Source organism: Zootoca vivipara, chromosome 1 (assembly GCF_965207765.1).
Source record: "Zootoca vivipara chromosome 1, rZooViv2.hap1.1, whole genome shotgun sequence".
NCBI lineage: Eukaryota > Metazoa > Chordata > Lepidosauria > Squamata > Lacertidae > Zootoca > Zootoca vivipara.
Window position 1 is genome coordinate 24,812,763 of NC_142582.1, and position 54,648 is coordinate 24,867,410.

At 42.3% G+C, this 54,648-nt stretch overlaps 2 protein-coding genes across 3 annotated transcripts; one reads left to right on the forward strand and one right to left on the reverse strand.

Moving 5' to 3' along the window:
* Window positions 1-1,860: 1,860 nt before the first annotated feature.
* FAM171B (family with sequence similarity 171 member B) lies at window positions 1,861-33,790 on the forward strand. Its single transcript, XM_035133458.3, has 8 exons — window positions 1,861-2,395; window positions 20,727-20,960; window positions 21,852-21,944; window positions 22,482-22,640; window positions 26,104-26,274; window positions 26,970-27,086; window positions 28,395-28,518; window positions 29,004-33,790. Exons 1-8 carry the CDS (start codon window positions 2,209-2,211, stop codon window positions 30,328-30,330), a joined length of 2,412 nt encoding a protein of 803 aa, XP_034989349.3. The 5' UTR covers window positions 1,861-2,208; the 3' UTR covers window positions 30,331-33,790.
* Window positions 33,791-34,084: 294 nt separating this feature from the next.
* On the reverse strand, window positions 34,085-47,398 carry ZSWIM2 (zinc finger SWIM-type containing 2). Of its 2 annotated transcripts, none has more exons than XM_060280395.2 (9): window positions 47,296-47,398; window positions 45,573-45,649; window positions 44,245-44,285; window positions 43,667-43,880; window positions 42,300-42,551; window positions 39,009-39,093; window positions 38,029-38,138; window positions 37,470-37,617; window positions 34,085-35,671 (listed from the first exon to the last, which is right to left on the reverse strand). In XM_060280395.2, exons 1-9 carry the CDS (start codon window positions 47,371-47,373, stop codon window positions 35,180-35,182), a joined length of 1,497 nt encoding a protein of 498 aa, XP_060136378.2. In that variant the 5' UTR covers window positions 47,374-47,398; the 3' UTR covers window positions 34,085-35,179. The 2 variants fall into 2 exon arrangements, with proteins under 2 accessions (XP_060136378.2, XP_034989360.2); XM_035133469.3 differs by having other exon boundaries at window positions 47,230-47,398.
* Between the last annotated feature and the right edge of the window lie 7,250 nt (window positions 47,399-54,648).

Consider the following 54,648-nt stretch of genomic DNA (forward strand, 5'->3'; position numbering starts at 1 on the left):
TATATTTTTCTATTGCAAAACAATAGTTGTCAAGTGGAACTAGGTGCCCTGGGAATTTTCATCAAGTGAATCTCCAGCCATTTGATTAGCCTTGACCACAAAATGCAACTGCAGCTAAATCATCACTTACTGAACTACCTACAACAATACCCGTGTTCTGGTTGATTGCAACAAACAAGCAAGCAGGCCAGAGCATTCACTCACAAGTAAGCACTTGTTTGATGGTCAAGGAAATGTAACCTTTCCCTATCACTCCATGCTAATGATTCCATCTCTAGAATAGGAACGGCTTCACCTGTCAAATTTCTGTCAAATAACACGACGTTATTGTGAACAAGAATTGACTTTGTCAGATGCAATAATAATAATAATAATAATAATTTATTATTTATACCCCGCCCATCTGGCCGGGTCTCCTCAGCCACTCTGGGCGGCTTCCAACAGAAGAATAAAACACAATAATCTATTAAACATTAAAAGCCTCCCTGAACAGGGCTACCTTCAGATGTCTTCTAAAAGTCTGGTAGTTGTTTTCCTTTTTGACATCTGTTGGGAGGGCGTTCCACAGGGCAGGCGCCACCACCGAGAAGGCCCTCTGCCTAGTTCCCTGCAACTTGGCTTCTCGCAACGAGGGAACCGCCAGAAGGCCCTCGGTGCTGGACTTCAGTGTCCGGGCAGAATGATGGAGGTGGAGACGCTCCTTCAGGTATACTGGACCCAGGCCATTTAGGGCTTTAAAGATCAGCACCAACACTTTGAATTGTGCTCGGAAACGTACTGGGAGCCAATGTAGATCTTTCAAGACCGGTGTTATGTGGTCTCGGCGGCCGCTCCCAGTCACCAGTCTAGCTGCCGCATTCTGGATTAGTTGTAGTTTCCGAGTCACCTTCAAAGGTAGCCCCACGTAGAGCGCATTGCATTAAGGATAACGCTTAATGTACATCTCAGGTCTGGGGTTGAAAGGCAGCCCTCCTCTCCAAGTCCAGCTTTTTGACCTTACATGGCACCCCCTCCCCAGCTCCAGCCCTCATTGACCCTATTCCACAGCTTCCTTGAGAATTTTTTGCCTGGGTATGTTTTTCATCTCTGCTGCTTTGGGCTTACTTGGATGAAGGACAGAGAGAGGCATGTAAAGAAGCCCTTATGCTTGATGCTCCGCCCAGTTTTGTTCATTGACCATTGCCTGCATTGGGTCCTCGAATGTTGTCCAGCAGGATGTGCACCTTGGCTTGGAAAGGATTCCCTACCCCTGTAGCCCATGGAGGTCCTCAGCAAACACATACACCTTGAAGGTGACATGAGACGTGTGTGTTATGTGCGTGAGAAAGGGTGGGGGGTGTTAAAGAGATACACCAGGCAGCGTTTCCCAAACTTGGGTCTCCTGCTGTTTGGGGACTACAACTCCCATCATCCCGAGCTGGCAAAGTCAGCGGTCATGGACGATGGGCATTGTAGTCCCCCCCCCAAAAAAAACCCCACAAACCAACCACCCTGGAGACCCAGGTTTGGGGAGCACCTTTGAGGAGCAAGCCCTGCTGCTAGGGGGAAGAAGACGCCAACACCTGCTACCCCTGTCCAGTCACCGAGATGCCACACCTCTGGGAGGGAGGGCTGCGTCTAAGGCAGGCACCCCCAAACTCCAGATGTTTTGGGGCTGCAACTTCCATCATCCCTAGCTAACCGGACCAGTGGTCAGGGATGATGGGAATTGTAGTCCCAAAACATGGAGGGCAGAGTTTAGGGATGCCTGCTCTAGGGAGAGCCGCAAGGCCCCTTGCAGCTTGGGAGGGAGGCAGAAACACGGCAGCAGAGCCCCCGGTTATGAAGGAGGCTCGGTGGTGCCCCTGTGGGGTGGGGCAGGGATATAAGGGGACCCGTGCTTGGGCGGACTGGGCGCCTGCTCTCCAAAGTGAAGCCCAGGAGAGCGAGCGAGCAGGCGGCGGGCAGAGGCGCCTAGTAGACGGCCGCCTCGCCTTCCTCCTCCTCCTCCTCCTCCTCCTCGCCGTCACGTGGGCGTGAGGGGGCCGCCTCCTGTCCCAGCGCGGGCGGGAGTGTGCGCGCGCCTGGGGGGGACCGGCAGAGAGCGGGAGACCCTGTGGCCACGAGCGGCTCAGCTGCTGCCGGCCCGGGCGTCCTCGCTCCTTCCCTTTCTGGCCGCCCTCCCTCGGTCCGCAATATGCCTCCGCTGCCCGCTGGCTGGTGGTCGCCATGCCGGGCATTCGCGGGAGCTCGCCGCTCCGGGGACTGGTGTTTCTGCTTATGCTGCTGCTGAAGGGCCGCCCGGGCTCCGCAGCCTCCGCCGGCGCCGCCGACCTCGCCAGGCGCCCTCCGAAGCAGCAGCAGCCGCAGCGAGCCGCCCTGGCGGAGGCATCTTCCTCCGCGGCTGCTCCTCCAGGTACGTCTCCCCGCACTCTGACCGCGCAACATGCGAGCATTTGCACCCAGAGGCTCCCGCTTGGGGGAAAAAAAACCTCCCCCTCTGAAACTCCCACATTTTTTCCCGTATTGCGTCGCACCCCATTTCTTTCCCTCGCGTTTCAACCTTTTCCTGCGGCCCCCCCCCCCCCGGTTGCAATGCATGCACACACTTTCCCTGGGCTTGCGGTAGTAGACCTGCCCTCGCTAGCTTGCTACAGCATCACCCCTGTTTTAAGATCTGGGGAGGGAATGTCGCATCGGATTGTTTTGTTTTGTTTTGTGTGGGGTTTGCCTGAACAGCGCGGCTTCTCTGGAGAGGCTGGCGAGTTGCTTGGAGAGGTTGCCCAGTTTTATAGACGGCCTCCTTGCTTTCTCGCAGAGTTTACATGGCAAGCCCAGACCATCCATCTCTCTCTCCCCCCCCCTCCCCGACGTTTTTCACTTTTGCCACTATACCCGTCTCTTTTCTTCCATGCAGATGGATGAGTGCGGTATTCAGGATGGTAAAATGTATTTACTTAAACTGGAAGTGCGATATTTATTTGTTTTTAAAAAAGGCTACATAGAAAGAACAGGAAGGTGTGTTCTCCCCCAGGAACAGGAGGGTGCAGTTTCAGTGGGATCAGGGGTGAAACTAGGCTTTATTTCACTCGGGTCAAAGACCCAGTTTGGCACGCACCCCTCCCCCAGGTTGGGAGCTTCAATGGCTCCCCTTTGGAGGCTTCACCTGGGGCACCCCCCCCGGCTCCCCCCACCCACCCCCCAGTTACAGCACTGGGTGGGGTGCATCTAATGTACAAGCCCTCTCCCCTCCCAATATTGCCTCATGCTTCCCCCCCCCCATAATGCAATCTATTTCTTTATTCACACCATTAATTTCATCATATTGCCTTGTTTGTACTGTATGTGCCCCATCCATGGGTTGCATCATCTCCTCCCCTTTCTAAAGCTGCACCTCTACACTGACACCAAGGCTCCCCTCTGCCTTCCTCACTTGGGAGGACTCCCTAATTTCTCTCTGGTCCTTTTGCCTCTGCTTCCCCTTTAAATCCCGCAGTCTCCCTTCCTCTTCCCAGAAGACTGGCCCTGGCCTAGACCATGCATGTGCTGCTTGTTATTTGTGGATAGTGTTGCTGAGGAGGGGGTCTTGGCACTGTGTATTTAATGAAGCAGTTTCCTTGCCTCTTGGGGATGTGAATTAGCCCTCCGTTGCTGTTCCTTTCCCTCTGCGGGGATTTAATAGCTGACCTGGAGCAGCTGCTGCTATGCTGTACTTTAAAGCTGATATTGAAAGCAGCTCTATTGGTGTATTGTGACGTGATATTCCTTCAACCATTCCCTTCTATCCGCAGAAAGGGAAAAATTTCGTATTACTCACGGAAGACTCCTTTAAATAATAATTTTAAAAGAGATGGAGATATGTTGTTTAACTAGAAGGGAGATGAAAGTGTCTTGGAATTTCTTGCAGCTCAAAATGAGCTTTCTTACCTGAACATTGTATATTGAGGGAAATGTTGGAGTTTGAATTCACTGTTTTATAATTTTTTTGTTTTTTTGTTTTAATGGATCTTGTGCTCTTACTCGGCGTGAGTTCAAATATAGGTGCAGTGTATGACACATCCAAACAAGGAAGTTGCACATCTGGTGATTTGTGATACATCATTGGTGATCTAATTTGCAAAAATGAAACACTGGCTGCTGATGTTTCTGTCTGCATTTTCTAATGCCAAATAATGGTATTTTTTATTTTCCAATCAGAATTCTTCTTCTCTCCCTTCCCTCTTGTTGGCTTTCTCTCCCTTGTTTTTTACTCTTTGGATACAGCAGTGTTGTTGTTGTTGTTGTTGTTGTTGTTGTTGTTGTTGTTGTTGTTGTTGTTGTTAAGGGAAATAGGTCAAGATCCAAAAGGATGTGCTAGCTTAGTCTTTAGCTTGCAAGGTAATACTGTTTGATAAGCCTAGCTCAGTCAATTTGTGCTGGCGCGAAATGGCTAGTGTATGTTAAAACGTCTTCAATGACTGGCAAAATCTATGAGCTCACTTGTTTTTCAGAATACTCTGCTGAGCAAGAAAATGTGTCATTTCCCTCCCCTCCTGGCAGTAGCGTATGCAGAATAGTGGTGTTCCTCGCTTGTTTCTCGAATCAGCCTTGCATTGCAAATGCTCCTACCATAGCAATTGGTGATTAAAGCTTTGTTGAGAAAACCTTGTTTGTAACTAAGATGCCTGTAGATTTGGACTTCCTTCAGATGCTTGTTATTTAAGTCTTAAATAGAGCCATAACTCCTCAGAGCAGGGATGGCTAACTGAGGGCCCTCCATATTCTGTTGGACTCCAGCTCCCATCAGCCTTAGCCAGCATTTCCAGTGGGAAGGGATGATAGGAGTTGTAGTCCAAGGACAACTGGAGGTCCATAGCTGCAGGTTCAACAAGATGCTTGTTACATAATGAAGCCATGGCACTTTCTTTAAGTGCTTAAGGAAGCTGGTGTTCCTGTGAAACATACAATCATATGACTAAATGATTGTATGCTTCGGCTCCAAAATGTTTTCCTTTTTATTCCATGGAGAATAAACAGAGCAGTTTAAGTTACATTGAGCTTGAGCAAAATAATTGTTGCTTTTAACGCTGGGGTGTTGTAAACCTCTTGAAAATGTGGCTAAAATAAGAGGAGGGGAGCAAACATGTTTACTCATGATAATCACATTTGGATGCCAAATACCTGACCATGGACAACAAACAGTGGTTTTTAAAAGGTATTTGTAGCGGTTGTGCTTTGTTTACACACCTCCTAAATTGTATTATGACTTGTGTTTTTTTCGACTTAAACATGTTGGTTCCAGGCTCAGCATGGACAAAATGATGCTCTTGAGATTATTTAAAATCACAGCAACAGAATCATATCATAGAATCACAGAATTGTAAAGTTGGAAGAGATCCTGGGGGTCCCAGGAGCCATTTGGCTCCTAGCTTTTCTATCCCAGTTTCTAACACTGCCCCCGAAATACACAATTCTTCTTCTTCTTCTTCTTCTTCTTCTTCTTCTTCTTCTTCTTCTTCTTCTTCTTCTTCTTCTTCTTCTTCTTCTTCTTCTTCTTCTTCTTCGAAACAAACCCAAACTAATTGCAGAAGCATGCAGACCTCAAGATGGGAGGATGTGGCAAGGAGGTGCCCTCTAGATGTTTTGGACTCCAACTCCCAGCATGGCTCAGGGATTATGAGCATCTTCATCCAGAACATCTGGAGAGGGACTGGACTGGGGAAGGTTGATACGGCACATTTCAAGGGCTGAGCATGAGCCCTCCCTTTCCTTCTATGTATTGCAATGGGACATTATTAAACCTTCCCACCATCACCCCAGTTCGCCTCATAAGTTGGGGTACATACAGAGTCGGCACACAACCCAACTGAACACATTTCTCTGGGGATTTTGGTTACTATTAATACTTTTATTGAACCTAAGGTTCTACGTCTGTCTACCTGTTGAACCATTGTATGACACATTATTTTGGATTCTGAGCATTGTTGAAACCTTGACACTATACTAAGGACTGGGGAAACCCAGCCAGATGGGTGGGGTATAATATTGTTGTTGTTATTGTTATTATTTATTATCCTCACTCCCCAGAGACACCCGTTCAAGTACCTTGGGCATCAACAAGACTTCTGCTACATTGTTGTCCAAGCAGGAGTCACCTTTTGTGTAAACAATAGGCTTTTTGTGGGTGCTGCACAGTGTTTGTGACCCCCTGGGATTAGCATGATCGTGGCAGACTGGGCGGGGGAGAATGGGACTGTGGTGAAGCAAACGATGACAGCAGCATGCACAATCATGATATTAAAAAAGCCAGTATATACAAACAATGGCTCTGCATAAGCTTGGCCTGGTTGGACATTTTATGTCTGCTGGAAAGTGTTCATGGGAACTGTCTTCAAAGATATTTCAGATACTATAGCTGGGAAGCAGCAAGGCAGGAATGTGGGTTTTCTGGGAAATTTTGCCTTTGAAAAATTTTCGATTCAAATTAGGGTAATTTTCCTAGGGTAATGTGCACTGTGAAATATTTAGCTTGCTTTTTTTTTTAAAAAAAGATCCCCTAGCCTAGAGAGTGATCTGCTTTAACATGTAAATACTCATATTAAGTGAACAGTGCTAAAACTTTGAAATTGCCAAACTTGACTAATACACTTATACTGCCAGCATATAAGAGAGTAAATAAGTTAAAGCTGCAATCTTGTGCACACTTTTGGCACGTAAGTTTCACTGCAGACAGTGGAATTTCCTTCTGATTAGACAAAATAGAATTGCATTGCCTATATCTCTTTAAAACATGCATTTCATGTTCCACTAAATTTTCTTTCCAGATATCTCGCATATTCTAATACCAATCCTTGCACGCTACAGTTCTGTTACCACTAGAATTAATGAAATACTATAAATCGCTTGCACCAGAAATGTGAAGTCATTTAAGGTAACAGAAAATGCTCTTCTGGGCTAAAGAAATTATTCCTACGGCAGAGCTTTATGTTTCTGAATTGATGTCCCAGTCTTGTCCTTTCATTTTCGTCCTTTGTTCTCAGGATTAATCTTCATTCATCTGCCCATGGAATGATTGCACTTTAGAATTGTATCAAAAGTAGTTATGCCAGTTAGGATACTTGGGGAATAATTTCCCCTTGCCTAGAATTCCCACCTAGAATTTAACAAGATCGCACACCCTTGTGTCTCCACCCTAATTTTATTATTTTGGGTTATGCATTATGCATTGCATAATTTTTATAAACAAAACATCAGGCCTATTTCTGCCAGCAAGGAGCTCACATTCTAAAATAAGACAGGTGGGTGGGAAGGGAGAGACAAAGGTAGGAAGAGCTGAACACGAGCAAATGGTGTTATACATACAGTACCTAACTTTAGTTGCAGCTGATTTGAAACCAAAGGTTGCAAAACACGGTGGGTTTTGAGAAGTGAAGAGTTAAAGGTGGTATTCAAGCAGAAACTTTTAGCATAGAAGGCAATGAGGGAGGATGGTTGAAGTCCTATTAGCAAGCAAGATACCTTTAGGCAGCTGAGGATGGAAATGGGGGGTGGAAGTAAAATTGTTTTTTTTTTAAAAAAAAAGATTGAACAGGTATGTAACAGGAATAAAACCCAAAACTAGAGTGGGTAAGTCCATGGTAACCTTTAAAGGTAAGGGCATGGAGTCCATGCTGGAAGCTGAGCAACAGAATTTGAGGAAGGGGTGCCTTGTGGAGTCAGTGTAGGAAAATGTTGTCAGGGGAGTTTTGGAATTTTGGATAGATGTGAGAAGCCTGTGATGGGAAGACCAAGGTAGAAGGTTGCAGTAGTCAAGGTACTGGACCAGGACTTCAGCCAAGGGCAGAGGAATGGGAAAATTCTGCACTGATGTACAGGGAGAATCAACATGAATTTGCAACAGACTGCTGTTTGCATTTCAAATGTGTCTCGCAGCCTGGACTTGGGGCAGGGAGTCTGTCTCCTGCAAAGTGAGAGCTCCTCTCCCCACCCCACCCCACCCAATGTGAGTTCTGTGTTATGTGACTAATTCAGGAGTTTCTTGTCTTATGCTTGTCCACAAAGCTGTTACCAGGAAGAGAATCCTGGTTGCCAATAGCAATGGCATTTGTGGATTCCTGCCAAGAAGGTCCTCAGGGTTCTTTTAACCCATGTGGCAATGCAGCGCGTAGGATTAGGAAAAAAAGTGCTGCAGGGGCAGTACTATATCTGTGAATAATATTAATCTTGCATTTGTGTGCAGCTGTTCTTGCAAGGAGTTTAGAACATATGCCCGTTTTATTCTCTTAATCCTGAGAGAAAGGGCCCATTGCCGCACAACCCAGATCTCTGATCAAAAGTCTGACATTTATCTACTACACTAGGGGTGGTTAACCTGTGGCTCTCCAGATGTTGTTGGGACTTGAATGTCCTATCACCCTTGATCATTGGCCATGCTGGCTGCAGCTGGTTGGACTAGGAGTTCAATCACAGCTGGAGGACCCCAGGTTCCTCACCCCTGTACCCCTCCCCACACCCCTGTTCCTCCAGCCTTCCACAACTGAGGTGCTATGCTACGTTGATGGACCAAGACTGATTCTGCCAGAACAAATGAGCAGCCATTATGTCTTCATTGTGTGGAAAAGAAATGATTGTTGGGGGAAAGCCCTTGGCTTCTTGATTATTTATCTGAAGTCTTGATCTTCTGTTAGGATTTTTATTTTCTTAATCGCTTTGTTTTTGTCACGATTGTATGCGGACCTTCTTGGCATTTAAGGCAGCCTTGAAATGTCGAGTTTATAATTCCTCTTGAATTATAGAGTCTGTTTCACGACGATTGTATGTGAGGAGTCGAGCCAACACATTATTAGAGTTCTTTTGAGAAGCTCATTGGTTGCCTACCCTCTTCTTTATTCACGCCTCTCTATATTTGTCTCCATTGATTATTCTCCCATGAAAAATTTAGTGAACAATGTTGAGAGAAAAACACTGTTTCCACAAATCAGCCTGCTTTCATGTAAATATCAACTTTGGCCTTTAAATATTTTATTGGACATATATTATTTATTATAGTGGATGTAGCTTTTAAGTTTCACGGGCAGAGTCTGAATTAATTTGACAGTGGGTGTCTCATACATAACATTTGTGAAAGAGAAAAGGGGATGTTGGGAAATGGTCTTTTTAGAGATGTCCAGCTTTGTGCATGCGCCCGATTTGAATAGCACAATGTAAGGTGATGTTTGCTGCATAATATTCACAATCAATAAATGTCCAAATGCGTTGGCAAAATCACACAAGCAGTTCTGATAGTAAGCTGGATCTGGAAGCTAGTCTTATTTGTCTGCTGCAGCTTGTTCCCATGCTTTGTCACTGATAGGAAAGGTGGGGGGGGGGAGACTGGAAAAGCTTGTACTCCATTATATATTCCATACCTAATTGTTGCTGATCAGAGCTTCAGCTAATCTCCAGGGATACTTGTGGACGTTGTGCCCCATATGGTGGTTCTTGCCTTATGCCAGCTGTTAGTAGGTCCTGGCCATACATTTGTTTTAGTATTACTGTACAGCACTCCTTCAACATTGACAGATAGATAGCCAGTTTGCCATGAAAAATGTGATAAGGGGTGCTGCCCTTTACTTTCTGGTATGCTTAGATTAGTATTGAAATGGTTTTTCAGCCAAAACCTAGAGTTTAAGGCATCAGCCTTGATGGGTTTTCTTTTTCTGGTGGTGCTGGGAGGAAGCACCTCCCACCTGCTGTTTCCCACATCGCTGTTTCCTGCTTGGCAGGGGGTTGGACTGGATGGCCCTTGTGGTCTCTTTCAACTCCATGATTCTATGATTCTAAGCAGTCTCCTATATTTACTTGCTTGTAAATAGCCCATAGCCTTCACTGAAAAGTTTTATTGACAAAAATTATGTTTCTCTCCCCACTCCATCCCTCCAGCATTCATATATGAAGCTGTCTTAAACCGAGTCTGACCATTGGTCCCCCTGTAGCCCAGTACATAACCCTTCTGTAGCGCCACAAATCCAACTCAGTGGTGTAATGTTGGAAAATGTTGATCACTTCTCCTACCTAGGCAGTTACCTTTCCACAAGGGCCAACATTGATGCCGAAATCCACCATCGCCTGAGCTCTGCAAGTGCAGCTTTCTCCCGATTGAAGTGCAGAGTGTTTGAGGACCGGGAAATTTGCAGGGAAACCAAAATGCTTGTTTACAAAGCTATTGTACTACCAACCTTACTATATGCTTGTGAAACATGGACCACTTATAAATGCCATCTCCAACTCCTCAAAAGATTCCATCAACGGTGTCTCCGAAAATTTTTCCACATCACTTGGGAAGACAGGCGAACTAATATCAGTGTACTGGAAGAAGCAAAGATCACCAGTGTTGAAGCAATGATTCTTCAACATCAACTTCGTTGGAGTGGACATGTTGTGCAGATGCCTGATGATCATCTTCCAAAGCAACTACTCTATTCCGAACCTAAAAATGGAAAGCGTAATGCTCGTGGTCAACAAAAGAGGTTTAAAGACTGTCTCAAGGCAAATCTTTAAAAATGTAGTATAAACACTGACAACTGGGAAACTCGATCTCAGGACGCAAGGGAGAAACATGCTAAGAGGAAGGCATGCTTGGCAAATCCACACCGTGATCAACTCCTGCCTGGAAACCAATGTCCCCACTGTGGAAGGACATGTGGATCCAGAATTGGCCTCCACAGTCCCTTACGGACCCATTGTTAAAACCGTGTTTATGGAAGACAATCTTACTCGGCTACGAGTGATCGCCAAAGAAGGAGACTTCCAACTTTGACGGGCAGCAGAGATCTTTCCCCAGGCCTCCATCGCTGAAATCTTTAAACTGGAAGTGCCAGGATTAAAGCTGAGACTCTTGTGCGGTGTAAAACATGTGCTCTGCCACTGAGCTATGCCTTTCTAAGAGCATATTCCTTCCACCATACTGCACACACGTGTGTGCGCAAGAAAGCCCCGTCAGCTGCTTCTGCTACAAAAGCATTAAGCATACAAACGCACACGCACACGGTTCCCAAAGAAAACTGAGACACTGAGCTTTCCTTACACTGAGATGCATGTAATGCTTAGTTCTGCCAGCCTTGCATTTAAGCACTCGCCTGGTGGGCACAGATGATAAGTATTTGCATGCAGCCAAGTGCATGGTTGAGGGGGGATGGCGCGCTCCGCCTGCCTTCTATTTCCTGCTTCAGGCAGCAGGGGTTGCATAGGTGTATGACACTTGTTCCCCAGATTGTATACAAACACTAAGGTATGTTTTATTTTGGTATTTTTCTGTGTTTTTTCAGTGTTAAGATATTATGGACTGTATAGACTCATAGAATCATAGAGTTGGAAGAGACCACAAGGGCCATCCAGTCCAACCCCCTGCCAAGCAGGAAACACCATCAAAGCATTCTTGACATATGCCTGTCAAGCCTCTGCTTAAAGACCTCCAAAGAAGGAGACTCCACCACACTCCTTGGTAGCAAATTCCACTGCCGAACAGCTCTTACTGTCAGGAAGTTCTTCCTAATGTTTAGGTGGAATCTTCTTTCTTGTAGTTTGAATCCATTGCCCCGTGTCCGTTTCTCTGGAGCAGCAGAAAACAACCTTTCTCCCTCCTCTATATGACATCCTTCTATATATTTGAACATGGCTATCATATCACCCCTTAACCTTCTCTTCTCCAGGCTAAACATACCCAGCTCCCTAAGCCGTTCCTCATAAGGCATCGTTTCCAGGCCTTTGACCATTTTGGTTGCCCTCTTCTGGACACGTCCCAGCTTGTCAGTATCCTTCGTGTTCATGCTGGCCATTGGCCTTAATAGAATGTATGACATAATTAATGATATATATTTATTTGATTAATTTTTGTAGTTAAAAAACTGAAGAAGACCAAACCGAAACAGTATGATTACCTTGGATCACTGTCTCGCATGTCGTTATAGTTTATAAAGATAAAAACAGATATATTTCGCCCGTTGGAATTGGTCGACGTGTTGCCTCTTTTTTTTGGTATTTTGCCTTCTGTGCACAACAAAGAAACCTAGTGGGCTGCCAGAGGAAATACCAGCCCCATCAGAGGAGTGGAATAGGCGGCTAGAAAAATGATGGAAACCCCAGCAGGTCGTTAATTTTCAGGGTTTGTGTGTGTATTTTGTGGTTTTATTTGCAAGGCTGATTTCTGCCCCAAAATGTAATAGGAATGGAAAGGTAGTTTTTGTGATGGGTTCCTTTTATTTTGTGGATAATAAAGTCATTAAGCACTGCTGCATTTTTCAACTATGACAGTGATATTCAGCTTGCATGCCTGGTGCAGGTTCCTCACCCCTGCAAAAGGTCAGCTGTGGTCCTTTGGGGGACTGCTGTCTCGTTTCTAATGTACCATCTCCAACTTGCTAGTTGCTGAGAATTTTGCAAAGGGTTCTGGAGTAGGTTGGACTGTGAGCTGATCCAGCAAAGTAATTCTTTTGCTCTCACCCAAAAATGCCAGGGCAGGATTACTTAGCACAGGTTATTTATGCCTTTCCTATTACCACAGGGGTTCTTGAGTATGCACATTTTCTTTGTAACTTGCTACACAGTAGGGAACCACACATTTCTAGAAAGCGCTCTCTCTCTCTCTCTCTCTCTCTCTCTCTCTCTCTCTCTGTGTGTGTGTGTGTGTGTGTGTGTGTGTGTGTGTGTGTGTCAGTCAGTCAGTCAGTCAGTCGATAACCCATCCCAGGCCTTGTGTAGCACATTTTCCTTATTAAGAGTTGTTGCTTCTGGGTTGTGAAGGAATTGTTTGTTTTATTTCTGCTGTAGGCTTTTTCTTCTGTGCTAGCCATTAAAGCTTGTGATAATGCTGTTTTAGAAAATAGAGGAACACGTTGGGTTTTTAGGTCATTAAAATGAAGTCAGGAGATAGAAAGCTCCTTTATGTGGCCGTGATTGAGTGTTGAATGTGCCCTGGGTATATTATCAAGATGTTCAATACCATTTTTGTGTTAGTGCAGCATTCACAGTACGCACACCTATATATTCAGGGTAATTCTTGAACTTTGGAAGGCTTCCAAGCTGTTTTATTTCTCCTGAATAAATTACTGCAGTGTATATTATGAAAACTCATTAGCTGTTGTCATGGTTGAGACAAAAACCCTTCAGAGTTGCCAGTGGGTCAGTTTAACCCTTGTCTTATCACAGTCCTGGCAAAACAATACTTAACAACTAGAGTTGGGTTTGTTCCTTGGTTGCGTTCTCCCTCTACCCTTGCTGTATAGTTGGGCAAAGCAGGAGTGGGGAACCTCTGGCCTTCCAGATGTTGATGGACTTGAGTTCCCCTCAACCCCAGCCAACATGGCCAATGGTCAAGTATGACTGGAGCTGTCGTCAAACAGTATGTGGAGGGCAACAGGTTTCCCGTGCAAATTTGGAAGTGGTTGTGCTACTTTACCATTCATATCAAACTGCTGTTCGTTATCTTTAAAAACCCCAAATGGTTTGGGACCAAGGTACTCAAAAGGATTAGCTCCTTCTGTGTGATCCTCCCCAACCAATAAGATCACCCAGAAGATGATCTTTTTGTCCTGAGATGCAGTTGACCATGATGAGTCAAAAGGGAGGGGTCTCCATGGCAGTTCCCAGGTTGTAGAACAGGTGCACCTTGGGCGATTTCAGTAGAGCATGGGACTCTCAATCTCAGGTTGTGGATTCAAGCCCTCCTTTGGGTGAAAGATTCTTGCATTGCAGAGGGTTAGACTATGTGGCCCTCCAGATGTTTTGGCCTACAACTCCCATGATCCCTAGCTAACAGGACCAGTGGTTAGGGAAGATGGGAATTGTAGTCCAAAACATCTGGAGGGCCAAAGTTTGGGGGTGCCTGGACTAGATGATCCTCGTGGTCCCTTCCAACTCTACAGTTCTATGATTTGTTTGGTGACTTCACTTAATGTCCTTTGAAAAACATTTTTATGCTAGCAGGCATTATTCTTAACTTTTGATCGCTTCCAGCTGCCTGCTATCAGAAATGTTTTTTTTTACCTTTTCCCCCTTTCTGTTAATTTGTTAATATTTTAATTAACATTCATTCTTAATTCGTTATTGATTGGCCTCTATAATTAATGAATGTTTGCTGCCTTGTGTGCTTTTGCTAAAATGGAAAGGCTGGATAAAAGATCTTTATATAAATAAATAAAGCATTTGCCTTGGAGTTAAAGGACAATTGAAAATTATTCTCTCCTGTATACAGTATTAAAACAGTTTATGAGACACAGTGGGTTTATTATTATTATTATTCAACAGACTTTAAATAACAATCAGCTAAACCTCTTATATGGTTTATGTAAAGCATTCATTTCAAAATATATATTCTTCTACCTTCTAACCCTCTTTGACCAAAAAGAAATTACCTTTTAAAAGGACACCATTTACTGTTTGTTATTTACATCATACTGCTAGTATTGTATACTTTGCATAAGCCTTCTGCTGGGGAGTGGAGGGGAAATCATTTTCTGTTTGCTTTGCAGAAGAAGTTTACTCCAGCTGCTTCAGACAAAGGATTGATTGAGTCTGTGTTGCATGGAGATTCAGTGTGGCCCTGCAAATGAGGATGGATTCCCCTCAGCCCCAGCCAGCTTTGGCCCGTGGTCGGGGATTATGAGAGTTGTAAGTCCAGCAACATCTGGAGGGCCTCAGGTTAGCCACCTCTGCCCTGAAAGCCACACGGGGACTGTGCTGATTCCTAGCATCCCATATGGCAGACTTCTGGTCCTTATTAGCACAATTAGCATGAGAAGCAAAATAGCCCCAAACAGAGATAACTACGCTGGACAATATTGTACTGGTCTGCAGGTGTAACATTTGACGTTGCATTTCTAACGACATAACGGAAGCATTTTTCGAGTGGGACCAAACTGCCACCAAACTGGTAATAGCTTTATACCGGTAAACCCTCTTGGTAGCGACTTTGTGACACATTTGTATAACACCTAGCTTACATTCTGCTCAATAAGCACTGAACAGTAGCAGTAATTAAGTGAATATGTACCATCTGTCTCCCATCGTTTGTGTTTTCACTAATTGTGATGAGGCTTGACTCCCTCCCCCCTCCCTTCAGGGGGCTCAAGTAGAATAAGAATATGAGAATGCCTGCTCTAAATGCTGAATTAAAGAATTTGATGCAAGTGTATGCTAAATATAGCCTTTGGGGTGTATTTGACTGAAGAAAGATCTCAAGATTTTACGGATGTGTGGTGGCTTGTGACCTGCTTTTTTCGTGGGGAGGAACAAGCTTTGACAAACCTGTCTTCTCCTCTTGATTTAAAATAGGCTGTGTGTAGTGTAACGTTCAAACCAGCTCCATATTATCCAAGATTTGCAAATCACATTCAAATGAATGTATGATCAGTTCAGAACTTTCTTCTCCTGAAATGTGTGTTGTAACGATGCCATACAAAAAGGCTGTGTATCACAGTAAAGCACACTTATAGGCAGTTGGCAATTTAACAAACAAAAGCACCCTTAACACATTGCCCTTCTACTAATTTATAGATAATTTTTACCTTAGTTCTGTGTCTTGTCAAGTAAGCTCATTTGTTCTATTGAGAGACATAGTGTTGGATCATAGAGTTGGAAGGGGACCCAGGGGGTCAGCTATTTCAACCCGCTCCAAAGCAGGAAGCTCAGTTAAACGATCCGTGACAGATTTAAGCATCCAACAACTGCTTAAAAACCTCCAAGGAAGGAGAATCCACATCATAAAGTAACCACATCAGTTTGCACACTACAAAATCTCACAATTAATAAACATCAATATATTTGTTAAATATAGTAACTATATCTGACTGGCCTTTAACCACTCCTCTATCCCACAGGGTTATTGATAAGTTAAAGGTAGAAAGGGTATAAAGGTAAAGGTAAAGGGACCCCTGACCATTAGGTCCAGTCGTGACCGACTCTGGGGCTGTGCGCTCATCTTGCATTATTGGCCGAGGGAGCCGGCATACAGCTTCCAGGTCATGTGGCCAGCATGACAAAGCCGCTCCTGGCAAACCAGAGCAGCACATGGAAACGCCGTTTACCTTCCCGCTGTAAAGGTAAAGGTGCCCCTGACCATCAGGTCCAGTCGTGTCCGACTCTGGGGTTGCGGTGCTCATCTCGCTCTATAGGCCGAGGGAGCCGGCGTTTGTCCACAGACAGCTTCCGGGTCATGTGGCCAGCATGACAAAGCTGCTTCTGGCAAACCAGAGCGGCGCACGGAAACGCCGTTTACCTTCCCGCCGGAGCGGTCCCTATTTATCTACTTGCACTTTGATGTGCTTTCGAACTGCTAGGTGGGCAGGAGCTGGGACCAAGCAACAGGAGCTCACCCCGTTGCAGGGATTCGAACCGCCAACCTTCTGATCAGCAAGCCCTAGACTCTGTGGTTTAACCCACAGCGCCACCTGGGTCCCGCTGTAGTGGTTCCTATTTATCTACTTGCATTTTTGACGTGCTTTCGAACTGCTAGGTTGGCAGGAGGTATAAGGGTATAAGTGATATTAAATGGTGGCAATGTGGTACCATTGGTTCAGGAAAACCACTGGAGTGGAAACCCCACCCCACCCCAAAAACACCCCACACATATTGTGTGTTGACTCCTTATTGAGTATAAACTCCCTTCTTGTTGGCCCTACAATAACGCTATGCATGCTGGGTTTACAGGGCCTGATTATCTTCGGAATAACTGGTTTATTCTTTATAGGTCAGTGCACCTTTCGTATCCTATATAATAATGTCCATGTTGTCCCTGCGTCCAGTTGTCCCGTGTGTCCCTGGGGTACTGCGCATGTCCCCCAGAGACACAGGGATTGGACGGAGGGACAACCAGGGACACAGGGATTGGACCCGCGCTCTCGGGACACAGGGAACAGCCAACTGCCGCTCCGCCAACCGCCGCTCCGAAGCCCAGTCTCATGCTGGAGGTGCGCGGTGAGGCGGCGGGGGAGAGAAGCGCTCCCCCCCCCGGCAGCCTTGCCGCACACCTCTGGCATGGGACGGCGCTTCCTCGGGGAACCCGAGGAAGCCGAAGCGGCAGCGGGCGCGGAGGGAAGCCCGCTTTGGCTTGGCGGCGGCGGGAAGAAGGGGAGGAATTCCTCCCCTTTTTCCCGCCGCCGCCAAGCCAGTCCCGGAGCCGAATTGCGGCGCGGCGGGGTTTTTCGCCGTTTGCCTCCCCCTCGGGGGAAGGCAAACGGCGAAAAGCCCCCGCTGCGGACTGGCTTGGCGGTGGCGGGAAGACCCGCCACCGCCAAGCCAGTCCCGGAGCCGAATTGCGGCGCGGCGGGGTTTTTCGCCGTTTGCCTCCCCCAGGGGAAGGCAAACGGCGAAAAGCCCCCGCTGCGGACTGGCTTGGCGGTGGCGGGAACATCCCGCCACCGCCAAGCCAGTCCCGGAGCCAAATTGCGGCGCGGCGGGGTTTTTCGCTGTTTGCCTCCCCCAGGGGAAGGCAAACGGCGAAAAACCCCCGCTGCGGACTGGCTTGGCGGTGGCGGGAAGACCCGCCACCGCCAAGCCAGTCCCGGAGCCGAATTGCGGCGCGGCGGGGTTTTTCGCCGTTTGCCTCCCCCTCAGGGGAAGGCAAACGGCGAAAAGCCCCCGCTGCGGACTGGCTTGGCGGTGGCGGGAAGACCCGCCACCGCCAAGCCAGTCCCGGCAGGCCGCTTCCTCTAGCGCCCGTTTTTAAACGGGCTAAAATCCACTAGTCTCTAATAAGGCCGATCAGGAAATAGCATGTTCTACAAAAGCAAGAGTGAGACATGGAAAAGGATGGTTGTTCATTCAGCTAAGACCAAACAAATCACCCAGTGTGGGGGCTCACAGCTGCTTCGCTTGTGAGATGGAAATGCAGCCTTCGGGAAATAAATTGTAAGCGTATGCCTGGCATTTTCAAAATAGGGGAGATTTTAAAAGGAAGAAAAGATCACCACACTGATTTTTATGTTAAATATTTCATGCAGAGAAGGGGGAGGTAAGATAATATGCCAAATCAAACGTTATATGCGAAAAGGCTGCCTGTCCTAGGAATTAGCAGTTTCAGGTACAGAGGTTTGGAATGGAGAAGGGGTGAGAGGAGATGGAAAGTGGCAAATGGGGAGAGGCTCTTCACCTCTCTGCCCCCTATTTATTCCCCCCAAATTGCCCTTCCTGAAGCCATTTTTCTGTAGAAGAAGTAGCTGTTGGGTTAATAAATGCACTTGTGTGTAATGTACAGTGGTGCCTTGACTTACGAATTTAATCCGTTCCGAAGGCACCTTCGTAAGTCAAAGAATTCGTAAGTCGAAAAACGCCATTGGAAACGCGATTTCCCATAGGAATGCATTGGAAATGGAAAAATTCGTAAGTCGAAGCAACCCTATCTAAAAATTCATAAGTCAAAAAATCCCTGTCTAAAACAGCTGCGTTTTTTTTGAATGTCGAGACATTCGTAAGCGCGCGGCCATTACCCCCATTCGTAAGTCGAAAAATTCGGTTGTTGAGTCGTTTGTAAGTCGAGGTAACACTGTACAACGTGGCACAAAATATATCCAGTAAAAATTAACAGGAAAACCATCCATTGTTGGTGTTGCTGCTTCAGTGTTCATCACTTTGTTAGCAGTGATTACAGTGGTACCTCGGTTTACAACGATGATCCATTCCGGGGAGCCGGTCGCTCCCCGAGTTTGCCGCTCGCCAAAAGCACACTTCTGCGTGTGCGCGAAGCGCCGATAGGGCACTTCTGCGCGCGCTGCGCAGATCGCTTCTGCGTGCGCGGAACCCGCATGTAAATACTTTTGGGTCCACGGTGGTCGCTCTCCAAGTTCGTCATAAACGGAGGCGGTCGCAAACCGAGGTTCCATTGTATAATGAATGCTTGTAGACAGCATTGCATAAACGGTTTACTTGATGAGTTAACATCCAAAGAAAAGGTATAGAGTGAGCTGTTTTATATAAAAGGTAATCTTTAAAAACAAATCCTAAGGGGGCAAAATGAATCAAAGCATCTGGCTATTGTGTTTTTATGCAAAGTTATGTTTTTTTCCAATCACCTCAGGTAACATGCACACCAGGGTTACACGGCAACTTTTATTTTTATTTTTTTAGAGACCCACTTGGCCATTGGCTACTCTCTGTACTGGGACAAAGTCCTGCGGGGGACATGCAGATTTATAGCAGTTTGTGCTCTGCTGTGGCTAATTAGACTTAGCCTTTGAAAAGGGTGTGAAGATACCTTGCTCAGCCAAATTAGATGGCTGCCCCCACAGAGGCTGACATCTCTTGGAGTTGCCAAATGGCCTCTTAAAAGAATAGCAAAAGGTCATGTGGGAAGTTCGGGAAACAACGGCATCAGGAATGTGACCCAGTTTGAAAGTTAATTTAACAATTTAAGCATAAATATATGTGCATTTATTCCCGTGTGTGCTCATTTTCTGTACAGTATTTATAAGCCACCTTATATAGCAATAAAAAACTGTAATCCACAGAATGATCTTGCACTTCTCTTTTTTGCCCTGTTGTTACTAAAGCATAGTAGTACGGTAGCTTTAGTTTTCAAATTATGAATGTATATGGCTCTTAACATGCAGAGAGCATGGGTATTTCCTTTCTGTCTTGTAGCAAAACGCTATCTTGCCCACTTCCTACTAGACCATATTTATAGAATAGTCAGGATTGCTCCTACCCCTCAAAAAAACCCCACTATGGCTTATTTTCAGGGGATGTCATATTTTTTCCTCCTGCCGCGGCTGCGCCTATCACATGTCTTATTTTCGGGGTATGGCTTATATACCTTGAATGCTTAAAAATCCTGCTATGGCTTATTTTATGACTACGTTTTAAAATAGGGGAAACAGGGTATATAAGTAGGTGTAGGATTTCAGCATTAGACACTGCAGCAAAATGGCGCCTCCAGGAGGCAAGGATGTCCAGTGAGAAAAGTGTAGAGGGGGGTCCCTGTAGCTGCTATTTCTAAACAAATCTAGGAGAACCTATTCCATGGCAAATGAATGTTCAGGACCTTAGTGCTCTTTTGGTGGAAAGAACCAAGCAGAAGGCTCATCTCTAAGCAGATAGCACTCTACAGAGCATTAAGCCTATATGATCAACGGTTTTAGATTAAGATCCTAAATTGTATAAAGGCTCTATTTGGATGCAAACCAGCATGTTTTCGTTGTTACAGCAACCAGTGAGACTGTATGCTTCTTCAGGAAATGTTTGAGCTTTGAAATGGGAAACTTGACTAAAATTAGGCCACCTTGCTTGGTGGTGTATTAGATTCTCGCCCTACCCCTCCACTATGCACCTCTTGCAATGTGCAACATAGCTGGATGTGCATGTGCAATGGCCCAGTCGATATCTTCTCCTTTTTCTTCTTTTTTTCAAAGTTGTATGAACCGGTCCTGTGTGTATGGTGATATGTGCAAAACCAGTGCATCACTTGCTGGAGGTATGTGGTGAAATGCAAGTTTATTTGCAGGAATAGAGTCCACAACCCAGTGATGTATGAACTGTGCTTTCTTCTCGATCTGATCCTGACCTGTTTTAAGCAGACGTGTGCACTTATTGCAAATCAAGTTACCATTGTGTGAACTACATTAGTGTATTTCCTCAAGAATTCAGATTTAAAGTCTCCAGCTCTTTTATCTTAGTTGGACCATTTTCTTCTGGAGTGAAAAAAAGCATTGTCTTGAGCTAGGGAACTAGCAAACTAAAGACTCATCATTTCAAAGCATATGTAACATTGATTGTTGTCTTTCGCCTTTTGTCTCATTTAGGATCTATGTTTACACTGAAAGTGCAAGTCAACGACATCATCAGCCATCAATATTTAAGCCAAGCGATTGTGGAAGTGTTTGTCAACTACACAAAAACAAATTCTACGCTGACTGGAAATAATGGAGCAGTATTGATACAAGTTCCCTATCAACTAGGTCTAAGTTTAACTATTGCATCTTATAAAGATGGTTATATGTTAACACCTTTGCCTTGGAAGACTGGAAGAATGCCGAGTGAGTAAGCCCCTTTTAAAATCCTATTATTAAACTGAATGCACTTGAACTTTCTTCCTTCTTTTTGGTAATCCATCTAATTTTCATCAGATGAATGTGACTTAATGAAGTCACGCAAAGTATGTTGTGCTGAATGCAACTGCAGAGGTAAGTGCCGCTGTCTTGAAAGAGATATAAAATATAGATCAAATGCTTCCATGAAAATATTGTAATTACTGCAGGTCTGCCCCAAATATTGAATACAGACTATCTTAAAGGAGGCGGAACAGTTTGAGAAACTGGAGCATATTGTCTCAAACGATAATCATGTGTTTTCCTGATGAGTCTGGAATGGCACAATTCTTACCCTGTGCTTCAGGTCATAGAATTATAGAGTTGGAAGGGACCCTAAGGGTCATCTAGTCCAACCCCATGCAATGCTGAAATCTCAACTAAAGCATCCTTTTTTAATGCCTCGTCTGTTTTGTTATATTATTCCCCCCCCCAATACTAAAGCAAAAAGGCTAAAACAAATTCCAAACCTAAACTAATGCATAAAAGTAACAGCTTGTGCGTAGGCATATAGTTTTGAAATTGATTACTTTAAACTAATCAGATTGCCTCATTATATCCTTAGTGGAGAAACTCTGCTTAGTTTAAACTCTAGTTTTGTTTAAAGAAAGGGTTGTAAACCCAGTTTGCACATAACAAGAAACTCTTGCAAATTTACAGCAGGAAACAAATGCTTTTGAATTCCTGGTTTCCATGTGAAATACCAGTCCTCTTTTCTATCCATCACTGTGGTGTCCTAAATTTCACCACTCTGCAGAACTGTAAGTCTTTTTTCTAGCTTTCTTTTCCAGTACATAAACCTTTGTAGTAATATATTCCTATCATTTTGTCTTCCCACAGTATATTCATCAGTCACACTCTCACTGTTCCCCCAAAGCCAGGCAAATATATGGTTGTTTGAGGATACAGTTTTAATTACTGGGAAACTATCTGGTAAGTAAAAGCAGTACAAAAGATTTATCTAAGTTTTTATGGCAAGGTAAAAAAACAACAACACACGAGTTAAACTGAAAGTACAGCAAGAGGCAAAGGAAAGGGGAGGATTGGGACTGGCTAACTTGAAACTGTACTTTGCAGCCAGTTGCCTAATTTGGATGAAGGAGTGGGTGACCTTGAGAAATAAAAGAATTTTGGAATTAGAAGGTCACAATTTAAGGTTTGGATGGCATGGGTATCTGTGGTATGACAAGGTTATAGTTAGGGAGTTTAAAAATCATTTTGTTAGACATACTGTATTGAGAGTCTGGAGCAGTTAGAAGCCTAGGTTCTATACAAATACCGTTATACTATTATGGATCTCAACACCTAAATGTGGCATATTACCTGAATGCACATTGATAAGAGGTGCAAGTGGTTCATGCTTGAACATTAATTTTTGAATGCCAGTTAAATGTTTTGCCAATCAGAAGTGTTAACTGTTTGAAAGAAGCACTGTGAAATTGCTGGCTTTGAATTCTTCCTCTTTTTCAGATGCCAAATCTCAACCAAGCGTTCAGTTTCCAAAATATTTAATAAAACTTCCTATGAACCACCATATCACAAATGTTACAGCCTACCTTACAGTGCCCCAGCAGTTTTTGAAAGTGGACCATTTTCTTTATACAACTGGAATTCTTTTAAATAAGTCAGGTATGTCAGATTTTCCACTAGCTTTTGAAGATATACAGCAGGGATCTGAAGACTATCCCTTTAAAACATTATCGGCAATAGGTTTTAGACCCACCGGTTAGGACTTGAAATGTAATATTGTAGCTGAATAACAATTTATCCACCTTGGAAGTGTAAAGAGTCTCTGGTTTTTCTCAGAACACCTTGTTAATTGTGTGATCCAACTCGCGAGAACATTCCCTGAATCACCCTGATTCATCTTGTAATTTGGGGTACGCTCAGAGCCAGCACACACCCCTGCATTTGTTGCTGACAGAGATTTGTCATCCCCAGCTTGTTGCAAGAGAGGAGGGAAGTTATTTGTCTCCACCTTCTTTGATTGGCCAATAACTATATTAATTTTTAAATCTCCATTTATATTGGCAACAATGCCATTGTTCAAATTCTTACCAACTCAAGATCCCCACATCATTTACAGAAAGAAAAATGTCAATGCAGAATACTGTATTCTAAATAACAACAACAACAATAATAAACAACTTTTATTTATATCCCGCCCTCCCCGGCCGAAGTCGGGCTCAGGGCGGCTAACATCAAATAGTATTTGATTAGTATAAAGTCAAACAATAATTACATTACCTCCTAAAAACAGGTCAAAATCAAATTACAGTGGTACCTCCGCTTACAAATAACTCTACTTACGAATTTTTCTACTTACGAATGGAGCTCCGTCCGCCATCTTGGATGTAGTTGAGATAGGATTTTTTCTACTTACGAATTTTTAGATAGGGTTGCTTCGACTTACGATTTTTTTCTCCCAATGCATTCCTATGGGATTCGACTTACAAATTTTTCCAACTTACAAATGTGCGTTCGGAACGCATTAAATTCGTAAGTAGAGGTACCACTGTAAAGTCTAGTTAGATGGCTTTCCGCAGGGTTAAGGTTGGGAACAGTAAGTGCTCATCGGCCCAACTGTTTACGCTGATCTTATATGGGCCTTTGAGAATGCTGAGAGGCCTCTTTCATATTTGTTCTTATACAAAAAGAAAAGGGGACCTGGCGGAACAACTCCGTCTTGCGGAAAGATGTCAAATCCCGCAGGGCCCTGATCTCTTGTGGCAGAGCGTTCCACCAGGCCAAGGCCGAAAAGGCCCTGGCCCTGGTCAAGCCAGCCTAATCTCTCTGAGGCCTGGGGTCTCCAAGGTGTTATTATTTGTAGACCGTTAAGGTCCTCCGTGGGGCGTACCAGGAGAGGCGGTCCCGTAGGTACGAGGGTCCTAGTTTTGTTCCTTGTACACTGGAGCCCTCTCACCAAAATTTCAGTGTATTCTCCCTTGTTTTATTTTGAATTAAGTCTCTCTGCCACAGTGTATTCAACCCAGTGCTAAGAGTAAGGTTCCGACAGCCCAACCTCTTTCCTTGCACGACAGAACCTTCAAGGCATCCCCTAAATCTGTTCTGGGTGTTGCTTCCAACCCTTCAGAGCCAGATATAGAGATGCCTCTGGGGGCATGCAGGGGGGGAGGAGTTGGAATTCCCCTTACACTGGTGCGGATCCTTCTCAAAAAATATGATTTCATTATTGAGCTGTATAAGCAGCTTTCATTCCCCCCCCCCGATCCTCCTGAAATCTCTCTGATGTGTTTCTTTTTAAATTATTTATGTGGTCCTGCAAAAACAAAACAAAAAACACCCAGTTTTTATCCTAGGGGCAGGTGGAAGTTAATTGATACATGATATTTGACAGTTTTCTTGTGACCCACATCTTGCACATTTTGAGAAGGATTCAGATACTTAATTCTGTTCTTTCCCTGTGCAAGATGTGCCAAGATGAGTCATTTGTGTACAGGTCTGTTAGCTTGTAGAAATGGAGAGTGACAAATGTGACAAGGTGTAATATTACATCATGCATATGGAAAGTTTTCACAACATTTTGACTGGGCATAGAAATTAGAATTCTTACGGTTAAATGCAGAAGTCTTGGATATATAGTAAGCTAATGAATATTTTAGTTGATACAGTTAATATTTTAAGATGTCTAAGTATTTAGATGCTGCAGGGGAACATGCATATTAATTAATTGCTGTTTTTCTTTTTCTTTCTTTTACATAATAGTGTTCTGATTCAGTTTTCCCCTGCATGTTTATAAGTAGATCCCATGTTTATAAACTGAATGTCAGAAAGCTGACTTAGATTAGAAAAAGGGTTGGTTAATGCTCAGCCTCTCAGATTAGTGTGTGTTTGTTCTGAGCTAACCGAGTTACATCGATTCATCCATTCCACGGTTGCTGTTGTTTGCCAAAGTGGAAAAGCACTTTAATATCCACACATCTTCGAAATTCATTTTGAACTGATCTATTGTAGGCCCCTGAGTATCATGCTGAGTTTTGTTTGCCCTGCTACTGATTGTACACTTACCCTACTCTATGTGCTAAAATACAAAAATCATAGTACAGATAACCTACTGCATTTTGTAAAGGGATGGTGACAATTCTGTCACCTGCAATATAGATTTTTTTGTTTGCAATCCTGAAGCACAGTTGCCCACCAAAGTAGATGAGGTGTAGGAAACATTTGGCTCTCCAGATGTTGCAGAACATCAACTTCCATCATGCCTAGCCATTTGCTATATTTACTGGACTGATGGGAGTTGTAGTTCAGCAACGTGAGCTAGATCAGGCTCCCTCAACCTCAGCCCTCCAGGTGTTTTTGAGACTACAGTTCCCATCATCCCTGACCACTGGTCCTGCTAGCTAGGGATCATGGGAGTTGTAGGCCAAAAACATCTGGCGGGTTGAGGTTGAGGAAGCCTGAGCTAGATGAACCAATAATCTGGCAGTTTCTTAATAAGTGCTGCTCCATACCATTTAAGTGCTGTCATACTGTTAAATAATTAAGATTAAATACAAAAGCTTATTTTGATGCCTTTTATCACCATCTAGTGGTTTATTTCTGTACTGCCTCCACTACTAATGGCTATTGAAATTGAGCGTGTGTAGAGACATATTTTCCTACTTTTTTAAAATTACTGTGGTTGTGATGGGTCTAGGTCCATTCTGTATCAGTAGCCAGATAAACAAAAAGTATAATGGAGAAAGAGGGAAATGTTTGCTTCCGCAAACTAGTCTGGCTGCTGGGTGGAATACTGATTTGCTCCTTTTAAAAAGATGTTGAGCTTTTGGAGATGCTAGCTAGAATGTTCACTGAAATATTCTTCCCAATAAATTATTGTGAAATGGTATTTTTTAGAGGACCAATATATGTTAATTTGGAAATGCATTAATAGCCATCTTTCTCCATTTTTATAATAAAAAGCAGATAATTTAAACAGCTGTACTTATATGTAGAATAACCCTTTGGTTTGCATATAGGAAATTCAAAAAATGTTATGACTACATACCTTTTGTGGTTCCAGATGACTAATTTGGAACACACACCCAGACTGAAAATGAAATAAGATCATCTCCTTGTTTATGTTTAGGTTTCAAAAGTATTGAATTAACTCCCCTTGCTGCAATATGTGTAAACTTGTTTTCGGCTGGGAAAGAACTGAACGTAGATGGTCCCATTCAGATAACATTGCCTCTCCTGCCTACTAGTGCTGTCAAAGCAGGAGATCCTATCCCAGCATGGACCTTCGACATGAAAACTGGTGAGTGTGTTCTCTGTTCTGCATTAGCACAGGGCTGAAGCTGTGTAGCTTTAAGATTTTCACTTAGTCCAAGTCAAAGAGTTGGTCAAGTCCATGGTCATTGGGCCTTGCCAGAAGCTAACAAGTAGGCTGCCATCACACACCCTTGAACCTCAGGTGGGTGCCCTTTCCAGGGATACAAATCCTTAAAAGCAGGAAGCAGAGTTAACAGTTAGCTTACCTACCCCACCTGGAGACTAAAGTAGCTTGACTTTCTCCGTCAGGTCCCACTCATAAATAGCAGGAACCTAATGACTTGGCACATGAGAGCTTGGATTAACCATGACAGTTTTTTGTGTTGTTGTTGTTTTTTAATTTTGTCTTTTAAGAGTACATGAAAAATGCAAATTGGCATAACTTATAGCACATGCTGTTTCCCCACTCTGACATCTTGTTCGTTTACATGGAGATCTTTGATGTGCACTTGGAACTTTTGAACAGAAAAGGTCTTAGCTGTTTGTTTTAGTGTTTGAAGACAGCTCCACATGAATGATAGGAGCTGGAGTCCGGCAATACAAGAGGGCCACAGATTCCCCATTCATGCAGCTGGAAACATCACGGGCACATCTGACCTTTAGAGTTTTGGACAGGGCTTATTGTGCTTTGGTTTAAAGGCACCTTGCCCTTCTAAAAGAAAGCATATTTTTTTCTCCCAGGTGCCTGGGTGAATCGTGGGTTGGGCATGGTGAAGGATGCACAGAATCATCTTGTATGGACATACACTGCTCCAAGTCTTGGTTACTGGATAGCAGCTCCACTGCCTGGAACTAGAGGTATCCCATGGAAATGTGAAATCATTGAATGGAACTTAGCTGTTGTAGTTTGCAGGAGAATAATTATGTGCAAGTTGGCGGTCAGAATAATAATAATAATAATAATAATAATAATAATAATAATAATAATAATAATTTATTATTTATACCCCGCCCATCTGGCTGGGTTTCCCCTGCCACTCTGGGCGGCTTCCAACAGAAAAGTAAAATACAATAATCTATTGAACATTAAAAACCTCCCTAAACAGGGCTGCCTTCAGATGTCTTCTAAAAATCTGGTAGCTGTTTTGCTCTTTGACATCTGATGGGAGGGCGTTCCACAGGGCGGGCGCCACTACCGAGAAGGCCCTCTGCCTGGTTCCCTGTAACTTGGCTTCTCGCAATGAGGGAACCGCCAGAAGGCCTTCAGTGCTGGACCTCAGTGTCCGGGCAGACCGATGGGGGCGGAGATGCTCCTTCAGGGAACATGGGATAGGGAAGAATGCCCTCCTCCCAACTTTAATAGGAATCATAGGCTTAGTTCCCTGGTCAAGTGGAAATATAAGTACGATTCACAGGTTACTTGAATGTAAGGCATTTTTACATTCAAGTACTTTTTAGCCCTGCCCTCAAACCTTGCACCTTTGTCATCCAATAACTGTGTGGTTGCACGAGAAGAAAGGCCAGCAGGCAAGCTCCTCCCTGCAAATGAAGTGCCTTAACCACACTGCATCCCCTACTTGGGAGCATGAGCTTGCCCACTGAGGTTTTCTTCTCACACAACCACATGTAACGTGATTACTGAAAGAAATAGATTTAGAGACAAGGCTAAAACAAGGCCTCATACTGAAGCCATACACACAAACAATATGCAAACAGGGCTATATTATTTAAGGCATCCCAGCCCAGCATTTCTGGTGTCTTGACTGAGGCAGGATTCCCATCAATATTGTCTGAATGTGTGTGTATATACAGTATGTATACATAGGCACTTCTTAATGGCAAAACATGGATCTAAACCAGGCACCCCCAAACTTCGGCCCTCCAGATGTTTTGGACTATAATTCCCATCCTCCCCGACCACTGGTCCTGTTAGCTAGGAATCATGGGAGTTGTAGGCCAAAACATCTGGAGGGCCGCAGTTTGGGGATGCCTGATCTAAACTGTGAGCCACCCCTGTGTTAATGAGGATTGGAAAAATCAGCAGCACACCCAGTGACACAATGTTAAGTAAAGAAAAGATGGGAAGACACCATATATTGTTGGATCCAGTTTTGCACAAGAAATCACCTTCTTTTTTCTCTCCCTTTTTAATGGTTATAAATTTAGACTCCATCCTTGCATCGGTCACTAAGGATATAACTGCATACCACACAGTGTTCCTTACAGCCATATTGGGAGGCACCATCATCATTATAATTGGGTTCTTTGCAGTTCTCCTTTGCTACTGCAGGTAAGTAACAAGATTATAGCGATGTGCAATTATGACACAACGTATTCATGTGTTTCATCCTTTTGTCTATTGGAGCCTTTGAATGATGGTTCAGTCTTGTTTTGAAAATATATTTGAGGTATGGCCTCTGCAGTCCTCTGTTCAGCCACTCTGAGAACAGCCTGCTGGACTAGATGGGACATTGGCCTGATCCAGCTATTTTTATGTTGTTATGTCCATGCAGTCACATGTGTAGAAGATTCTTCTGTACTACTCTTCCCTGTTTTCTAAGCAACAGTTATAAATAGAAAAAAGGTATGCAGATAACCTATAAGGGTGTGTAATTCTTATGTCATTTGACACAAAATGGATGTGTTACATATCTAGGCTGCTCTCCTGAACAGGTAGCTTAAATCCCATTGATGTCAGCCTAACTGCAGTCAGGATTTCAGCTGGTGGGCAAGGTAGAGCTTTAACATTATTGGTTCCCCAATTTTTTTCCTTAGGGATACATGTGGTCAGTCAAAAAAGAGGAGGAGAAATATGACAAAACGGGATATCTCCAAAAAGGACCAGACAACATCAACAACTCACATAAATCACCTTGGCATTTCCAAGGGCTCACTGAAGCCAGATGACAAGTCTCAGTTGTTTTCAGCCACATTATCCTCTTATAGTCCCCAGAGAGGGGCTTCAGCTGAAGGGGAGGAGAGGAAAGGCCGCGACAGTTTCAAAATCTACACAGAAGGTATTACATACCAGTTCTCCAGCAAAAATTCTCACTGTAGCTCACCCCAGTCCTTGGAACCTAGCATAGGAGTGAGGCATTTACAGCCAGCAAAACATATTGGTGGCAGCATTTCTCCTGCTAGAGACTTGCAAGAACGGAACCACTACCTCTCGATGAATGAGGAAATATATGGTCTCACTCCCCTCCCAGACCAATTGGTGCATCTTTATAGCCAACCTGTTGCCATCCTTCAAACATCTGACCTGTTCCATTCTCCAGAGCAGCTGCATACTGCCAAGTCTGCCACTTTGCCAAGGAAGGGGCAATTAGTCTATAGCCCAATGATGGAGCCAATGAGTCGGGAAAGTTATACCCAGACATTACCCAAGATGCCCATGCACTCTCACCTCCAGGTGCCAACCTCCAGAGATGAATCAGCTGCGTTAGATAGCCAACAAGGCTTATCTCCTCAAGCTGCAAATTGGGGGCACTACACCAATAGCTTGCTGGAATCCGTTTCTGTTCCAGGGACGCTAAACGAAGCTGTGGTCATGACACCATTTTCATCCGAACTTCAAGGCATTTCAGAGCAAACCTTGCTGGAGCTTTCAAAAGGAAAACAATCTCCACATCCACGGGCATGGTTTGTTTCATTGGATGGCAAGCCAATAGCTCAGGTGAGGCATTCATTCATAGACCTCAAGAAGGGCAGGAAGACAGAGAGTAACGATACTAGCTTGGACTCTGGGGTGGACATGAATGAGCATAATCCCAGTCGGAAACTGGAGAGGGAGAAAACCTTCATCAAAAGCATGCAACATTCTAAGGTCCTTTACCTGGAAGACTTGGATCTCAGTAGTAGTGAAAGTGGAACCACAGTTTGTACCCCTGAAGATCAGACTGTGAAGCCCATGCCAGATGGGGGGACTGATCCAGTCATAGAGCAGCACACACAAGAGGTGCCTAAGAAGAAAGAAACGGAAGACCATGAGGCTAGCCCTCCTCCAGCTAAGAAACGGGGAAGGCCACCTCTAACTAAAAGAGACAGCAAGTCCAACATCTGGAAGAAGAGAGAAGAGAGGCCACTTATTCCAATAAATTAAAATTACAGTTATGTCTGCATTTTGCTGTCTGGTGTCACCTTGGCTTTTTGCGTCTTATTTGTAAACGTAAATGTTCAGTTTATAAGAGACAACCAGAATCCGGTAACATTCCATTTCTCAATTCGTAGAGGTTACACCTTCCTAAAAGTGCAAACCAGCTCTTCTTGCTTTTCAGCAATTACTTGAAGAAAGCTTCTGGTTTTAAAATGTGCTGAGATACTTCTGTTGGGGAGCGCACACATGCTGCAGAAGAAGCCTGAATGCAACCTTCATTGTGTGCTCTGAAATTGGACATTTGACAAGGAAGAAGCACTGCTGGGTTGCATCATCATGGGGAAGAGGCACACAGTGAGTGAACAACAAGATTTTATTTTTAACAATCAGTGTCTGATACGGATATTTTACCATACAATGTTTGATGTAGATGTCCTGCAAGGCAGCGAGATAAAAGCTGCCATTTTTCATCTAAAATGCAACATCAGAGCCTTTTTTGATACCTTGTATAACATTCCACCGCATTGTTCTCTGTATATACTTGGGGCAAAAATAATAATTCAGGGACTTGTTATTGATATGGTATTTCAAGTATGCGGACTTCTGCTTTTCATGTGCTGCTCCAGTATGTATTGAGCCAAATTGTGCTCCATTTTTAGAACAACTAGGTTTGTACATTAGGGCAGAATGTGCCCCTCAGTGTCCAAGATACATATTATTTTGAACTTTGCCAAAATGATGGCTTTGTAGAAGACATTTCTTCCAGAAACAACCCTGTGCTACTGAATAGCCTTAAAAGAGATATGAGACAGAGTAGTACTTAAGCAATTTGATGATGTGCCTCCTTTTTTTTTGCTGTGGTCCCAGTCTTGCAAGTCCATTGTGCAAAAGAGCCATTTGAAATTTCTTGAATAAACTTATCCATATATTTAGCCAATGTCTTTCTTGCATGGGAAAATTGGCCTTGTAGGGCCAGTCCATAACTGTCTTTGTATTAAGCAAATTCTCCAGTCTGATAGCAAACCTGTCAAAATGACAAAGTGAAGGCAAAAGGACCATATGGTGCAGCGAGTTCTTAAAATTGTGTAATACTCCTTTCTAAAGTCCTGGAGGGCCAGGGCCAACCAGCATAGACAGTAATGAGTTCAATGGCCCAATGATCTGTCTCTGTAAGGCAGCCTCCTATGATTGAGAGTTCTCTTATTCCAGAAAACAGATCGGAAGAGAACCTGTATTGAACCTGTTTGGTTCTGCTCTGTTTCTGTGAAAAATAACAAACACTGCAGCCCTAAACACATTTATCTAGTAAATCCAGTTAATTTCTGCGGAACTTACTTCCAAGTACAAATGTCCAGCTTCAAGGCCTAAAGCTGTTAAGATTCATCTGAGATCAGCAGTGAAAGCAAGCATTCTCCCTGTATAGTGAGGCTGGCTTCCTTCCACTTATGCAGTGCAAACAATATGCCAGTGTACGTACGTAGAAGCTGGTATGACTTTTATTCTCCCATATTTCAGATGGGCTGTGTTTCTTAAAGCATAGCATGAAAGTTCCTTCTCTTGGTTTATTTTAAAATCAATGTGTTTTATTATTTTTTAAAATAGTTCTGGGAAGCCAGAGTGGGTGATACCACAGGAACAAACTGATCAGCATTCTCCTGAGCTCACTCCTAGCTCACCATTCACAGTATATTTGTCTGTATGCACCCTAAGTGTATCCTAACCTAATTTGTGTACTAGGAACACATTTCAGCACTATCTGTTGGTGTTTCTGAATATGAAGAAGGTAAGCTGTGGATCTGGCCTATAGGACAACAGCCATCCTTGGAGTAGAATTTATTGTAGAGTTGAGGGGGGGGAGTTACCAAAAGAAATTATTGCATGAAATGTAACTAAGAAAATATATACAGGAAAGAAGTACATAGAAATATTCTCTGTACATAGAAAAATGCATGTCAGGAAGGATAGGCTGAACATTTTCAGATTTCTTAAGTTTTCTACGCACATGGAGTACCCAAACATGTGACCACCACACAACATGCACTCTGTTGGCACCGTTCAGAAAAAGCTACCACTTATATATCAATTAACTCTGTCACTGATTTTGGAGTATGCACAAAAAAAAAAACAAGAGCAAGATGTCAACCTTATCCTAAGCACATTTTCTTAGAAAAATTATTCTAAGTAACTTAAATGGAATTTATATCCAAGTAATGTTAGGATTACAGCCTTATAAAATATTAATGTTTTCCCTCAAATTCTATGACATTTACACTTGTTGGGTTTAGTTGTACTGAACTTTCTAAACATTTGGAATATTAAAATATTTTAAAACTTATTTTAACTTTTACTTTTTTATATTTTGAAAAACATTAAAAGCATTATTGCTGGTAAGCATCGGAAGCCATCCCACCCCTTTCAAATAAAGCCTTTCATTATTAAGATTTCTGAAGCAATTCTGATAATTCTTAGCATTTTTGAAATTTTATATCAATTCATTTTACCAACTGAAATTTAAAGTAACTTTACAGATAATAAAAGACTTGTCAAATATTTGTACATTTTCCACTTGCTGATACATTTCTTCTACTTTAAAGCACAAGTTTATTGTACTTCAACAAATGCAGTGTCTTTGTAAAAAAAACAAGTATTTTTACATATAAGCTGTTCCGTTGGGAAGTTTATCTGTTCTTCGTATGCCAAGATTGCTGTCCTACACATGGTTCCTCAGTAGTAAGTCCTATTTAGTTCAAGAAAACTTACACTTGGGTAAGTGTAATAAGATAGTTGCCTAAGAGCACAAAATGAATCAGGAACCCAGTTCTGTGAGCTACAATTATTGGGAACAGTCTGAAACCAGACATGAGAGTTGTGTGGCTGCCACTGAAAGGAGTCCTTGATACAGGAGTACTGATCTCAGAAATCTTTCTCCTGCTTACTGTAGCTCCAGCTGTCCTTGCTTTTTCTGCCTCACGAATAAGAGCAAGTACCCCTTTTTCAGCTGATGCTCTTCAAAAGTAACTGCCTCGTATTGTTTCCTCCGATCTCAGCAACTGCATGAACTACAATTTAGTGGATGTAACGTGGAAGGAAAGGAGGACTCAACATGCAGAGCTGTTTTCAGTATTGAGCCACACAGCATCTCAGAAGACTAGTTCCAAGTGTTCCCAAGACAATACTGGCCATCACTTATAAGCTGTAAATACTGAGAACAAGCAGTCACTGCCACTTGTTAATTCTTTGAGACACAGTTAGAATTCTATTTCATTCTCATTTCAATTTCATGACCTCCTGTAGCTCAATCTTTTTTTTTTTTTTTAAGTTTCTTCATTTTTCTATTCTGTCAGGGGTGGCATATCATGTGTGTGTAACTGCTATGGTACTAATGATCTATTGCTACAGTGTATCTTAAAATTTATAAGATGTTAAAAGAGTTCATGCAATATAATAAAAATATTTTAAAAACTTGTGAAGATAGCCTTTGTGATTCTTGGTCCTTTTAAAAACAATTCCTGGACTCGCATGATAATGCATCATTGTTATTTCACTAGCAATGCACTCTTCTCACAAAAAAGCTAATTTCTCATGTAAAGCTACCCCCCCCCCCATGCTTATAAAGAAGTCAGTGGCGCTTGCTCTGAAGTAGCCGTACACAGAACTGGAACCTTATGGTATTCCCCCCCCCCCCATGAAAACCAAAAGATGCATTGAGACATGTTAGTTAATATTTTTTCCCCTTGATGTTACAAAATAAAGCTGGGTGTTCTTTCATTGTGGAAGATAATATTTTAATTCATTTTTCCACCTCTATGAACAAAGAAGATTCATGTTCTTATCAACTGATTTTATATCACTTTAGGGACTTCATGCATAGGTACAAATTTAAAGGATGCACATTAGGTTCTGTGTATACTTGCTTGAAATAAGCATTGCCCAATAAATGAGCTGTATTACCGTAATTAAAACAAATATAAATTAACAAAGCAGCAGATATGCTAAGCTTGGCTTCCATTCCTAGGAATGTTATCTAGCAGCTACTCACAACATTCCTAAAATTTTGCAAAACAATCTCATCTGAGACAAACCAAGGCAAGGGGATCAAAATTAAGGAATTCTTCATTAATACCTCTTCTCTTGCAATTTCAGGCTCCTTATGATATGCTCTGAACCTTTGCTTGAAACTTCCTGGTTCAACATGGTGTAGTTCTTAGTTCATTCATCCACTATACATATTTCTGAGTACTTACGTAAAACGAAGTGCTATAGAAGTAGTGGCTCCAATTCAACACAACACATATGTAAACTTTTTAAAAGTAAAAACCTGAGAGAGGGAAAAACCTCAACTCTGTTTTGCCCCCATGAGTAGCTGCTATATGGTGTTTCAAAACTTTTTAAAAATGGCACATACCTGCACTTCCAGCTGCTAAATCAGGAGGGAAAACATGCACAGCAGTCATTTGTGCACATGACTTCCTAATTTTTAATATGCAGGATCAAATGAAAATATTTTGTATTAGTCAAATTTTAAATGGCAAATTTATGTCTTACTGCTTTATACATTAACAGATTTTTTTTCTCATCATGTTTAACAGAAACAATATGGATGTATATGACTTGTGCAGGCATAATGTTGCCAGACATAATTTGCTATAAGATGAAGTACTGATTTAAGCCAAGTGGCTATTTTGCAGAGATTGCTCCTGATATGAGATAGGAGCAAAAAAGAATATAATAAATTCAAATAGTTCTTTCGAAATATATTAAACTTGCATCCTGAACCTATAAACATTTACTCAGAAGTAAGTCCTACTGAGTTCACTGGGGCTTACTCCCAAGTAAATGTGCACAGAATGGAAATTTAAAAGGCACTTCGAGTTATAGATAAACCTCTCAAGGCAGTGCCAATTCCTTCCTGTGTCAACACATCAGCACAAGGCTTTGGAATAAGAGACAAACCCTTAGCATATCTAGAAAACTTCAAATTTCTGATTGTCTGAGTACTGTGCTGGCTAGAAGCAGAGCTTCTTGTACAAGTATAGCTGAAGCCATTCCGTGTTAGACTCTGTTCACATTCTGAATTATTTTTCTTCTTACAACACACTTGAATATGACTTTGAGACTTCTCAAGAACATAGCCAGGTTTCACTTGCTTGACAAGCAATCCCGTCCCTGGTATAAAAAGCTCCTGCACATCCTGCTTTGTAAACTTATTCTTTGCTTGAGACATAATTGGGGTTACTTCGCCTTTGCTTCGTACATTCTCCCAGGTTAATGGATTATACACAATGTGTCCGTCAATAGGGCAGGCATTTTCTTTGTGCAACCAATGGTCAATGCATTTTCTATGGAACTATAAAAACAAACACATAATATATATCAGTACTTATCCACCAAAATACTATTTATTGACAAAAGGGTATTTAGCATCTACAAATTCTTTGCAAAGAGGTCAGATTCTCCTTCCAGTTTAGAGAAAATCGGAAGCAACTTAAAAGGTTTCATTAGAATAATACTGATCCAAACCTACTTATCTTGGGAGCATTAGGCCAAGCACACTAATATACTGTGAGAAATGCATTTGCTCAAATGGTATAAACTGTTGTAAATCAATAAAATAGCCATGGTGCTCTTAACTGAGACAAATTCCATGACTGAACCAATGCTCTCTGAAATCCATTGCTAACATCTCTTCGATTACAGGCTAGAGCTCTCCAGTTACAGTACTCTATTTTCCATTCTATCAATAAATCTATATAGCGTATTTATTATAAACATAGCTAGCACAATGACTTTTAACTGCATAATATAGCTTCCCCACCCTCTCCTATCCCCACATGCCCCCGTGTACCCTGCTAAATCTGCTACGGTGGTTTCTCCAATCCACTAGAGCAAATTCAGAGGGTGTACAGGTAGAGGACAGAGTAGGGAAGTTACACTGTGCAGCAAAGTCATTGCACTAGCAGAACTGTTTTGTTGAATGCTGCCCAGTGCAACTGTTTATTGAAGAGGGCCATATGAATTGGTATAAAATATAATACAAATAAAAGACTTGGTTAAAAATTGGACAGCAATAAGCTACACTAGTTTAAAAAATGGACATCTCAAGCTGACTTATACTGAGTCTGAAGACTGATTCATTTACTCAGCATTGCATACTCTGGCAGCAGCTCACCATAGCAGCCAAGTTTTCCCTTTTCTCACGAGGTAGCCTATTCAGCATAAGGGAATTTCCCTTAAAAAAAGGGAGAACTTGGCAGCTATGCACCTCACCAAAGCCTCAGGCACATATCTTTCCCAGCCTCAATACCTGAGATCCTTTAAGTGGAGATGCCAGTGAAGAACCCATAAACATATTTGCATGTCATGCATGTGCTGTAGTGCTGAGTTGTGCGTGAGAGAACTAGAACCATATGTGCTGGAACAAGTTTCAATCACTGCATCATATTTCTAATCTTAAAAAACACAACTAGTAGAACAATAATGTAGCCTGTTATAACACTCCAGTTAGCAAATTATATACCAATGGGGAAAGCTTGGTTCCTAAAAACAGGAGAAATGGCTATGGTATGACAGCTGCTGGTCTTTAGTTCTATTCGAGAAAACCTTTTTAGTCTGAGAGCCACAGCCCCTCATAAGCAACTTTCCAGGAACTGCTTGCAAGTGTGGGCAGGGCCAGCAGAAAAAGTGGGTGGAGCTAGTGATATGATTCTTCCCTTTGTACAGTAGGCCATACTCCAGCCACGCAAACATCAGACATATCTGCACATACACACATACCAACAAGCAGGAGACATCACAGTTCAAGGACAGGAGGTGGAACGCAGGAATAGTGAGGAATATTGACTAAGGAATGTGTCAAGGACTGGACAGGGGGGCTGAATTTGGCACCCAAACATGAAGTCTACACCAAGTCTTTTTCTTGTTTCACAACCTTAGTAAACACTTCTTGACTCACACCTAGAATTGTAGAGTTGGAAGGGACCCTGAGGGTCATCTAGTTCAACCTCCTGCAATGCAGGAATGTGTGTGTGAATTCCTGAATGTGTGCATGGTCTCTGCTTAAAAGCATTGTATCTGAAGTAACATTGGGTGGCATATGACAATCAGAGTTTGGGGGAGAAAGCTGGGCAGCTGTATCTTTTATTTACCTTGTGATTACACGGCAAGAATCTTGTCATTTGGCCAAGGCGAAAGATCTTCAAGCAGAGTCTACATTGCAAGCCTGGATCAAGTAAACTGCTGCATTTTCCAACCAGCACAGTAGGTAATGAGTTTATTATACCCTCTGGTATGCAGCTGTACCAAAAAACAACAACACCCGAACATTTATCTTTAGTTGCACTAAGTCTTAGAAATTAAGCGAAACAAAATCAATGTTGTAACTTGAAGAGTGTACATACACAAAACTGCATATAGCCAAGACTTGCCAGGATCACCCCTTTCCAGTCTAGCCAGGGCCCTAAAAAGCTGCCCAAGCTTTTCCACTTTGGCAGCTCATGTTCTTTACTGCAGGTGGGCACAGCCTTTTGCCTGCAGAGTAACTACCGCCACTGCTGCCACTCCTGCATCCTGCCAGTACTGGCTGAGCCCTCTCCCACCAGACAGACACCTTCTCAGCAGTAGCAGCTTGGATTGGCCATGGTCCTTGCCAGCTGCTTAAGTTTCATTTATTTTAATTTAAAATGATTCAAATGAGTTACATCTTACTTATCCCCGTGTTTTTCCTCTTTAGAATTCTCTGGATTAAAGTTCTGCAGATTTTCTGATGTTGATAGTTGTGTTACTGGTTCAACTGACCTCCATCTCTGATTCCTTTTCTAGAGAATGGGTAAAGAGCTAATGAAAGCTAAGCAGTAATTCATTACTTCAAAGTCACTGACAGCAGAAAAATGGCACACACCCCTTCAGTCTTAAGAACTACGGAAGCACAGGTTTTTTCAACAGATATCCTACAAGAAATTCCTTGAAATTAGATTGTGCATCACAGCAGCACATAGTCAAAGGTTTTATTCAAAGGAAAAATATAGTAGGCTTGGTGAACCTGTGACCCTCCAGATGTTGTTGAACTGTAACTCACACCCAGCATGGTCAATGATCAAAGATGATGGGAGCTGTAGTCCAACAATAGCTGCAGGGTTACAGATTCCCCCAGCAATATTGGTTAGGATAGAAAAGCAATTGAGAGTCAAATCACATGCAAGTAAATCCTGCTATGCTCAATGAGGTGAAGTGTATGGACACATTAGCGGCTTGAAATGCAGCAAGGTCCTTTGTTAGGGTATGTTCGGATTACTGCTTATTCTACATCCAGTTTTCTAATCAGACTGAAGCCTTTTTATCGACCCAGCTTCAAACAGCAGTATTTGCCAAGAAACTACATGCTCAGTATGGACTGTAGTGAGCATAGTGTGAATGTGGCTTCAAAAATTAGCAGTGCGAGCACACCGGGTGCAAAGTAAGCAGTATTGTAAACATATCCTTATTCCCTTAACCTTAGTAAATGTTTTAGGATTGCATCCTTACTCTTTATTTTGATCCTTGGGTCAAAATTTCTTGTGTCAAAAGACCTTCAGAAATGCTCATTTTTGTTCCACAGAGATTATTTATATACAATTACCGGTTCCCTGTAAAATGTTTGCTGATTCAATTCCTGAATTAAGAAAAATTTGAAAGGGGTTGTACTGTACCTCACGAAAAGCAAAGCTATGTGAAGGATGACAAAATCTTCTAAAACATCCATGGCATAGGTGATATTCACTACATTCGGTGCACCTTGGAACAATGAGGCAAACAAAATTTTCAGCAGTTTCCTTATTTCACAAATAAGCATATCTTAAAATAAAACTGATTAATGTTGAATTTATCAGCACTTTTGTACGGAACACTCTACTAAAACACAAGCTGTATGCTACATACAAGCCTGTATTACATTTACTTTTGTAGGTGAGAAAGTAAAATAATTTAAGCTAGCTGGAAGTATTTTGATGGTTCTGAATCTTATCTATAAAATGTGAGAGCACGTCTTTTTGAAAACTGAAGAACCCTTGCTTTCTATTTTAGTGTTCAAAACTAACCTTTCAAAGCACATTATGTCAGGCTTCATTTGATAAAAACTGCCTGTCCCTAAAGAGTTGAGCAGGTCAGGTGAAGAAATACTGGCCTATACTATACAGAGGTACCTCGCTAAATGAATTTAATTCGTTCCGACGGTCAATTCATCCTACGAAAAATTCGTCTTGTGAGGCACCATTTCCCATAGGAATGCATTAAAAGTTAATTAATGCACTCCTATGGGCTCCGGGGGACTGGCGGCAGTGGCGACGCTTGCTCACTTGGCTCGCGGAAGGCAGGCAGGCAGGCGGCAACAGCCTCAGTCCCTTGCTGGGCTGTTGCCGTCTGCCTGGCTGCCTTCCCTGAGCCAAGAGAGCAAGTGCCACTGCCGACAGCAGTCCCCGAGCTGAAGTGCAGTGGCCGCTTGGCTCGGGGAAGGGCACTTGCTCGGGGAAGGCAGGCAGGCGACGAAAAGCCAAAACGCGATGGTGCGAAAGTGAAAAGCTCCTTGCTGTCGGCGGCAGGGGAAGAGGAACGAAGGAAGAGAAAGGGCTGCTTTCTCTTCCTTCGTTCCTCTCCCCCTGCTGCTGAGCGTGCACAGATGCCAGAGTTCGGAGTCTCCGAAACCCGGGATCTGTCCTTGCTGTCGGTGGCAGGGGGAGAGGAACGAAGGAAGAGAAAGGGCTGCTTTCTCTTCCTTCGTTCCTCTCCCCCTGCTGCTGAGTGTGCACAGATCCCAGGGTTCGGAGTCTCCAAAACCCGGGATCCGTCCTTGCTGTCGGCGGCAGGGGGAGAGGAACGAAGGAAGAGAAAGGGCAGCTTTCTCTCCGTTCGTTCCTCTCCCCCCCGCCCGACAGAGCCGGCATCTGGTTCGGAAGCCCCATCAAATGCTGGCTCTGTCGGGTGAGGCGGCTTTGTGTTCCGCTGGTCTCTGCCGGCACCCTCACTGCTCGCGGCAACCGGCAGAGACCAGCGGAACACAAAGGGGAACCAGCTGCAGCGCGGGAAGAAGGCAAAGGAAGATCAGCTGACAGGCACTGACAGCTCATCTTCCTTTGCCTTCTTCCCACGCTACAGCTGGTTCCCCTTTCGCTAGAGGAATACCCTGTAGGTTTTGTGATCGGAGGTTTTTATGGCCACGCTTCGCAAGACGAAGTGGCAGCCATAGAAAACCTTGTCGTCTTGCGAGGCAACCTCCGATCACAAAACCCATTCATCTAGCGAAAAATTTGTCTAGCAGGGCATTCGTCTAGCGAGGCACCACTGTACCACAATGCCAGGAAATGTCAGAATTAAAACCTCTAAAAAGACTCCTATTTCAAAGCATAGCGCTGTCTAAGGTAGCACATTAGGCCACCTTAGCAACAGAGACATGTGGAAGAAAATGCAGCTTGTCCTTATTTACATATGCAGAGCAAATCAGGATATTATTCTCAATGGACACTAGGGGGGCAACAGTCTTTTTTTCTCATAGTATTTTAAATGCCATGTTTGCTACTCTTGATTTATTGGAGAAAACCTTTATTGAATTTGGCTATTACTGTATCTTTTTTTGTTTGAATACTTGTATATAAATGTTTTTAATTATGTATTCAAGCCAGTTTCCACTATATTAGAGACTGGAGGGAAAGCAGCTGCAATCAAACAGAAATCTCTCATGTAAGAATAGTTACCAATGCGAGGAAGGTTTTATTGTATTGAAATATAACCCAAGATACATACAAGTAACTATGAACTTTACTTCAATGATACAAACAGTTTTTTTTCCTCTGTTAACAGCACTAACCTATGCATGTTTACTGGAAAACAAGACTTACTTGCCATGTATGCACATAACACTAAACTGTGGCTTGTTTTAACCATGGTTTGTTGAATAAGCCATGATCAGTCTTACAGACAAGCAAAGAAACCATGGCTTGTTTTGCCATGGAAAATTTTCATGTCAAGTAGAAAAGGACATTATTATTTTGCTACTTTAATTAGGTAGAAAATCACGGTAGCCAGCTAAAATTTAAGTTGTTTTTTTTCACGGAGTCCTGCATAGCTGTTAGTAAAGTAGCAATGCATTCTTTAAATTTACATCTTCTGCAAAGCTAGGTGTACTTGCTTGAAATTCATAGCTAGATGCTAGGGCAGGGAAAGGAATCTGTTGCCAAGCAGAATGAGGAGAGGGTTATTCTGGAAAGGTGCCAGAAGTTGCTTAGCCTAGTGCGTGGGCCTTTTTTCCAGTCACTTTTGCTTCACGCTTCTTAGTGGGTAGGGCACCATTACAAAGAAGAATAAGCCCAGGATCCTGAGTTCAGATGTAACAATACACCATGGTCAAAACAAGCCAAGATTCAAAAGCAAAACATGGTTTCAAATCATGGTTTGTTGCCCCCCCCAACCAATGTGGGCTCAAATATTCAAACAAGCTACAATTAGGATAAACAAACCATGACTTAGAATTATGTATGAATGTGTCTGCTTTGTTCAATGGAATATATACCTTACTGTGTTTAGACTAGGTACTAACAAAATATATTTTCTGAAGGAAGGAAAAAGCGAGGGAGCCCAAGCCAGGGAACTTTACCATCAGCTCCCTGCTGGCCTGAGTGGCCTCTATCTTTTTACATTTTATATAATGTATTTATTTTAGTATTGTAACATTGTAAACTGCCTTGGATGCCTTGGCAAAAATGGTAGTATATAAATCCAACAAATAAATTTAGAAGAGCAGAAACACCTACTGACATAATTTAGTAGAAAATCAAAGGGTTAATAACCATAAAAATAACAGCTATATCCCTACAAAATATTAATCTCAAAGGGTGTGCCTGTTCATATAAATTTTCTTTCATTTCTGACTGAGGAAAAGTTACAAGTACCACAAGCTCACAAATGAGGGTGTAGGGCTGTACTAGAATACTGTACTAGAAAATGCTTACTTGTAACAATTGCCTTCAATGGGACATACCCTGCAATTATTGCAAGGGATTCCAAGATGTTTGTCAAGATGCTGCTTCTCTGCTACAGTGATGAGTCTTTTGCTGTTTCTGAATTCTTCCAATATAAGTTTCAACGGTGCAAAATCTTCCCTACACAGGGGACACTTCACCAAAGAATCTTTCTCTAACTCTATCTGATGATCAGCCCAGATCTTCATACATACTATGTGTATGTTGTTGCCACAACCAAACCTATAGAAAATTAACTATATTATTTATCCTTCTCAAGAAAACTCACATACAAAAAGTTCTATGAAACTATGAAAGCTGTTACAAATCTACAGTAGTCTAGATTCATAAGCATAACAAGGAATTGTCTCACAGCTTAATAGTACATACCCTGCTGTCTCTGACAAAATTGTGTAACATGTTCTAACATAATTATCTGTGATCATCATAAAAGGTTTAAAGTGGTTTTTTTAAACCCAGTTTATCTTACATGGAAGGGAAGAAATGACATAGGGCTATCACAAAGATTGAGAGGAATCTGGTTCATTTATTGACAGCTGGGTTTACAATATTAAAAATGCTCTTAGTGTAGCTAAATTTTTAAAAAAGCTAAATGTTTGAAATCCAGGTACAAAGACGGAAATTTACAAATAGATTGCTGATTTAAAAAATGAGTCACTTCTGCTGTTTGTTTTAATGTTAAATAATTATGTCTGCTTGCTGCTGAGGGTGATCTTGTTGGTTGTCACAACCCTTGTTTCCCTTCCTCTCCACTTGCCTAGCTGTGTTTTGAATCTGATATGTTTAACTAAACAGAGCTTCTTTAAAACCACAAACTCTGGTGTATATGAAACAATAAGCCAAGATTCTTGAAAGCAAAGCTAAATGCAAGTGATTTTTTCTCAAAGTCACATAACAGAAGGAGATGAGGAGAAAGGAGATGATGTGACCCCAAAGCTTTGCTTGGGCTCTTTCTAGCTTTTGCACCTATGCTAAACTATACATTAGCCTTACATGAAAACCAACCTTAACCATAAAATAATAATAATAATAATAATAATAATAGCTCAATAATAAAAATAGTACATAAAAAAGCTCAAGATATGACTCCAAAGTATTAAAGAAAACACTACCAAACAAATACTAACAACACAATTATTCTAGACTTTATAGCCTTCAGATAACGTAGTCCAATCAAAACATTTATGGAGATACTGTGTCATAATTATTTAGCCTTCTTAAACAGCAGCGGTGACCATAGCTGCCAAGTTATCCCTTTTTTACAGGGATTTTCCCTTATGCTGAATAGGCTTTCTCGCGAGAAAAGCGAAAACTTGGCAGCTATGGCGGTGACTCACCTGCAGTAAGTGACAGGAAGCATTCTCTTCAGCAGTTTGTCCTGGCAAATAGGGCACACATCCTCATCATCAATTTGCTTTTGTTTAATGTACCCATCATCAGCTGTTTGCTGCTCCTTGGTAGAATTAGCAGATACCTTTGGATGGGGAGCAACTTGTAGACCCTGAAGCACTTGGTTAATTTCTCTTTCCACAAGACCCAACTGTAGAGCCCCTGTAGAAAAGTTCAACAATGAAAATGTCTGATAAAATATAATTCTGGTTGTTTTCCAAGTGAATCAGATGTTGTCAATGAAGTAGTAACTCACCCCATACCCTTTTATATAAAACAAATGGTCTCTCACTAGAAATCAGATTCCCACACACTAAGAACATGAAAAAATCGGTGTGGGGTTGAATGACGGAATGAAGTTATTTTGGAAATATTGCTTGTGATGCGTATGGTGAGTCAATCAGAAGATCAGACTCTATGCTATAATTTCTGCCATAAACTGACCATCAATAAGTGAACTAAGGAAAAATGAAAAATTAGCATTTTATGTACAATGGTGGAATAAAAATATGAGGTTAGTACTTACATTCATGGTCTCTGGGAAGTTTGAATTTTTTCAACAATAACCTAAAAATAAAAAAGCAAAAAAAGAACACAGCTATCCAGTAACCTGACACTGTAACAAAAGCTGCCTAATCAAATTTTAATTTAGAAATGTAATAATCCTTAAGATGCAGCCCATCTTTACCAAATTTGACTATGACAGTAGCCTGGCTTTTACATCGCAGTAAGGCAGGAGTGCCAGCTTGGTCCCACAATTGTGGGTGCCCGGGGCTGTGGGTGCTATGCAGTGTGCATGGCTCTGGCAGGAGTTCTTTACTCCTGCAGTGCATGAGAGTGTCATCTGAACCTGGGCTCACGGTTAGCAGTCCCCAGTAAGCCATAATTTGGCTTACCATGATGTGAAAACCAGGCCTCTGTACAATTATGGTTTGCTATCATTTACTCTTCTTTTTCTACCTCTTAATAATTCTCAAATATTAATATGTTTACTTAATAATTACATCAACATAGGCAAAGACATGGAACTTTTGGCTATCCAGATATTGTTCTATTCACTCCCATCATCCCTGACCATTGACCATACTGGCTGGGACTGATGGGAGCTGGAATCTGGAGGGACAAAGCTTCCCCATTCCTGGTATAGAGCTTTCACATATTTAAGTACTTCACATTGTCTTATAATCCTCACAGAAATACATAATATCTTTTGTATACCATTTAATACTTCAAAAATATAAGACAATGGAGTGTTATCCATGTATTGCAGATGCAGGGATGGTGGAGGTGAGGCTGAATGTGTCTTGCCTAAGGTTTTCATGAGTTTATGATAGAGAAAAAATTCAAACTTGACTTAGCTACTATATCTTATAGTCACTGCAGCATTGGTCTTTGACTGATGGATTGCAACCCATGGTGGGTCACAACCTGACCTAACAGCAACACTGCCATATATATGTATGTTTGGGGCTCCCCAAAGCATTTCCTGGCTAAATGTCTGAACATTTTGATGACTTATACAACAGGTCTTTTACTCAACATTAATTCTCTGATTTCAATTCAATAAATCTATTTAGGTGTACTTGGAATAGTAGACATGATTTTTCACATTCCCTTTCCCTCTTCAACTTCTCATCCCTCTGCGTTACTTCCTCTTCATTAACATTTTGGTCCTTGCTACATTTCATAACCCCCTTTCCCTCCTTTTTTGAGGCCTTTCTGCTTTCACCCAGTCTCGTTCTGTCAGAATAGCTATCTGATTTCTTTAAAGCCAAATAATTATCCTTGTGCAATTGTGTAAACCAAATCTATCATAACATCATTTGTATAACTTTGTTTTACAAACCAATTTACCAGCAGATATGTTTACAAAGATCCTTTTCTTTCACAAATATTGAACAGCTGCACGAGTGAGGATTCCCCAGAAAAACCTTACAGCAAAGCAACAAAGAACACGTTTAGAAATTGTAATACAAAAATGATACAATGAAGATAAAGGCAAAGGTGGGAGGTGATGCTATAGCTGAGTATTTACTAAAATCTTGCTATTCTTCCTGTACTTTATTTACACATCTTTAAAAATAGTCCTTAGTTTACAAACTAACGGGTTGATGGCTGTCTGAATGTGAACCTTCAGGATACATAGTTTGTGCTGTCGACACCAATCACCTGGAGTAAGAAAATTGGAATTGGATTCTTTAGGCGATTAGAGCATTGGAATGAATGCTAAAATTATATGGGGGGTGCTTTAAAAAGCACAACTTAAAACATTTTTGATGCTGGACACATAGGTTTTACTGCTTTTGTACAAGTGAAGCATATCCAGAAATGTTTTCCGTATGTGGTTTCTCACATGCAGATTTCCATTTTTAGATTGGGGCTAGTTTATGCTGGTCTTTGCTCTGTCAGCACTGAAGAGGTAGCTGTGAAATCACGCTCATTTCTTGCTAGCATTACATCTTGTAATGCTGTAATCATGGGATTTATATTTGGTGCTTTGTAGCTAAGCTTTTATCTAATTATCGAAAAGCTTCAAAAAGCGGGGCTTGAGCTTACTCAAGTGCTAGGAAACCAGAATATGATTAATTGGGGAAATGCAAATGCTATTTTTATTTTGCGAGCTCTTTAAGTCACTCATATCAAGAAATCTGATTCAAGACTAGAGTTCACAATACAAGATTTGTGCCTTTGCCCTACTATGGGTATGGAGAGACTGATATTGTGCCTGAACAGTGTGTCTAGCTACTGAAGTGAAAAAAGGGCTTGCAGAGCAGAAATAGCCTTGAGACAGGATTATAACGCGTCCCCCTTTTCCTTAGGACGTCACTATTTTCATTAGAAAAATAATGGAGGTTACAGAGTTACGTGACCCCCGAGCCAAGGAAATAAGTAACTCTACAACCTTTAGAAGAAATCCAAAGGCAGCCCTGTATAGGGAAGTTTTTTTAATGTTATGTTTTTTGTCTATTTTGGAAGCAGCCCAGAGTGGCTGGGGCAACTCAGTCAGATGGGCGGGGTATAAATAATAAAATGACTACTATGGAATAACAGGGCATCCCTTATTTTCACTGGAAAATGTTGGAAGGTATGAGCTATGTTGTTTGGCATTATAGCTGCTGTGAGGGGCAGTTTATTTAATTTATATACCGCCCTATACCCCGGGGGAGCTCAGGGCGGTTGACAGAATAAAATGAAGATATAAAACCACAAACTACATAATAAAGAGAAAAACAACAACCTAATGCCACCCCCTCTAGAATTCCCATGATTCTAAGGGGGGGGGGGAATAAGTCGGGACTGTTAAAAGCAGTGCAAATGTGCTTTACAGACATGCTGTGGGTGGGAGAGATTATGGGATTGAGAAGGGAGCGGTGGCACAGACGACCTGGTCTAGCCAGAGATCTTCACAAGAGAAGCTTCGGCTCTCCCACTTCCCTCGCTGCTCCCGAGTAAGCCCTCAGGTGAGGGGAGGAAAGGGCTTCCCTCTTCCTCCGCCTCTCAGCCGCCCTACCCTGTGCTCCGCCGCCCGCTGCTCTTCCTCCTGCAGGACGAAAGCGGTGGGCCCCAGCTCCCTCACCAGGCGCATGGTCCCGCTCAGCGCCTGGTCCTGCCGCCGGCTCAGCTCCGGGGGGACCGAGAGACGCCTCCGCGACATAGGAGGCGTCGAGCCCAACCGCCTCTCATTTAAAAAAAAAAACCGTCAACGGCCGGCCGCCTCAGGCTGGTTACCATGGAGACGGGAAGGAGCAGCGCGCGCCTCGCGCCGTTAATGCGTCTGCTGGCGGGGCGGTGTGTGGAAGCCAGGTGTTCCTCCTCCTCCGCCTCCTCCCTTCGACCTCTCTTTGGGAGGCCGCGTTGCGCCCTCGAACCGAGGGAGGAAAAGGAGTCCTCGTTTGGGAGCAAGGAGGCACGCGGATGGTTCCCACGGAGGCGGATGGGAAGGAAAGCTATGGGGGCCCCGCCCTGTCCTCCCAAGGGATGCTGCTGTGCCAGGGCCGGCCCACCCACGAAGGTGGAGTCCGAAGGGGTAGCAGACCCCCGATGGTACCGTTTTATTCCTCCCTTATTCCCGATGTATATCTTCACTCACTCCCTTCTCCGTAAAGTATTTTATACAATACATAATAAAATACACACACACACACACGTATATATATAAAATATACAGTCGATTCGGATACCGGTATGTGTGGTTTTCCTTTAAGAAAGCACATCACAAATTTCCATCATGCTGCTGTCGAGAAGCTCAGGCAGTGCAAAGAGAAACGGCCTAGTTGCTCCTTTAGTTCAGTGCATGTATTGCATTCTAATCCTCGTGTTTAAGGAGTTTCAGCACTTCAGAAATATAAACGCAGCAAATAAAGCTAGGGGGGCTAAAGTGGAAATCAAAGGGTTTGCTAAAACTGTATTAGTCTTTTTACGCCCAACAAAGCTAAAAACGGAGGACCCCACCCCCCCAATCAAACTCAAATCCCTCAGGTAGTTTCGTATTTCAGCTACGTGGTCTTGCAATTTAATTATATTACCAGTTTTGTATCAGTGTGTCCCGGTATCAAATATGTTATAAGACTGTGAAGGTGTGTTTTCCTAATGACATCATCATGCGCTAATTAAAGGGACTTGGTGTGAGTTTCCATTTTTACCCAACACAAACTTTCACGCTGTTCTTGCCTTAAAATAAATATTACTTTTACAAACTAACTGGAAGCTTGTTACTAACTACATAACACTAGTTTTCTTTCAAAACAATCTGTGACTGAGCAGTCACTTCAGAAATAAAAGAAACACGCATCTCAAAAGAAAGTACTTCAGCACACGAAGAATAACTGATGTATGCAAATCACTCCCCAAAGATCTGGCAATGACCACTGGATTAGGCAGCTTTAAAATAGGATTTTAGACAAATAAATGGACGGTAGGTCTATCAATGATTGGCTATTAGGCATGAGAAGCAGGATCTGCAGCAAAACAGTTGCAGTGTGGAGCACTCCTGTTCAGGATGCTTCAATCCATTCCCCTTTTGCCCTCCCCAAGAGTCAGGCAGCATTTTGTACTCAGTGAGCATTTTTGGTCCTCTTTGGCTGTTTCAGAGGTTCCTCCCTTTAAATCCATATAATTTTTTAAAAGTTGTTTGTACTTCTGGAAACGTGGTTCCCGTCTGCTGATACCATACCACCCCCTTCTGTTCAGGTGTTGCCATTTCCATAAGCAATGGCGCTTGTAACATTTGATTGCTAATACTGTGGTACCTAGGGTTATGAACTTACCATAATTCATTCCAGAGGTCTGTTTTTAACCTGAAACTGTTCTTAACTTGAGGTAGCACTTTAGCTAATGGGGCCTCCCGCTGTCTCAGCACAATTTCTGTTCTCATCCTGGGACAAAGTTCTTAACCCAAGGTTAGCGGAGTTTGTAACCCAAGGTGTTTGTAACTCAAGGTACCAATGTATATGACACTTACTTGGGGTGTCCCCCAGCTTCCTGCTTGCCATTCTCCCTCACATTACCCCCTGGAGCTTCCTTTTGCCACCTCATGCAACTACTAACTAAACTCTTTCCTGACCCAATTCTGAAGCCACTTCTCGCTTCTATTCTGCAGCCCCACTCTCCACCTGTGTTCAATGTCGCCCCATGTCTATACCTCCTTCCTTCTCCCTTAGTGCAGCTACTTTGCACACAAACCAAGTGTCATCCAGTATGTTCTATTGCATTTTATCGCCACTTTCCTTATCGCAAAAGTGTGATCTTTCAGAGAAGTGTGTTGTGCAAGAGCTCCAAATCCACGTTAATTGCACCTGAATTTGATAATTGTTTTAAATTTTTCTATGTGCACTGCTTAGAGATTCTTTGATTAAAGAGTTTATAACTACTTCTCAGGAAGTAAAACCTTCTATAATCTCTTTTTGTATTTTTTGAGCTCTAGCTATATGATGCTTAACTCATTTATGTTTCTGCCAACTAATCTAATATAGCAGTCAGGAGGCACCCAGAATATCAATCTTATGCATGCCTATGATAAATTCCAATGAGTTCCAATTGGACCTGTTCCCAGGTAAATGGTTATTGTATTACAGCTGCATTTTGCAAGGCATTAGATGTTGTCTGAGAAACCCACACTTGAGAACAAGGAATCAGAAGCACAGAAATGCCAACTCTTTTACAGAGTAGATGGACAGTAACGCACATCAAAGCTGGAAAGGATAGTTGAACTGTACATGCTCTTGAGTCCTGTACTTATTGTGGTTAACATTCTTGAAGGCAAGGCCGGATCCACATATTATGTGCCACATTACATATAAAAGCTCACTGTCTGGCCAAATATGTGATTCTAGCTTTGTGTTCAAGACTATTAAAGACAATAAGTAATGTAATATGACAACAGTGAAACAGTCACTTAATAAAATATGAATACAGCATTTAGCTTCTCAAAATACTTTTAATATACAAGTTGCATGTTCCATACCAAGCACTCACATTTCCATGTGTCCTTCCTAGGTGAGAATTACAAACTACAAAAATTTCCAAAACAATGAGTTTCCATCGCTCACTTCAGGCAACACAGAGCTATTTTGTTATCCCCCAAATCCATCTGTTTCAACACATCAGTGACTATGTTACCCTATGAAGGTTAACAGTCATCACAGTGTTGACCAGGTACTCCAGTTCAGGATACTGTTCATTAGTCTATGCCAACCTGGAGCCTTCCAGTTATTTTGGACTTGCAACTCCCACCAACCCCAAGCAGCACCGTCACACTGGTGGAGCTGATGGGAGCTGTAGTCCAAAACATGTGGAAGACACAAGAGTCGGTAAAGGCTGTTGTAAGTTAATCATATTTTTAAAAATACATTTAAGAAAACATACCAAAATGAACATATATTTCCTTTTCTATACAACTTTACAGAGGTATATGCAAAAGGGGCTATATATACTAACTGAAAACCATTCCAAGTTCTGCTACAAACATGCTCTGAATGTTGCAAAATTTTAAACCAAGCAATTCTTTTCTCAACTATTGCAATATATTAGTGCAAAGGTTTAGGACAGCATGTTTTATGTATCTTCAGAACGCTGATGAACACAAACATTTTATACTGTGAGATACAGTCACACATAGACATGGTGTATCTGAAGAGCCAATGCTGCAACCAACCACCAGTTCTAGTGGCCATCTCTCAGTTTTTGGAGTGTAAATAAACAGACTGGAGAAGATAGAGCAACCTAATTCGTGTCATCAGGCTGCTTGCCTTCCAATGGAACAATCATAACATACAATTTGACACTCTACTTGCTTGAGCTGGAGGTAGGAATTATTTTATGTGATACAGCCGAGGGGCTTACCTTTCATCACTGGCTTAATTAAAATTATATGCAAAAAAATCCACCTTCATATCAGGTTCTCATTGGTTTGTATACAACATGTATCAGTTTATTAATCCAAGATACATATGAGCTTCGTGCCGACACATTCCACCTGCGTGCTACCCTTTCCTCCATTCTATGTGTGCTGTGACCAAAAATTCCATGTTAATTAACCATGTGTTTCCCATTCTCTGATGGGGTGAAAGACGGGTTGCTTCCCTGGAACTGTGGTTCTTTGAATGGTCATCTGTGCAGTTACACATACGGGTTCTGCCAACCACAGAGCAACATTCAGAACATTTTAGAGTTAGGTTTTGATGGGAAGCCTATTCCCAACCCTCAGTATGCAAAAAGGGACATGGTTCCCACTTTTCTGCTCAGTTCCACAGAATAACCAAAGTGGCTATATAGGGAAGCACCAGAGCAAGAGCAGGCCAACAACAGCACCTGCAGCAAGGAAGAAGACTGCAGAGGGCAACTCAAAGAAAAACAGTACAGGTAAGCAATCTCTGTGGTTTCTGTGTTGTCCCATGTACAAGAGAATACCAAACTGACTTACCTGGGTAGCATGCTTTCCAATACTGACACAAGCACATTTAGGACTCAGGACAGGACAGGTTACAGTAAAATCCTACATGGATGCAAGCCTCAGACTTTAGTGGGATTTACTACCAGAATTACAGCCTTAGTCAGGTTCAGCGGAAATCAATGGGCTTTCATCACCAACATTTCACATTGCTCAACTTTCTTTGGATTGAGGCCATGACAATTCACAAATTAAAGACTAAATTATCACATCATACTCAAAATATTCCAGTATCCCTGGATAGAGATTAAGTCCATATATACAAGAGGAGGATCAGGATTACAATGTCCCACCCATGCTCCCACCTGAACTTTGTACATTGCACACAGAGGTGAATGTGCAGAGCTGATCTTTGTGACCCTGGCACCTTTATTTTGAGGTGTGCAGATCATATGGATTGTCTTATATGCACTGAGTCTAGGAATGTGAGTTGCTATGCAAACATTCAACAAGCAATTGTCAGGAAGAGATAGGGCAGGTATCCCAAAGGGGCAAGGTCACACCAGTGTAATCCCAGTTCCTCATCATGGATCCAGATTTAATATTTGCACAGGACTAGTGAATACATTTAAATATCCACATCTAAAATGACTCTGGGAATTACAAAAAAAGTTTGCTTCTTTTGCTAGTTTAGTTTCCTGAAAAACAGATCAATCAATAATTTGATGCATGCAAAACAAAGAACAAAAACACAGAACGAATCTCCCTCTTGAAACATCATACTCTTCCAAAAATATACAAAGCGTGGGACAATCTAGAAAGGTAATAGTACAGTATAAGAGTTTTGTCGTACATCCTAAAGAATTTACTGTATTATTAACAGGTATAGTTTTTCATTACAACTTACAATGGAGCTGTAGTAACACATACTATTCCTCTTCCTGTATTAAATACTTTAAGGAAGAGTGATTCAAACTAAAGAACACTAAAGAAGGGTATATTACAGGTTCAGGGCTCTTTACGAAAAGACATAGTTATCAGATCCCTGATCAAAGTTGTGGGTTTGTACTTTAATGAAGCAGCTCACAGAATTAGGGTTTCACAACAGTGGAGACAGGAACTCAAGATAACCATTTGCTATCAGTACACCAACTCACTTTTTTCAGGGTCAATGCGGAACAACTAAAACAGTTAGTGAGGCTACAGTATACTAAAGGGAATGTCAGGACTTTCCTAAGTGGGACACAACTATGTGACTGTTACCATCTGCCACAACAGCATATCACACTCGTAGCAAAATAGTAGCTGCAGATGAACATCAAGATCAATCTTGGGCAAATACAGAAAAGAGGCATAGAGCAAAATTGTCATGTTTGTTCTGCACGTACGAATGCTTGGAAGCGCCAAATAACCATTTTTCTAGATGTGAAATTGGGTTTAATAACATGGGCAAAATGGTAAATGCTAAGTATTACTACTTGAATTATCATAATTTTCAGAAGGGCAGCTATGTTGGAAGGTTGCAGTAAAAAACAATGAAGAGTGTTGTGATACCTTAACAACTCACTAATTATTGTGTATGTTTTTGTGGACCACAGTCCATAGCCCAATTCATTATGTGTATGAAGTGTAACCCTTAATTGGCACACATATTGAAGATTACATTTCACACACCCTATGGTCTGTGACATAGTAGCAATTTCTTAACCAATTAATAAATACGTTAATCTTTAAAGTGCTTTTGATGTATTGTAATTTCATCATAATGTGGAATAATATGGACCAAGACACATGGCAGAAGTATTCTTGGCATACATCATGTACTTTGGATGCTAATTACCTTTTAATGTGTGTCAGCTTCCTATTTCTGTGACTAAAAGTCAGGTTTTCACATTGCCATTGAGGTCACCAAATATGCCCGATCCCAAAAGCTTTTCAAAATGCCACCAAGCTCAGGTTTAACTGATTCACATCAATCCTGGTATTAGGGGAAACAAATTTAGCAAGCGAAAAATTTTTTCTGTCATCAAAATTAACTGCATTTTTATGACACAGCAGACAAAAAGCAATTCTGTATATATCCATGCTTTATAGTCTGAAGTTTTCAATTTCTTAAAAGAACACAGTAAACATTCCTTTTCCATTTTACATAAGCAACAATTGAAAGTATTTTACCCTAAAGACAAGTTTCCCCATGTATCCAGAGGGAACTTTTTAAAGTTACAGGATAGTCTAAAAGCTTGCATGGTGTTTAAACTTAAAATAACTGAAATGATTGCCCAGTACAGATGTACTGCGGATAAAGGACGAACAAAATTTAATCCCTTACACTCACAACTTCATTACACTGGATGTTCATTTGTTCTTTGCTTGTTTTTAATGATGTTATGCATGTGTGCTGTGTATGTATTTCCATATGCCCTTCATTTCTCAAGTAGATGGTCCTATCCCAAGACTGAGTGGAGACCCAGTCTTAAATCTTTTTAATCTTAATCTTAAACCTAAATTTCTCTGACAGATGCCTGAATCTGATTACTGCATCCCTTGCTACCTTCAGCCCCTTCTTCTCTACTCTTTGTTGCACTTTGTTGCACATCTGCTAGAAAAATGGAAGCAGAAACCAGTTACAGCACAAGCTACAGAAAAAGGACAGCTTCCCCTCATCATTTTCATTTCTTCAGGCAGAAGAAAAGTTAAGACATACGGTGCACGTTTTAAACCTACACATCCAAGCTACTGAGGATGTACTCTACACAACATCCAGAACAAATGCTGGGTCCCAACCAACTATCATTAACAGGACAAAATGGCTACTGGAGAGTTAGAAAACTGGGAATCCTACTTATAAATACAGTTGCACTCTGACTTCCTATCTAGAGGAATGTTTTCCCCTTCAGACAAAGCATGCAGAATTCAATCTTCTACAAGAGACATAATACAGTAACACAGCATACAAAATGCACTGCTACAGGGAAGGCTGAATCAGAAATAAAATGGAGGTTACTCATAAGCATATAAAGCTACCATTTCTGAAAGAACTGC

What these genes read in the sequence shown, in the direction of transcription:
- FAM171B (XM_035133458.3), top strand. Translation starts at nt 2,209, where the DNA reads ATGCCGGGCATTCGCGGGAGCTCGCCGCTCCGGGGACTGGTGTTTCTG. An exon ending in AATTCTTTTAAATAAGTCAG is followed by an intron (nt 22,641 to 26,103) that starts GTATGTCAGATT and finishes GTTTATGTTTAG; the next exon opens with GTTTCAAAAGTATTGAATTA. An exon ending in TCCACTGCCTGGAACTAGAG is followed by an intron (nt 27,087 to 28,394) that starts GTATCCCATGGA and finishes TTATAAATTTAG; the next exon opens with ACTCCATCCTTGCATCGGTC.
- ZSWIM2 (XM_035133469.3), bottom strand. Translation starts at nt 47,373, where the DNA reads ATGTCGCGGAGGCGTCTCTCGGTCCCCCCGGAGCTGAGCCGGCGGCAG. An exon ending in AGCGGGCGGCGGAGCACAGG is followed by an intron (nt 45,650 to 47,229) that starts GTAGGGCGGCTG and finishes CTTTGCTGTAAG; the next exon opens with GTTTTTCTGGGGAATCCTCA. An exon ending in CTTTGTAAACATATCTGCTG is followed by an intron (nt 44,286 to 45,572) that starts GTAAATTGGTTT and finishes TTTTATTTTTAG; the next exon opens with GTTATTGTTGAAAAAATTCA.